Source organism: Melospiza georgiana, chromosome 22 (assembly GCF_028018845.1).
Source record: "Melospiza georgiana isolate bMelGeo1 chromosome 22, bMelGeo1.pri, whole genome shotgun sequence".
Classification (NCBI taxonomy): domain Eukaryota; kingdom Metazoa; phylum Chordata; class Aves; order Passeriformes; family Passerellidae; genus Melospiza; species Melospiza georgiana.
In genome coordinates, this window is record NC_080451.1 from 9,252,879 (window position 1) to 9,324,967 (window position 72,089).

The 72,089-nt window shown below is 41.0% G+C and overlaps 2 protein-coding genes across 4 annotated transcripts; both read right to left on the reverse strand.

The window, feature by feature from the left end:
- Positions 1–2,418: 2,418 nt before the first annotated feature.
- PRKCZ (protein kinase C zeta) lies at positions 2,419–44,246 on the reverse strand. 2 transcript variants are annotated; one of them, XM_058039271.1, is made up of 19 exons: positions 44,074–44,246; positions 43,135–43,323; positions 39,390–39,511; positions 37,512–37,601; positions 37,114–37,164; positions 24,617–24,702; positions 22,111–22,242; positions 20,792–20,873; positions 20,445–20,497; positions 18,294–18,482; positions 15,873–15,970; positions 12,863–12,949; positions 12,263–12,398; positions 11,687–11,774; positions 10,554–10,673; positions 9,869–9,948; positions 9,236–9,325; positions 5,888–6,003; positions 2,419–4,955 (listed from the first exon to the last, which is right to left on the reverse strand). In XM_058039271.1, exons 2-19 carry the CDS (start codon positions 43,203–43,205, stop codon positions 4,868–4,870), a joined length of 1,779 nt encoding a protein of 592 aa, XP_057895254.1. In that variant the 5' UTR covers positions 43,206–43,323; positions 44,074–44,246; the 3' UTR covers positions 2,419–4,867. The 2 variants fall into 2 exon arrangements, with proteins under 2 accessions (XP_057895254.1, XP_057895255.1); XM_058039272.1 differs by lacking the exons at positions 37,114–37,164; positions 37,512–37,601; positions 39,390–39,511; positions 43,135–43,323; positions 44,074–44,246 and adding an exon at positions 33,330–33,578.
- An 8,106-nt stretch (positions 44,247–52,352) lies between these two features.
- Positions 52,353–68,129, reverse strand: GABRD (gamma-aminobutyric acid type A receptor subunit delta). Of its 2 annotated transcripts, none has more exons than XM_058039201.1 (9): positions 67,519–68,129; positions 60,679–60,791; positions 60,066–60,133; positions 59,489–59,709; positions 58,641–58,723; positions 57,224–57,361; positions 56,159–56,311; positions 55,393–55,604; positions 52,353–55,073 (listed from the first exon to the last, which is right to left on the reverse strand). In XM_058039201.1, exons 1-9 carry the CDS (start codon positions 67,584–67,586, stop codon positions 54,774–54,776), a joined length of 1,356 nt encoding a protein of 451 aa, XP_057895184.1. In that variant the 5' UTR covers positions 67,587–68,129; the 3' UTR covers positions 52,353–54,773. The 2 variants fall into 2 exon arrangements, with proteins under 2 accessions (XP_057895184.1, XP_057895183.1); XM_058039200.1 differs by having other exon boundaries at positions 56,159–56,314.
- Positions 68,130–72,089: the final 3,960 nt, after the last annotated feature.

The following is a 72,089-nucleotide window of genomic DNA, read 5'->3' on the forward strand; positions in this document are numbered from 1 at the left end:
TAGCTGCCCAAATTACATAAGTCATATAAAGCAGCAAAAAATAGTTTGCAGGCTCAATAATGTCTTTGTGTTCCAGTGAAAAGAGGCAAACTGGTATCAGTGTTAAGAGGATTTTCTTTGTTCTCTCCCACCTTCAAACTATTGGACTGTGTCTTTACAGGGCATCGACTGACAGATGTTCCTGGTTTGAAAAGGAAGAATTAAATGAGTGTGAAAAAACCTGGCTTCTGCTACTGAAAGACATCAGTCAAGATTCAGAGTGCACAAACTGGGACACAGTGCCCAGCTTTCCAGAGTTCCTGGAAAAGGTAACGTGCTGTATCCTTGTTTTTGTACTTTGTTCCTGCTTTCAATAGCGACAGCCTGCTTAATGGGAAACAACATGAAATAGCTTTTAGAGATGTGGGGTTTCAGCTCTTTAATCTCTGTGTGCAGTGCTGTGGCTGGGCATGGTGTGGCAGGGAATGTAAGGACAGCTACAAGAGGCTTTTTTTGCAGTACAGCAAATTCTTTCCAACATTTTGCTGGGAAGAGGGAGCCTGTGTAAGGATGCTGATTGCTATAAACACCAGCATTTCCCTGAGGAATGAAACTGGAAAAGGCAAGCTGTAATGGAGGGGTTATTTACACAGAACCCACCCTGTGGCATTAGGTAAGATCCCAGCATTAAAATCAGTCTTTATAAAGTACTTTTTCCTCCCCTGAACAGCAGCAGGTTGTTGTTTTCATCTGTAGTCTCTCTGGAACATGAGTACCCATTGTATCCATTTAGAAATGCTGAGGGAAGGCCCATATCCCATCAGCTCCTGGAGGAGGGACATAAATAAAATGTTCTTTTCTTTCCTGTAGTTCAGCTTTCTCAGTATTTGCAATGTGTTCCCAAAGCCTGGGTTTAGGTATTGATTGAGTTCCATGTGCTTAAGACATTCTCTGTGTGTGTGTGTGTGTGTGTTGTAGAAACAACAGGAAAAGAGTCCAGAACACCAGGAAGTCTTTACAGTTGGAACTAAAGAATTTCAGTGGGTGTCATTCCCACCTTTTCACCAAGAAAAATGTCTGAACCCCACGGATCTGAGCTCCCAGCAGCCAGCACAGAGCCAGAGCAATGAATTACATAAAGGCCAGGGCCAAGCAGATAAACTGAAGAGTTTATCATCCACAGCTGAGCAAACCTGCAGGGGAACCAGCAGAGATGAAGCCAGACCTGCACCTGGAGCAGACACAGAAGGTGTTGCAGAGCTGGATGTCAGTCCCAGGCCGTGCAAAGTCCCTGGGCACAGCAGCTCAGCACAGCCCCCAGCGCTGGCACAAAGCCCTGCAGGAGCTCTGGGCCCTCAGCAGCAGCACACAGGGACTGCACAGAGCAGCAGGGCAGACAGGAGAGAACAGGGTGAGGAAAAACCTCAGATCCAAACACACCAGGGGGAGCTTCCAGCAGGGGAGGACACAGGGGTGCCTGTGGAGGAGCCTCAGACTGGGAGTGCTCCTGGGGCTGAGAGCCACGAGGAGAAAATGGAAATCCAGAGTGAAGCATCTTCAGTTCTTGACAGTTGTCCCATGTGTCTGATGCAGTTCAGTGGAAGGTAAGTTTGTGGTTTGGTTTTTTTTCATCACTTTTCCATAAATGAACCTCAGCAGGTTCTGGATGCATCCTCTATATACACAATAACAAAAGCAGACAAAACCTCTACTGTGAGGTTCTTTTTAGCTGTCAGAGTTACACACTTTAATCCTATTTACAAGTTGAGTATCTGCTCTACAATAAGAAGTGGTAACACAATTTCATAGTACCCTGCCTGTCAGAGTTGCTGAAAATGTGCTTTTCCACAGGTCCTCTGACCCTGCAAACTCTGTTGGGGGCCATTTTCCCTGTTGGGAGGCTGAACAGGGAGACAAGGAGTGGCTACATTAATATTTAGACAGTTTTGGTCCTTTTGTCAAGAGACTTAGAAAAGCTTAAAATGCACCAGGTCTGTGCTACTCAGCTCCAGTTTGAGCAGCAGTAAGAGCAAGGGTGGGAGGTTTGGTAGAGGATTTGGGCACAGGACTGAGTGCCCCACTAATGCAGCAAACACTTGTGGGGGGAGTGAAGCACAGGCAGCAGGAGGATGTGACTGTTTGTGTTTGCAGACTCTCCCAGCTGGACATGGATGGGCACCTTGCCAGGTGCTTGTCTGAGAGTGCAGATGATGTCCTGTGGTGACTCCAGAGTGGGGAGCACAGCGACCAGGCAAGGAAGAAACTCTCTCAAAGGAACAGGAAAATGTATCAGGAAGCACATCCTTGTCTCTGACAAAGCAGTAACTCAACAGAAGGATAAGTGCCTCCTGCCTATTTGGTTTTGGTTTGGTTTTATTTTATTTATGTTTCAGAGGTTGGACACAGCCCATTGCACTGATAAATAATAACAGTCTGTGAACTTTTTCATTAAAGTCTTTAATAGATGTGCAAGAATATAAATGATCTCAGCTGTTATGGATTAGTATACCATCTTCTGCACAATTAAAACTGGTCAGCAAAGATCCCAACTAATTAATTATACAAAACTACAAGAACATATTTACTGTTTTACAATCATTAAATTAGCTAGAATTTTCATTTACTATTTCAAATAAGACAACTATATATCATTACCAGATCCATTTGTAATATATTAGGATTTTTTTTTCCAAACCACACATTTAATTACATCCTTCATTTTCTTTTATTTATAAAACAAGTACTTTATATAAAAAATTTCCCCTTCATCATGAACAGAACATTATTCAAACACTTGCACATGAGCAACCAAACTTGTACCCAGCAAACTATTTGGCAACACAGCAACATTGTAAATGCCTGTAAATTCTTAAATAAAAATCAAATAGTCTTTACAATGTTTGATTAGCAAAATGTGTCTTTCTATTCTTCCTTCCCTCCCTCCCAAAATGTTCTGAAACCTGGAAAAAAAGGTTAAAAAAAACCCCAACCCACATTTCTAATATTTCCAGTTTCAAGTTCCATGCCCTGGCATGTCGAAGGACAGCTTAACCTGTCACAGTTCCTTTCATGAGCTGCCTGCAGTCACTCTGATCACTCCTGATTAGCTTTAGTACCAGGGGAGTTCAAAACACTGAACAGGAAATTATTCAGGGGAAATAAAATAAGAGGGAAAAGGAGCAATTAAAAAAATGTCAGATCACATTTAAAAGGTAATGTTGCCTTTAGTAGATAATAAAGTATCTAAAGTCCAGGCATTTGAGGCAAGTACTTTTTACTAGTTAAATTATTTAGTGTTGATTAAAACACATTTTGCTGAATATGAAAAGCTACAGTCCAACAGAGAAACCCACAACTGAAACCTGAATGGGATTCATAGAACTAAACAACCACAGGTCTGCATAAGTGTGGCTAAGGAGGGGATACAAAACCTAGATTGTTAATCAATGATTAATTGACTATTTCAAACAATGTTTTGGCAGTCTGGTCCTAGCACCTCATGACTTGGATGTGAATCCCAAAGATGTCATGTTCAGCACCTAATGCAATGCTGTACCCTGAGAAAACCATAGGTTAATGTAAAGAAAGTGAAAGTGTCACAATTTCTCCTGTGTTTTACACCCAAGCAGGTGAGAGGCCAGCACAGGGTTTTTGTTTTCCCTCCCCCAGCAGAGCTGAGCCCTCCCCTGGCACCCCCAGCTCCCACCAGAAGGGATTCCACAGTTGTCTTTTGCTTCTCCCAATTTCTTAGGTATTTGTTTTTCTGCCATGAAAAGAATTGTACTGCTTTGATGCAAATCATTTCGCTGAAAGATCCCATTCTCTGCTGCAGAATGATTAATTAGTTATTAATGCACACTGAGCAACTGTAAGCAGACAGTTTATCATAAGCAGGAGGTGTGCTTTATCAGGAAAGTGGATTTTATCTTATGGTTATTCTAGATTTACTACTTTAAGGCTATGCTTTACTATGCTTTTGCTCTACATCTGAATATTTGTATTGTTGATAAAAATACTTTTCAAAAATCTAATATACAACACAATATCACTGTAGGTGTAGGCACTGCTTAAGTATGTTTAGAAATCCTTTGTGTGCAAATTTAGTTTTCCTCAATCTCTACATTTTGGTAAATTTGGAGTTTAAGACAACAGATTCTGTAATTGATACCGTAAATTCTAATTTGGAATTAATCTCACTGAGTCACTCTGCATTCCAAATTCTGTAAAAATGCAACTAAACATCAGGCTGCAGCTGTGAACTGTATGTTTCAGATGGAACTTTACTGAATATTAACAAGCAGAACTTACCAGGTGTAAGAACGTCCCAAATATGCAATAATCCTTCAATGCAGTTTATCCATTTAGGCACTTAAATCTTGTACCCAAATTTATGTTTTGATTGCTAATAAAACACAACTCCTTTTAAATATATCTGAGATGTTTAGACAGGTACCACTTGTGAAAAAAGGCATCAAAAATAAGCTTCAACACCACTGTAATATATTTTATTCTTCAGGATGTTACACTGTAATACTCTTCAACTGGGAGCTCATTGCATCAAATGTTTGTAGAAAGTGTGTGGATCTCAGAGTTGCTCATGATCTCCTTTTGCAGGGATGCAATGAACGTTTCAATCCTTCATGAAACAGGCACAAAATGCAAATTCCTTCATTAATGAAGCCAGTTGTGTCAGTGCCCAGAACTTAAGAATCACTAAGTGGCAGAGGACACCCACCAAAATCATAATTCTCTTCTTTGATTTTCAGCAGCAAATTTGTTTTTAGATCATTGGTCTCCATCCAAAGTGACCAGTCCCAGCCTCGCATGCATATACTGTAGTTAAGGATAAATTAATGTCATTCCCACTGTCCCCAACGAGGTCATTCCTTCATACTGTTTCTTCTGTTGACAGCAACAATGGATTAATGTATTCAAATCCTTCAAATTCGGACTGATCTATTCGCTTTATTATATCTCTGAAAAACAAGAGAGCAGTGGTTGGTTCATCAGAACTGGGCAGTCTTCCATCATACAATGCAAGATACAACCAATTTCCTGTAACGTGACCAAGTTCTAATGGCAAGTGTGGGAAATAGTAAAGGGAAGATTTTTTAGAAGGAAGATAGTAAAAGGTTTTAAGTTTAATAATGGTGTATTGTAGTAGAAGGAAGACAAGCAAACATTGTGTGGAGCAGGTGTATGTGTACTTTAAGTAATTGGCTAAAACAACTGTCTGTAAGCTTTAGCAATATGCTACTGGCTACAAAGTGTTTAAGATGCTCTGTAACAAAGCCTCAAGCTGTACCAAGGGAAATATAGGTTGAATATTAGGAAGAAGTTTTTTGCAGAAAGGGGATAAAGTTCTGGAATGGCTGCCCAGGGAGGTGGTGGTGTCACCATCCCTGGGTGTGTTTAACAAAGCCTGGATGTGGCACTGGGTGCCAGGGTTGAGTTGAGGGGTTGGGTCAATGATCTTTAGGGTCTCTTCCAACCTGGGGATTTTGGGGGAATTCTGTGAATTTGGGGGAATTTGGAGAATTCCCAGGAACCGGGGAGGTGCTGCAGTCCCCATCCCTGGGTGTGTTTAACAAAGCCTGGGTGTGGCACTGGGTGCCAGGGCTGAGTTGAGGGGTTGGGGCTGGGTTGGACTTCATGATCTTTAAGGTCTCTTCCAACCTGGTCATTCTGTGAATTCTGTGAAAGAAACCTTTGTCTGCTGCTGGCTGTACCTGAGCTTTTGCCATTTACCACACCATGAGGCCGACGCTGCAATCAGAGCTCAAGGAAGGCACCCCAGCAGTCCCATCCCCTTTGTGAAAGAAAAACCCAACCACACCAACACACACAGCCTCTGAGTGACCTCCAGCTAATCTGTGACTGACTGCAGCTGTGCAGCTGCCTCACATACTCATCATCTGGGGTGAGCTGCACGGGCTCGCTGGTGAACTGCGTGTCGAAGTTGTCCAAGCCGTAATCGTCCGTGATCTGCGGCTGGAACGGGGGCGTCGTCTGCTTCTTCTCCAGCTACCAAAACGTGGGGAAAAGGACAAAATTACAGAGTGCCAGAGTTACAGCATCCCTCAGGAAACTCAAATCCAACTGCTGTAAATGCTATTGGAAAGGAACATCAAAATACCAAGTAGTATGCCCTGAAAGCAATGCAGTTACTGCTCTGCATTTTAAAATAAAAAGTCACAAATAATTCAGCCTTTTAGGTTTTCTCTAAATTGGTAGATTAGATTCAGGATTGATCAATTCCCACAGTGCTGCAATACAGCAGTTAGCACAATATATTTACTTTTGCTCCTGAGAAATTGACCTACTTTTCTTCCTCATTTGTGTGCAATCTGTCACACAGTCCAATCCATAGTAGCACAGACACCAACATTCTAATTCTGACATTTATATTCAGGTAAAAGCTGTCAGGGCTACAGATCTCCATAATGTAACTCAGGACAGGTAACTGGTGAGAGAGTGGCAGTGACCACTGACCAAAATGATCACTTGTATTACCAACATCAGATAAAAACCTGATTTTAAGGCCAGGATCTCTCATGATGCTTGGTACAGAGCAAACAAAACAGGCAATAAATCCCAGAAAAATCTTGGATTTCAGGTTTCAGACAAGAGCACAGGAAGTACAGATGGAGACAGGAGGAAGTTGTGTAACTGTCACAGGGTGGTGCATTAATACATCAACATCCCATCAATGATCAGGTCTGGGAAAGCACCATGAAATCAAACTCACGAGGAAGGAACAATCAGCTCCTCCCAAACAAGAATGGCAACGTGGAGGAATCAGCAAAATGAATATTTAGAAACTGAAGCAGGGTGGCAGGACTGTCCTGTGAGCTGTTAGCACACATTCACATTCCACAAGGGGTTAAACATCAAACTTCCTCCTTTGTTATACTCAGTACAGCATAAAAGCCCTCTTAAATCAGCCCTAGAGAGAACCTGCAGCCCTAAACTTGAGAAAATGAATGAAAAAACAGCTCCAGAAAAGCCCTGACTGCAAGCAGGAGCTGTGGCTTTGCAGCTCTTACTCCAGCATATAATGGTTAAACACCATGAAACTGGACTGAATATCCCAAAACAACCCAAGACAGAACTGCCCTGGCTGCTGCTGAGCCATCCCACAGCAGAGAGAGCTGTGCCACACTTGGGATGACTAACACCAGGAAAATGTTCTGGGCTCTGTGCTCTCTTTCCCTGTATTTATTTTTCCATTTAGCCCAAGCTCCACACAGAACAAGTTTTAAAGTCGGTGTCAGACTCCTTTCCTTCTGGTACAACTTGAAAAGATTTGGAAAAGCTTTTAAGTCCAAATGTTTTCTTTGAAATGCAGGTGGTGAGTAGGAGATTCTAATAACTAAAAAAGCTTTCCAAGTATTTTCTCATTTTTTCCTGAGTACATTTGCCAAAACTTATTAGAAATTTAACTTCAAATTTCTCTGACGTTGATCCTCCTGAGCAGTACTGTCCTGATCATACCACAAAACAGATCACCTAAATCTTCCCTTTTTTAAAAAATAGGGATTTAATGTGAAAGTTTTCAGCCATAAAATAGGTTAGAAAATGTAAAAATTCAATCAGCATAAGAAGTACCTATTTTGATGAAGAGTTTTTTCTACAAATAAACAAAATACAGCTCCACACCCCCAGGTGAGCTGCACTGGGGCATCATAAGATAGGAAAAAAAACCAAAAAAAATCCCACCAAAACCCAACTACAAACCAAAAGAAACCCCACTAAGGCTGAAGAGAGAACTCCAAGCAAGGAATATCTGACAAAATAAGGACAGCCCTCATTACTGGGATGATTTTATAAACATCAGGTGTTTTAAAGCACCAGTTCCTTCTGCACTGTGCTCTCTGAAGAATGTTAAATGTTACAATGAAATTCAGAGCAGCAGCTTCAAAGGAAAATGAGACTGTGCAGCTTTCTCTCATCTGAACTCTTTCATGTTAGTGCTGCCTCTTCCTACACTTCCTGCAGCCTTCCCAGACTGTGGAAATCCTACAGACACATTTTCAATTGTTAACTACCTATTAAAAATGGAATGCTGGCAGGGAGGTGCTCCAGACTCTACAGCTTTAATGCTCAAATGTCAATAAATGTTATAATGGCATTTCTGGGATGGTTCTGCACTGGAGACAGAAGGTAACACAATTATCAAGCAGCAGAAGATTTAAAAACCCAATTTTGATACAATATTTCCTTGCAAATCCACTGAAATGCAAGTCATCTTCTTCACCATGAACCAAAAACCTCCCTCACCTCAGCAGTACCAAAGAAAATCTGCAAACTGCAATCACAGCCCCTTATAAACAACCCCACTGCCCTCCTGCCACATCCCCAACAAAAGGAACTGATCCAGCTCACTCCTGCTCAGGTCCCTAAACCCTGACACCCACCTCAATAATCCTGCTTATTTTAGGAGTCACAGAATTGGTAAATTCAGCTGGGTTTTGATGTACTAGGACCACTACTTTAACATTTCTAGAATCAATTTTCCTTGTTTGCAACAGGCTTGTTCATATGCACACAACTAATAAATTATAGAATGGTTCCTTTTGAACACAGAAAAAAAGCAGGGATTTTTACCAGGTCCCAATCTATGCACACAATTAATAAATTAAAGAATGATTCCTGTAGAACACCCAGAACCACAAGCAGGAATTTTACCAGGTCCCAGTCTATGCACATAATAAATAAATTAATGAATGATTCCTGTGGAACACCCAGAACCACAAGCAGGGATTTTACCAGGTCCCAGTCTATGCACACAATTAATAAATTAAAGAATGGCTCCTTTGGAACACCCAGAACCACAAGCAGGGATTTTACCAGGTCCCAATCTATGCACATAATAAATAAATTAATGAAAGGCTCCTTTGGAACACCCAGAACCACAAGCAGGGATTTTTACCAGGTCCCAGTCTGCACACACAATTAATAAATTAATGAATGATTCCTGTGGAACACCCAGAACCACAAGCAGGGATTTTACCAGGTCCCAGTCTATGCACACAATTAATAAATTAATGAATGGCTCCTTTGGAACACCCAGAACCACAAGCAGGGATTTTACCAGGTCCCAATCTATGCACATAATAAATAAATTAATGAAAGGCTCCTTTGGAACACCCAGAACCACAAGCAGGGATTTTACCAGGTCCCAATCTATGCACACAATTAATAAATTAATGAAAGGCTCCTTTGGAACACCCAGAACCACAAGCAGGGATTTTACCAGGTCCCAGTCTATGCTGCGGAAAAACGTGTGAGACTTGATATCAGCAAATCCAGTCTGGGGCTGGCAGCCAAGCCTTTCTTTGGGATCCTGTGGAAAACACAGACACTGCAATTACACACTGCAAGCCACTTCCAGCCCACGTTTGCCAAAAGCCCACAGAGATGACTCCAGCACTCCCATGACTGTGCAAACTCTGCTGGGATAAACACACCATGGCTAGCAATGAATGCTTCATTCTTTTTTTTTTTTTTAATTAAATTTGTTCGAAACTTAATTTTTAAATTATCTTTTACAACTTCTTAAAATAATTCATGTCCTTCTTTTTTCCATTCATGATAATGGTTCTTCAGTTTCAATCAGCTTAATTAAATGAGTAACAAGTATTACAGAAAAGAGTTTATAGCAAAGCTACATTTATTTTTTTAAAAGCCTGCTCCAAGCTGAACATCCAGCCTATGCTGTGGAATTCCCTCAGTAATTTTGAGACTAAATGGGGTTTTTAACACAGAGGATACCAAGCTTTTATAGATTTTCTTAATAGTAAGCAGATTAACTTCTTAACTGTATCACTTTCAACAGGAAGCTCTGACTTTAGCTTTCAGATGCTAAAAATAAGAGAGTGTTATTTACCTTGTTTAAAAATCCTTTTAACACATGGGAAGCCTTGACAGAAAGAAACCTTGGAATCCGGATTGGCTTCTCCAGAATAACTGTGACAGGGTTAAAAACAGCAATGTTGGGTTTTGGTTTGTGACATTGACCATGAACTCAATACAAACATTTATTATTTTGGTGTGGTACCAGTCAGAAAATGGAAGATAGAGTAATTTTTAAAAATCATGCAAACAAAAAGAGCTATAGGAATTCAAGCATAAATGGTGACGAAGAAGTACCAATTTTGATGAAGAGTTTTTTCTACAAATAAACAAAATACAAATCCAACAGTTGTCTTTTTCCCTTTCTCTCAAAAAACTCAAAGCAGAACAAACAAAGGCATAATTCTATTGACATTGCAGGATTTCCTAAGGACATGTTACCTTCATTACCTTTTGCTATTATTTGTTGTGTGAATTAAAGTTTCACTCCTCAGTATAGGGCTAAGTGTGATTTTAAACAGAAATTGATATCAGCCCTTCAAGAAGATTCTGTTACAGAAGTGCAGGAACTGCTTTAGAGAAGCTTTGCCCGTTACGGAGCTGGGAGCATTGTGGGGTAACAGTGGGAAAGGAAACCCCAGCTCTGCCATGCCAAGTGCCCATTTGGGATGCATCCACTCCAAACCCACCCCAAAGGCACCCCAAAGCCAAGGCTGTACCTTGGAAGAGGTAATCTTCAGTGTTCATGTCGGGATTGTCAGTGATGATGTCGAACGGGGACCTCCCCGCCATCATCTCGAACATCAGCACCCCCAGCGCCCACCAGTCCACGCTGAACCCTGCAGGGAGGGCACACAGACACTGCTCAGCCACAGCTCCTGGGGTGCCACCTTCTCTCTCACACAAAGCAAGATTGCTTTTAGCACTGTGTCCTGGCTTAGGGCAAATTCAGGGGAGAGCTCCAAAGGGGTTTATCTTGATGCTCACAGGGGTCCCAGGATGAGGGGAGAGATGAGGATCTGACTCCATGTTTCAGAAGGCTTGATTTATTATTTTATGGTATATATATTCTATTAAAACTATACTAAATAGAAGAAAGGATTTCATCCAAAGGCTTGAAAAGAAAAGAATGTTAATAAAATCTTGTGACTGACCAGAGAGCCTGAGACAGCCAGACTGTGATTGGCCATTAATTAAAAACTACATAAAACCAAAGATGCACCTGTTGCATTCCACAGCAGCAGATAATCATTGTTTACATTTTGTTTTTAGCTCCTCAGAAGAAAAAATCCTAACAAAAGGATTTTTCATAAAATATATCTGTGGCAGGGGTTCCTCTAGAAAGCAGATTTAATTGGCTCCTCCCTCAACCAGTTCAGGAAAATATTTCCTTGGAGAAAAGTGGAAAATTAATTTCTGGGCTAAACAGGCAAATGCCCATTAAACTTATTTCTGGGCTAAACACACAAATGGTGAAATGATCATAAAGCCACCCCAGGAGATCCTGAAACCCCTGACATGATTTACACATCACTGGGGGAGTCTGAGCTTTCTCAGCTGGGATGACAAATGTAGGGGAACATTCTGCAGGCAGCAAAGCTGCAGTTTCAATGCTTTCCTATAGTATCATTTATTAAATATTTTTCAGGCCATGTATGATTTAAAACAAGCTGAAATAAGTGATAGGAGAGAAAAAAATCCCTTTATTTCAGGAAAAAATTTAAACTGTTTAACAAGCACTCAAGTTTCATTATATAATAACACAGAAATGTGCACATCAAAAAATTAAATGTATTTGAACCAAGCTACAGCTATATTTATTGTAACTAGAGATTGTTTAGTTATGCCTTACCATATTCTTCTCCTCTGAGGATCTCTGGTGCAATGTAATTTGGTGTCCCACAGAAAGTGCTTGTAGTGTCACCTGGGCCCAAACCTTCCTACAGAAATGAAGGTTGAAAATGCAGAAATGAAATGCAGAAATCGTTTCATAAATTAAAACCTGACCTCCTTTTCTGGGTATTTCCTTTAATTAGACTTAAAACCCCAAGTTACTCAGGGAGTTTAAAGAGTTTCCTTTCACAAAATAAATACTCATAATGCTCAAAATGGCCTAGGATTCCACAGGTTCTCTTCAGCAAAGTTGATTAAAACTGAGTTACATGTGTGTAATAATATTTTGCTTACAGATACATTAAAAAAAGATCAGTTAAACAATTTGGAAGTTCTTTTCAAGTAGAAGTTGGGGAAAAAAACCTTCTATAACAATTCAGTTCCAAATGTAGTTCTATTCAACAGTTAAGTTTTTCCAGAATAAAATTTCAATGCCACAACCAAATTCTGGGCTCAGTAACACTGGTGTTAATATGAAAATGAATTTTCTTAGTGTTCTCTAAGAGTGGCAGAAGAAAGGGCAGGAAAATCCTACCTTGCACATGCCATAATCTGTTAATTTGATATGACCCTCTGCATCTAAGAGAACATTGTCCAGTTTTAGATCTCTGTAGATGATGCCTCTTTCATGTAGGAAGTTCAGAGCAATACAAATTTCAGCAGCATAAAACCTGAAATTAAAAAGGAGAAAGTTCATATTAGCATTAAGATAGTAGAAAAGCTGATGTAATTTAAATATCTGTTCTTAAATCATCATTTTACAGCCAACTTTTATGTATGAATAGCATAAAAAACTTAAGGTACATTTACTGATAAGGACACTCACTTCTTATAAGACCATTTCCTATATAAAAATGAGATTTTTTTTTCCATTTTAGGAATTAAGGAAATATTTATTCTTTATTCCACAGATTTTTTTTCCTGAAAATTCCACATAGCAAGCCTAAATATGAAGCAATAAGGAGGAGTAATTTGGAATAACTGCTACTCCTGATGAACTGCTTGCTCTCTAAAAATATTCATGTTTTTTAAAAAATAAAATGTACAGTTTTTCCCGGGCAGGACACCCTAAATTAAGGATCCAAGTGCACAAAGCAGCAGAGCAGAAGCAAGCAGGGCCCTGTGCAGGGAATACCTTGCATGTTCCTCAGGGAGTTTCCTCTGCCGTTGCATGTGGAACATGAGGTCCCCCCCATTGACATACTCTATGACAAGGAACAACCTGAAATTACAGAACACCATTAATGCATTCCAAGGAAACTCTCCAGAAAAGCTGCTTTTATTCCTCCCATCTGAGCCATTTCCACTTCCACTCCTGATTCAGACTTCTAGATTTCTTATAGGTACTCTTTAAGACTTATAAATCTATTTAAGAGGGGGAAAAAAGAGCAACTTATTTGATGTATGTTATGTAGGAGCACTCCCTCTTATTTAAATGCTGCCACCTTTATCTGTATAAATTAATTAATTATAATTAATAATTGTATTAATATATAATTATATGGATTAAACAAGTGTGACACTGTACAGAACACAGGCACCAGATGGAAGCTCTGGGCTCATTTGTTCCTCTGGAAAATCAATGTTTGATCCAGGCTGCTCCCGAGCAGGGAAAGGGCAGCAGGGGACAGAGATCCAGGAGGAGCTGGGCAGAGAGGAGGATTCTGTTCCAGCCTGCAGGAAAGCTTTCATCCTTGGGAAAATGTGATCCAGGCACTGCTGCCAAGGTCAGGAACTGCTGGGGCAGGTTGGGCTGGCCCAGAATCTCCTTGTGCACCTCATTTTCCATGAGCTGAAAGCTCCTTTCCACACATGCTCACACTGGAAAACATTCCTTTTGGAGAACACATGCTCCAGTCTCTCAGATCACTCTGGCTGCTGATTTGATTGTTCTTTAGAAAAGGATTCTTCATTTGAAACACTTAAAAAGTGTTAAAACTTAAACCAGGAAAATCTACTGGACAAAATCCAGCTGGCAGGACTCTGAGTGGCCTCCCCACAAGAAGATAAATGCTAAACTGAAATTAAATAAGCAGCAAACAAAATACATAACAATGCCTGGAGTATTTTATTACAGCACTCCTGGTGCTCTTTGCTTCCAGCTTTCCTATCCTATTTAGAAGTCCCCAATGTTTTATCACCATTCAGAACTTGAAATTGCAATTTCCTTGCCAAGTCATATTCAAGAATCTCAGTAGTGGCAGGCCTTGCTGGGATCAGAAGGATTTACTGAAACACCAGCAGGTTTGCAGGATGGAGGTTTCAGGCTGTTGGAAGACAACATCTGGCAATTCTGGGCAAGTCCAGGGCATATTTTATTACAATAATAAATATATAATAAATAAATAATAATATATTTTATTACAATAATGAAAGAAGCATCATCAGTATGTGAAACAATGCACAGCTGCACACAGCATCAATTAGCCTCACATTTGTGTTAAAAACTTATTTCAAACTGTATTCAAGAGCAAGAACATTTTTTGCAGCTTTCCCCCATCAGTACCCTTGTCACAACCTGTTCTATTACAACTCATTTTCTTTAGGCCACTTAACACAATCTGATGTTGATGAATTTATTCACTTGGAATCAGTTTTGTGCTTTTCCTGCTTGATGTAAATGAGGTCATAATTATGATTTTCTAACATTTACAGCTATAATCAAATTGTGAATTCATGACATTATGGTTATATCCATGGCAAATGGCTGAAGTTACCAACAAAAAATTAGAGTTTCACTGCAAGAAGCAGCTGGGCTGGAAAAGCAGGGCTCATAAAGATCCAGCAGGAATACAGAAAGCTTTGATTATGTTCAGCTTGGGGTTTTTTCCTGTTTCTGCTCCTCAGCTCTGTCAGTGTAGCTGCCACAGAGGAATGCACAGGACCCTGCTGCTGACTCAGCCTTTTCCTGGGTTTCAGCAGTTACAAGAAATCTCCTTCTCAATCCCTCACCCTGCCTGACCACTTGAATTTTCATATCAGGTGCACAATTCTACTTTGTGTTTGGTGAGAAAGTGTTTGGGAATGTTGCTTTAACTTAAGAGCCCCTCCCAACAGTTTCTCAGTTGTGTAAATGTTTATTTATTTTTTTCTGATGAGTTTGTTTTGGTCAAATCCTCACTCAGTGACCTCTGGAGATCATTCTTTATTTCTTTGTCCCTGCTTCCAAACACTCCTTGGTCCCTGTACCTTCAGAGCACTGATCAGCTCCTTCATCTCTGCTTTCCCTGCCAGCAAGATTTCCTCTGCTCCAGCCATTAGGGAGGTGAAATTTTGGGGACTGAAGAAAAGGTACAGTGCATGGCTTTGGATTTTAAAACTTGACAATACACATTGCAAAAAAACCCAGATGATTATTCTTAAGGATAAATGGATAATCCATGAAAACTTTAAACTTTGCACTCTACACTGCAAGTTGAATAAATGACAATTTTCTGATTATGAGGCATTATAAAAGCGTAACAGCAAACAGGTGCCTGTGAAAACAAAAAACATCCCAAACCACATCCCAATTCCCCAGGGACATACTCAGGCATGGACATGGAAGTTCTTGTTTCCTTCATACTCCAATTGCAAAATAAGCAGCAAATAATCCAGTTTGGATTGTGCACACAGGGACAATAAATTAGTATTTCTGAGTTAAGAGTTAAATAAGCACTTTCTCAAAATCACACACTGCTTTGATTTGTGCTAAAGGCTTTTAAGCCTCCTAGGCACCAGCAGCACTGTGCAGGTAGGGGTTTATATGATTATTAAATATTATTACTGGGCTGCCCAGCTCTCAGGCTCTTTAGGAACTGCTGAGAACTGACCTGGCCTGCCCAGCAGCAGCTGCTGTAACTGCTGGAAGCTCTGTGCTCCCCATGGCACAGGGCTGGGCTCAGGAGGGCAGCACAGCTCCTCCTCTTCCTCATTCCCCTCTCCCTTCAGCTCTGCCCCACAACCCCACACTCCTCTGCACACCCCTGAGCCACCCCCTAGAGCTGACTTTGCTGAATCCCTGACAGTGCTGATATTCCCTTCCAAAAATCCCTGGCTGTGTGCTGGCAGTGCTTACATTTGCTTTGGGGGAAGCAGTTTAGCACAGTGATCAAGATTCTCAAGAAAAAAAAAAAGAAAAAAAGAGAATTTCAGATCTTTCTTACCGACTTGTTGTTTGAAAGCAGGAATGTAAACCAACTAGGAATGGGTTACTGGATGCCTGTTCAAACACATGTTTCTCTGTCTGTACCCAATCAATATCCTGAAACAGAGCAATTGAACAATCAGAACTGCTGGACAACCACTGGGGGTATTCCCAGAAAAACACCTGTGAACACCACAGAGCTGCCTGACACACACAGGTATTGTTACATTGTTCTTCAGAAAGGCAAGGATCCCTTAAAATCTGCAGGAAATTATAAAACATTGTCATTCAGTTATAAATTCAGAAGTTTTTTAACCGTTTATGGAAGGCCTGTACAAAATCTAAGCTATTGTTAATAAAGCACATCTGCAATATTTGATAAAGTGCTCACACTGCTGCATGGAAATAAATGATCCCAAAGCTGCTGAAGCAGCTCATGCCAGTAACACAAACAATGTGAATCTCCAGCTTTTAAAAGGTTCAAGTGAACTGAACTTCATCTCCTCATCTGAAATTCAAATTTACTTCAATGAAACTACCAAAACCTGCCTAGTTGGTCCAGCCAAAATCATGAAAAGCATCACAGATATCTTTAATCCTTCAACGGGAAAAAGTCCTGAATACCCAGTGCAAAACCACACCATAAAACCAGTTTGCATGATACTGGCACAGTGCTGCAAAACTCAGAGCTGTGATAACAAAGCATTTAAGCTTTATTTCATAGAACCACACACAACTTAAACATCACAGCCAGCTGGGTTTGGCAGCAGATATTCACCCTTCATTCAATGCACTGATCACCCTGCAAACACTCAGGACTCTGCCAATGCACCAGAATTGTAATTGTTCTAAAAATTCTCCGTTTCCCACAGATACTCCCAGCTCCCCAGCCAATCTGGAGACAATAAATACAAAACTGAAATCAGACCCTCCTGTCAGGGATGGATGCTGACACTGAAGTCTCAGAGGAAACCAAGAACTGTCACCATCCAATTAAAGAAACCTGTCAGGCTTTGTGTGTGGACCCTTGTGAAGATACATCACCTTGGAAGGTAAACCTGAGTCCAGACCAAGCCAAAAATCCAATTTTGAATAAAGCACTAAATATGTCCACTTCTTCTTGGTTTAACTAAATGAGCTTCTCTTTAAGAGCCTTTAAATTAACTCTTCATTAGTGCACTTGGCATTAGGATTATACCAGTGCTTTATAACAAAACCAAGCTTAGCAAACCTGAACAGAAGCCCAGGTATTTGATTTCCCTCCATCTCACTTCTCTCCACCAGCAGCCATGCCCTGAAAGCACCAGCTAATTTAAACATGCTGATACTTGCTGTGTAATTGATTTTCTTTCTTTGTGGAACACTTCTAAGGTGAAATTTCCATTACTTGCCATATCTCATGCACTCACAGAATTCACTGAATTTCCTATCAATTCCCAGAATTTCATTATACCTATCTTAGAGCTAATTGGTTTTTCTTTTCTCTATCTTCAATGTAATTATGAGAGCCACAATTCCAGAAAGTCTTTCCTCATCTACCCCTGCTTCTCAAACAGCTGCACAACTCTTTAAACAGGACTTGGCTTTGGCTCCCACCTTCTTGGAAAAACACATGTTAAAAAGGCAAACAGTAAATAAACCAAATAACAGCCTCATCTTGGTTCATAAAAAGGAAACATCAAATAAATGAGAGAGCTAAAGGATTTTAACAGAGGTGACAGAGCAACTGATTGAAACTACCAACACAAAGAGCACTTAAAATAGTGGCTTGATGTTTTTGCACAAACATCTTACTTTCAAAAAAGTGTATTATGGGAAAAAGATGGAAAAAAAACCCCAAAACCTTCCCGTTTTAATTTTCAATTCCCCCCCCCAAACTCATGCATTTGAGATCTTGTATTAAAAAAAATCTAAAAGATTTTGAAAATAATGGAGAAATGCAGCAGATTTCTGGGGCAGACAAAAACACAGGGATCTCAAATTGCAGCAGGATCATTTTTTAACTCATGGAAGAAATATTTCAGAATACTGAGTCACTTGCACATAGGCTGTGCCAGCATGAGTGCAAGAACAAAGTTTCAGCTCCTTTACTGACACACAGACAATGCTTTTCCTTGGAAAACTCATTTGCTTTCTTTCAAAATTAAATGCACAAAATCCACCCCATTTATCTCATCACTTACAGATTAGCACATCCAGGTTGGAATGTTTAATACATGATTTCTACCAAGACTATTAGTAATTGTTAGTTATTAAAATCAGGGACATTTCTGTCAGATTTGATCCTGGTGCTTCATGCAGTGTTGATGACAAACGAACTCAAAAGTCAGAAAAACTTCTCTGTCTGAAACATGAGCTTCTTGCTCAGCTGAATGGTTTGTGTTAAAGCATGGTAAGTTTTTATAGTATGTAAAAGAATGCAATTAACACAGATTTTTACCTCATCATCATGGACCAGCTCTTTTTTCACTACTTTCATAGCATAGATCTGATCATTCTTTTTTAACCGAACCAGAAGAACTTTGGCATAACTTCCACGGCCAATAACTCGGATTAAATCAAAGTCCTGGAGCCCAAGCCCCTGAGAAATCTTAATTCCATCCATTCCATCAATGACTGGTTTGAGATCCTGTATAAAAAGAAACAGATGCTAGAAACTGAATACATTTTCATAGCAAGTAACCATTAAAGCAGAGAGGTCTTTAAGCACTGGACAGAATTTGCTGACTTTGCTTGGTACTGGCACCCAGGGCTGGATGCTGATTGGAACACATTTGTTTAGAAATATTGGGTTTGCTCTTACTAAAAGTTACTGGTTTTCCAAGGCAGTTGTTCATCCAACTAATCATTTTCATACTCCCTCTAGAAAGCAGAAGGCAGTGCCTTGAGAAATGAGGTTTATCCAAATTCCTGAACCCCAGATGTACATTGTATCCTCTACACAAAATGAGGAGCATTGTTCATATTCTGACAGATACAGCACAAATTAATAAAGGCTATCTAAAAATAGGATTAATAAGGAAACACTCATTGGCTAATGAATATATCTGTCTGTGCTCAGCTCACTATAATTTTAATGAAAATTAAGATTTCTAACAGGTTCCTAGGAATACACAGAAGCAGATCTCAATTTCTCAAGTCTCAGAATTTGCAGGAAATATTCCACTATGAAGAATGTTATTTTTAAATTCATTATTTTAAAGAGAAATTTTATCATCTTGGCTATTTGCTGGAATGAGATGTGAAAACCTGGGACTGAAGATGGAGCAGCTGAACTGGATGAATGCAGCAGGTACTTGGACTTTCAGGTTTTACCAATCTACCCAAGGCTTTGACACACTTCAGTGGCCTATTTTTATCTGACCTCACACACTGTACTTGCAGACAGATCAGCATTCTGCAGAACTGTGGAAAGTGTTTATATAAAGAATCTTGATCTAGGATTGACTGCTATTAGAAGAGATTGCTCTAAGCTTAAAGATTCTAGACAAAGCTCCCAGAACACCAACTCCTTTCTGTAGGATACCTTAAATCATTTCAGCTCAAAGCCAAGGTGGGACAATCACAGCAGTGCAATTCAGGACAGCTGAGCCAACAGCACCTCCCAAATTTCAACACAAACCTGAGCACTGACCCCAGACAAAGTGAGCAATTATAATTCTCTGATGTGCTTTTAATTTTTACCCTTCCATTTCTGAATTTGAGATAAAAATCTGCAGCTACATGACTGAAAATAAGGCAGTCAGTCAGGCAGGAGCAGGAGCTACTCGAGTGTGAAAGGAATGGAGTGACAAGCATTGTAGTGGAGGCAAAGGAAAAAGATGCAGCCTTGCTCAGAGGGGAACAGCAGAACAACCACCAGTGCTGTGCAGAATGCATCCTATTTATTTTAAACATGCCAGGAGCATTCTTCAAAGAAATGTCTTTAAGCCTTTTAGAAGTGAAGCATATTCAGATTTTTCAGACTGCTTTAAAGGAATAACATTGTTGATGTGCAGAGATTGAGTGAGATCCTCTACAAAAGACCTGAAAAAAGACTAAGTGTATGTTATTCTGCTTGTGCTTCCACAGGAGCTGTGCAGAAATGTTTGGGTATTATTTATATGAACTCTCTCAGAGAGCTGGGCAGTTAATGGGTCACCAGACTGAACCAAGTTCCACAGGAATACCCTGAGGGTGGCAAAGGGTGAGCATCCATTAGGGACAGCACACAAGGCAATGGCAAAGGCACCATTTGTTGTAAGGACCATAGAAGTCAAACCCTCTGGTAAATCAGTTATTCCAACAAATGGAAGTGAGAAAACAAAAATGCTAAAAGGTATCTTGGATCATGAGTGGAATGACAACAGCTTAACACACAAGAAATATGAAAAAAAATTCCAATAAAAATGCTTTAAAATTATCAATGTTCAGGAAAAAAAAAACCCAGACTTTTCAAAAGAGCTGGAAGCCCAGAACAAATAATCAGCTATTTTATAAAACAGTGAATGATTAGGTTGGACCTGATGATCTCAAAGGTCTTTTCCAATCTAGTTCATTCTGTGATTTGGAGTACATAAATACAAATTGCAAAAATACTTTAAGAACATACCTCAGAGTCATCTTTAATGGTGTCATGTTTCCGGTTTGAAGGAATGTAGGGAACTGGAAAAATAATAAAAGTTATAAAAGTTATCAAAGCCTTCATTGAAGTAGTTTTAAAAATCAATAAGCTGAAAGATATTTAGTAGCTTAGGACCAGGTTTTAACACTAAACTATTTTAACATTAAAGCTATGGCCAGCTTTAAACATTGCTGGACCATATTGACCATATTTTGACCAGGTTGCTTTAAACATTACTGGACCATATTGACCAGTTGACCATATTTTTCCACTTTTGTAAACAGGAATAGGAAGAAATGAGGGCAAGAGGGGTTCTAAAGTCAGAAAGCACTCACTTCCATCAGTGTCCTCTGAAGGGAGATCAGCCTCATCGTTTTTGTCATCTAAGCGAGGTTCCTGGGAAGGCATGACCGAATCCTGCCAAACACAGGCACACAAACAAACCAACCCCTGGGCATGCAGCCCTGGCACTGCCCTGCCTGGAACCCCACGAGATCCTCCCCTCTCCCACCAGGAAAACTGATTTTGGAGACTACGTGTCCAAATATTAACATTTTGTAATGCATGGCAAAACCAGCCCACCAACACCTCAATGCTGCATCAGCCATTCTCTGAAGTTACAACAGGTGCTTGGCTGTATTCTAAAAATGAGAGTGGGGTGTTTTACAGCAAAGTTCAACATTTTATTCTACTTAAAGACCTCTGAGTGTTTCACATGGAACTACAACCAAGTAAACACTTCAGCATGATGCTACACACTCCATTTAGAGCACTGGCATATTCCTTTCCTGCTTAATAAAAACATGAATTGTTGCTCATTATGCATAAATTAGTGAAGACCACAATAACAATATTTTATATTGCATTTGGGCCCTGGGCTCATCCCCAAGACAAGCAGGACTATTCCAGGAAGTACAGCAGCATGAAAAAGTAATTGGCAAAGAATTGGTAATGAGAAGGCAAGTCACAGACAATACCAGCAAAGAAAATCACTGGATTAAGTTTTAAGTCACAAATAGGATACAATCACCAGTGAAATACTGGGGATGAATACAGGAAAGGGCTAAAATTGAGATACACAGATGTTTCAATGTTTTGATGTTTAAAGCCCAGGAAAGACACCAGCATTGGCAATGGACTGAGGGCCACAGAGAGAACAGTACTGGAGAAACTGAGGTGGCAGGAACAGGGAAGCAATAAGCCTTGCTGAAAAGAGAAGTGCAGAAATTATATATAGAAATTTATTTGTAAATCCAAGTTGGAATGTTTAACACATGATTTCTACCAAGACTATTAGTTCTATAGTAGAACTATATCATATATATAAATTTAGAACTAAGGCACTATATGTATATCATATATAGTGCCTTAGTTCTTAAAATATTCCCACAGGCTAAGAAGAATAACTTCTGAGGCTGTCAGTGTCTGATGGAGAAGTCAAATTCAAGCTTGAGCACACTGAAGTCACATCATAAGCTTTCTTTCTCACTTCGCTCACAATCCAAAGGCTTGTCCTCCACAGAAACTGAAACCCAAACACTCCCAGGTGTTACAAACCCAGAGCCAGGCCCACATTTCATTACTCAGGACCCATCTACCAGGGCAGCAGAGGCCAGAGAGGCAGCCCTGAGCCCTGGCCAGAGCACACACTCACCATATGCCTTTTGCAGGTCAGTGGGACAAGGATGTGGCAGCGTTTATGGACCAGCAGCTTGCAGTTGATACACTTGTAGCCTTGCCTTGCGATGCCCCATATCCTTTCACTGCACTGGCCACAGTAAGCTCTCTGCAGGGCACAGAGCTCAGCATCAGTTCAGGAGAATCCCTGCTGCAAAGAGCCCATCCCAGTCACCCACCAGATGTTCAGTAATAATTTTAGAATGTCCAGAATTATAATAATAGCTGAGGGTTACACTTCACACCCAGAATTCAGTTAAATGCAGCTCTTTTTAAATAAATACCTCAAGCATATGGAACACATTACAGTGTGACATTAGCAAATTATTTTTAGAGAATAAGTCTATTTAGAATCTCAGGTTTTGACAGAGATCACCCAAACAAAACTGCCAGAAGTTTGTACTACACAATTATGTATAAGGAGCACCTAAACTGACTGTGTTGGAGAACACTGGCACAAAATGTTAAGCAGGCAATGTAAAAAAAGTGTTCTACATCTACACCTATACATTTTAACAGTGGTAGAAACTTTGCATAATTAAAACCCATTAATCATGTCTGATATCAAGCCTCTGTGTTGCACTGAGCATCAAAAACCTGTGGTGTTTTAACATATGTAAGAAAAGAGCATGTGAGTTAAATCAAAATGAGGGTAAATGAGGAAGCCAGACATCCTGGTGCTGACTTTAACAGGAGAGGTTTTTAAATCACTGTTCCAGTGTATGTTGCTATGGTCACTTCATCCACCCAAAGTGCCAAACAACGATCTGAGATCCTTGCACACCAAGGAGTCACCCAGACCCAGCATAAGTATAAAATTATTGTTGAATTTTGGGAGCTGTAGAAAACAAGACTTAATTCCATGCCCTCATCTGTGCAGCCAGTCCTCCTCCATCAGGAGAAACCCAAACTGCACTGCCCAGAGGAAAGAAAAACAACCCCAAAACTGCCTGATGAGAGGAAGCCTGGGACATCTATTGCCACCTCTTCCAAAATTCTTGGCCCACCAGACTTCCTTCAGGATCCTTTTATAGGTTTTGCAGCAGCAGTATTGAGACTCAATAAAACCTGTCAGGCCCTAAAGTAGGGGCAGGTCCCAAATTCCACCAGAAACTCAGGTAACCCTTTCATACCTCTCATATGCAGTCAAAACCATACCAGGGAGTTCACCTTTAAGTTATGTTCAACAAGATTAAAGTTTAAATTTTTGCATGTGTTCATTTATCTGAATGATCTGAAAAAGTTGCAAAAGGTTACTTTGAAGCAGGAATGAATCCTTAAGGCAATACTCCAGCCTTAAAAATTCCATCAACATTGAAATTTGGTATTGAATTCAGTAATGCAGACATGACCATAATTTCTCATTAATTTATCCATTTTCATGTCACATTTTACAGTTTATGGTAACCTGCTCACTAACTTCAGCTGGATGTGATTTGTGTTCTGGCTCTGTATGATGTCATTGCATGCAGGTACAAAGCAGTCTTGTTCAGGATTGTGACATCCTAATGAGGTATCAAAATCTCTGTGTATATTCACTATTTACCTCATTGCAAATAAAACATCATTATCTATAACATTATGGATTATTAATGTGGCAGCATGCATTCATAGTGTTTCAAAGGAAATATGGTATTATGTAGCAAATAAACATTAAAAATATACTTTCATATTATAAATTATTTTATTCCTGTAATACATTATACAAATCCATGTGATAATTCATATATATATTTTTAACATTTTTAGTGATAAAATGCTGAGTTTTAAGGGGCTTTTCCTTCTTTCAGTGCATTTTTGGGGTAGGAAATTTTAGAAAAAACTGTTATTTCAATTATTAGAAAAAATGTCTCTGCTGAATGAAAGAGTTAGCTCTTCTGAGTGCACTCAGTTTTGTGTGGAATTCCCCCAAGTACATTTATATATATGCTGCAATACTTAGGCATAATGGGATAAGTGAAGGAGGTGTCTCAGCCTTAAAGCCACATTCACTTCCTTATGTGGATTAAATCAGGCTCTCCAAACACAGCTGTATTTTAGCTCAATAAAAAAATCCTTTTAAAATTCTGAGATTGTGTAGTACCCCAGATACTAAACAGTTAAAACTCAAATCAGCAGCTGTAACTTTTATGGATGGCAAAGTGTTCTGAAGGTAAAAGATTTTGCTAACAAGCAGCCAAAATCACAGGAGTGGAGAGAGGAGAAGCTGCTCCAAGGATGTATCAGCTTAAACAGTCACACAGCATTTTAGACTTTAAAAAGAAATAATTTCCACCAATCCTGCATTAACTCAAATTCAAACACTGCCAAGTTTTGCCTGCTCCTTACGACTCCAATAACACCGCAGAGCCCGAAATGTCACATCAACAAGCATCCTGCTTTTCCTTTCTTCCCAACACTCCAACACAGAAACAGCACAGACTGAGGCAAACAATGAGCACAGAACATGAGCAAACCCCAACGTTTCATGCAACAGTACTCACTCTGTTAAAACGTTTGGCCTGGAACAAATGCCCATTGACTCGGTACAGCTTCCTCCATCTTCGGGCTCCCCGGCGGTAGATGGATTCTAGGGAAGAAAGCAGAAAGGTGTAAAGCAGCAGCATGGCAGCCCAGCAGCACCACACACAGCAGGGGAAGCAAGTTGTGACTCAGAACAAGCTTGCTTTCCTAAATATCAACGCACAGCCACAATCCCTGGGGATTTGGATTTTTGAAGGCGGCCGTGAGTGACGGCTGGGGCAGGATGTGCCTCTCCCTTCCCTCCAGCCCTGTCTCCTTTCCCTCACATGATCATAATCCCGTTACAGCTCCGTGCTCTGGCTCAGGTGAGAGGGACAGAGCTGTTAAAGGAGCAGCTCCTCGGGGAAATGGCGCTGCTGCTCTGCCCTGGCACCTTCCACGGCCACGCACAAAGGATGGCTGGTACTGATAGTGGGAGTGTTTGGTACTGATAACACCTCACACATGCAACATTCAACATACTCCAAGTCTGCAGAGCTACAGCATTTGACTTCATTTCTACCTTGACAGGAAATATTTCTTTTGTTCAGGCAGGTCAAGTGCAGGTCTATGATTATTTTTAATATATTCTAAATGATTTGTTACATTTAATCTATTTAAGCCAAACCCAGCATCTACTCCCAGTTACTTTTGTTGCAGCTGTTTAAATGCAGATGAGCAGCTTCTATGTGAATGGCTAATTAGAGAATTTGATATTTAATATTAAACTGTTGTGCCACAGGGGTCCCTCTCAGAGCTGCTCACAGCTGTAGGGGTGACCCAGCCAAGCCCTGCACAGCACCAGGGGCAGCAGCTTCCCACAGCTGGTACAGGTGGGTTCTGTGGGGTACAGGAGGGATAAGGACTCTGATAGACTTGATTTATAATTGATACTTTGTCAGAATGAAGCAGACTGTACATTTATAATCCTCAGGAATTAATGCAAAAGCATCTTAGATTTTCATCTTTAATGTTACTTCCAAGTTTCAAACATTCACACTTCATCAAAGATGAAGACTTTTTTAAAATAGAAAAACACAGTTATTTTCTGTGTCAAATGATAATGCAAGTAGTAAAAAGTTTCTTTGTCAAGAGATTATTTTAACAATATACTGAGCAAGCCAAAACTCACAGGCTACTGACACGCAATGTGTGAACACTGGCTGCAATTCTGGGTCTGATTTTAGATCCTCTATTTTTGTCCTTCCAAAGGAAGCACTGAAGTTTCTGTGATTCCACATATCTACAGTGCCAAATCCCCAAATATTCATACCTACTCTATTTGCATGTGCAAATGTTTACTGTGCAAGCATTTGAAACAGATACTGCACTATTAAACTAATTGTTAACAATTTGGAAAAAGAAAACCAAGCAGATTCTCAAAGCAGCCTAAAGACTGCACACCCAAAGTGGCAAAGATACAGCTACAGGAACAGAAATGGACACTGGCTTTGGCCATTTGACTCAAACAACTCTTCAAAACCTGCCAAATATCAACCTTAAAGCAAACTTTCCTCAAGTGCAAAGAAAATTAAGATGACAACCTAGCAAAATGACTGCAAGGTTTTACCCAAAATATGCTCAACCACAAACACCAATGGAAAACCCTTCCACCATTTCTATCACCAAGAGGAAAAGATCTCCACAAGGATTTTTTTCCAAAATAGTTAATTAATTCATTAGACAAAGCACCATATGGAGGCAATGTAATACATCTGTGATCTGAACATTAGCTTATCACCGACATGAGGAATATTAAGTGAATGATAAGTTAACGAGCAGCTTGTGCTGATGAAGTCTGTAAATAGAGGAGCAAGTCACCTCCCTAATTAATGATAAATATTAAATCAAAGGCAGGGGTTTATACCATGTACTTGTGAGGCAACAGTCTAACAAAAACTGAGCTTAATATAGACCAGCTTTAAAAAGTGGGAACCCCCACAGCTGATCCCCAGGACTGCCATGGGTCAGTGCAGGGGCTGAGGGAAATCAATCCCCATTTCCTATTCCCTGGCTCCAAAAGGGGCCAAGGTAAAAAATGAGAAAACAGCAATCCTGCAAGACACACCTTTATAGCACACATTCTATTATTACTACACCTTAGGATTAAATTTCTATGACAGAATGAAACCCTCTTGCTCACTAAGGATCCAAAACTGGGACAAAGGCTGATGCACCACAGGGTTGTGCTGCCAGAGACCTCCACCCCTGGAACACTGAGCAGGCAGGAGCCTTATGGAAGGGGACATCCTTCCCAGAAACTCCCCCAAGGATAAGGCCAGGCTAAAAAAGGAGTTTGGGTTTTCAAGATCATTGTTATTTTGAAGCATTACCAGCTACAAGTCCCAGCTAGAGCTCTACCAGATCAAAGAGAGCACCTTGAACAATAATTAGATTCACAAAATGGCAGTAAGTGCAAACCCTGAGTTAAGAAACAATTTATTGTCAGTGCTGTGTGAACAAAGCTCTCATCTGACTTTGCATCTCATCCCTTCCCATGGCAAAATGAACCCAAACAACATTTTCAGGGATGTGTTTCTAGAACACTTCAGAATAAAATAAAGAATGGATTCTGTGATTCCTGAAACCAGGAACTAAACCAAGGTTTTACAGGATTGATCCCAGCTACCTAGAAGGAGGAATGCCACCACAAAAGTCTGATTATTTAATTACTGAGCTTATTGAAAAGGGCTATTTTTTAATTGATTTCACAGCACACATCAGTTAAATCATTAAGGAGTTCTAGTTGGCTGCTTGCAGTCTGATGGAGATATACTCCTAATTAAACAAAGTAATCTTTTCTGATGATTAATATTAAACACAAGACATTGCCTAACAAAAAAAAATTCTTTCAAACCCTCATTTTGTATCTGAGAACGTTTAGATTAAAAAAAATCAAGCATATTTTAAGCTCTTAGCAGGGATAACAATTTTTAATTGGAGAACACAGATATATATATTAAATAGAATGAAGGTACAGAACTTTATGTACTTCCAAGAGTGGAAAATTGAAAGAAAAAAACACAGGCTTTTTCAAAGTAAGAGTACAAGGGAAATAAAAGTACTCAAAATAAAATTAAACCAGCTGCCTCTACCTAAAAGCAGTGGGGAACAACTGACAGCTGCTGCTGTGCAATTCTTCCCTCTGTTGTCAAACTGTGCAACTACATCACTACCAGTGAAGCACAGGAAACCCTGCAAATAGATTTGATATTGGCTTCCAGTGACATTTCCTAGGACTGGGCTGGGGCTTCTTTCCTCATCTTTTAAAAATATTGTAGAAAAAAGTTCTGAGGAAAAACATGAACACACAAAATTTAACTATGGATATAAACTGACAAGCAATGTTTACTGTTCAGTGTTAATTCCAAATTAATTTATCCACAGAAGGTACTCCCCAATACCATAATGAGCTCTGCAGAACTTCACAGAAAGGATGAGAACTTGATGCTGAAAAATGTAACTTGGAAAAGCAGGGGGAAATGGGAGGAGGCACAATTCCTGTCCAAATGACAACACAGTTGGTTTCCACCAATGAAGGGCACTAAGATGGCCACAGGAATTACTCCCTCTTCATTTGGATCCAAATGCAATTCCAAAGTTGGCTTTTATGTGATCCAGCCCTAATGAAATCTGCTCCTATCCTGAGCACAGAGGTAATTTGCTATTGCTGCAAATCACTTCTCAGAGATTAATACAACTTGTTTACAGGCCAATTACCCAGCCTGCCAGCTGGACACTACCAGAATGCCCAGTTTTTGTTTTGTTCTTTTAATGTTGTGCTGAGCACACAAGTGAGCATTCTTTCAAAACCAACTCATGAATTACAAGGGGGAAATTGATACTGGCATTTCAGATAGACTGGACTTGATAAAGAAATTACAAATAAAAGTAGAACACATTTTTTGGGAGACTAAATTCCAAAGTACACTTTGATAGTACATTGCTTGACATCTGTTATTTAATTTCCTACAAATAGGTACATTGAAACAATTTACATGCTTCAGAAAGCAATTTTAAGACATACATTGGATGTTAAGTGGCCCTTCTTTTATGAATAAGCTGCTGCATACAATTGAAGTTGGGAAATGAAAAGAGTATCCTTAACAATATGGAGGTATTAAATGCTTTGACCCCTTGCAGCTATTGCAAAATATTAAATGGCCAGAAGAAAGCTTTTTAAAATTCAATTGAAGGCTGATTAGCACTTGGGAAACCATCTCCCATCCTTTTCAACAGACACTAAAATTAACTACAAAGTCTGTGAAGAAAAGCACAGTTAGGACAGCAACAATGACCAAGGTTTAGGATCAGTGGAGAACCAACAAGGAAACAAATGTCCCACAGAGCAGCAGCACTACTGCAGCACAGCTGGGTGAACATCCTTCCCCAGAGCCTTGGAAGGGGCAGCTGAGTCCCAGCTGCACTGCAACACCCCAGAGCTCCTCATGCCTGAGCTCTTGGATGTTCACCTTCACATCCTGCTGCCAGAATGGCTCTGTGGCCCTGCAAGGTGACAGTGACACCTCCAGAGACAATGCCACAAATACAGCAGTGCTTACAGCTCATCTGGAGCCAGCCTCTGACTCACACATCTGATTTCATGTGCAATTTATCAGATTTACTGAAAACAACAAAATATACCAAGGGTTACCAAAGAAATGGTCACTAAGTGCAGTCAGTGACCATGTCCTGGTTCCTCTCTGGGCACATCAGTGACCACAACCTGCTCATCCTCTTGTGCTGACACTTGTGTTTGCAAGGCTGGCCCAGACACAGGATAAACTCCTGCTCTATTGCTGCTCTGATTTGAAAGGATGTTATGAAAAGGGCCAGAAGACAACTGGCTTTGAGTCCCTGCTTCTGAAGGTGATTAATATTTTTGTTTAGGAAAGAAAAAAGGTTCATATTTTCCCTTCTCTCACTGGGCAATTTTCAATTCACAGCCTTTTATGAGGTGCATTTGGCTCCTCTGGTTACAAAGTCAGTGGTCACACAAACCCCAAAACCAAACCTGCATTGCATGGTTAATAGTAAGCCCAAAGACTTCTTTTGATGATTGGATCATTAATTCTCCCAAAATAAAAATCACTTTCATTAAAAGATTTACTACAGTGAAAAGTGAATTTAATGTTCTATTGGCATCATTTAGGAGCTGCATTAGAATGCTTGATCAAGCTGAAAGAGTACTGAGCCAGTACTTATTTAAAATATTTCATTCTTTAATTTACCTCACTTAGGACTGAAGTACAGCACAATGAAGTTCTGAACATTTAAGCAATCTGTACTATCTGCATCCACTTTCAGGCCACAGTTTTGTTCTTATACAAACCTCTATGTCTTAGTACATCCATGAAACAATAATTTATACTATAAATAAAAGCCTGATAACAGAAAGTCATTTATACACCCTGGGGTCACTGAAGAAAGCAACCAAAACAGTGAGGAGCAACCTAATGAAGTTTGCTGCAAGAATTTGGTTCTGCTGTATCTCATCAGCAGCCTGCATGATTTAAGACCTGCTGGGAGTTTTACCCTAGACTTAACAGCAGAATTTACCCTAGACCTGACAAAGAAATTGCCAAGAAAATGTTCATCCTTTGAGCACATGTAGTTCACACCTGTGGGTAACTGAAAGGGAGGAGAAGCCCAGTTCCTGTGACTGAGACAGTAATCAGAAGGAACTGGAGCCACATTGTTCAAGTATCATCAGTTATAACTTGGTCAGATATAGTTTTCAGCTAGAGTTTTTTATCTTAAAAAGCAAATTATGACATGTCTATTGAAAAGGTCAAAGGAAAAATAAAAAGCGAGCTAGTGACAAATCCCTGAGAAAATATTATAGAAGATTTTGCTTGAAGAGTCCCATTTCCCTGGCTTCTTGTCCTTTAGAAAATGGTTAATGATTAATCTTATCCTATGCCAAACATGATTTTTAAATTAATTTTAGCATATTTTATCAATTGATTTTATCTAAGTTGAAGTCCTACTCTTGTCTCCATGCACTGAAACATTCCACTGGCTGTGACCTGTCCCATCTCCCCTCATCTCAGAGTTACCTGGACAATTCTGCTTGTACTGCAAAGTGCTACTGCACATGGAGCTGATCATCACAGAACTACCAAGAGTTTCCAGAACATGTGCTTGGAATGAAATTGAAATTAAATTTTGGTAACTTTGGATCAGAGTTGACAAAATGAAGAACAGGGTGTCTTGTGCCAGTCACAGGGCACCTGCACTGCTTTACTGAGGAGCACTAGAAAAGAATCTAAATTATTGAAAGAATAGCATTAGCAGTAGTAATTTATTATAAAAATAAAGGCCAGACTAAAATCCTGGAGTACTGCCTTGAAATAGCTTCTGGTTTCCTTTTAAACACATCCCCAGCTCCCAATTCAAGGACAAGCCCTAAGAGATGCAGGAGGAACAGCAATGGAACTCGAGTTACAAATGAGGCACTTTCTGGTCAATATTGAGAGGATCAGCTTTGCCTTTTTCCACTCCCATGGCAGCTCCTTCCCCGTGTGGCTCCAGGATGAACTGCACAGGCTGCTCAGCCTTCTGTGTCTGACAGTGCCCAGGGCTCCCTGAGCCTCTCCTGGGAGCCACCCTGTCAGCAAGCCTCAGGTTTGCTGCTTTTTGCTTTATTTACCCCCCAGACCTGTACTACTGCAAGCCCTCAGAGGCTCCAGCTGCTCTCAGAGCCTCCCAAGGTTTGCTCCTGGTGCTCTGCACCCCAAATGAGCAGCACAATCTCACACACAATCTGGTTTCTCACAGCAGCTCCAAAATCCAGGAGATCAATGTGAAGAGCCCATACACCTGCCCTGCAGGCCTCTGCTGTGGATTCTGTGGCTCAGTTCAACATAAAAAACCAGAACTTGCATAGAGAAATTAATTTCCAAAAGTATTACACAGAACCCAAGTACAATAATACATCATTAACCTTGGCTGTATAAATGAGGAGGTTTCATATTAAACAGCTCTCCCAAGCTACTGAAACACACAGGCCTAACTGGGGTTTAGCAGGCCCACAAATATTCACTAATTCCAGCAAAATCAAAAAGCTTCACCACCTCCTTGCCCGTTTAGTTACCCAAGTGCCTGAATATCAAGAGTGGATTTAGCAATTTATAAGATATGAGACAGCACAGGGAGAGGAACCAGACATTACATCAAAGAGGAGCTTTCTGAAACCAGGTGACATACTCTCTGCATTTCATATACTACACCCTGACTAACAGCTAGGAGAGGGGAAGTGGAATAAAGAAAACAGATTATTTGCTATGGCACCTTGAAAAACAGCCCATGCAGTCCTTAGTCCATTGTAGTTTTAGTCTATAGTTTATAAATTGTAACACAATCATCTGCTAAGACACCCAGCATCTTTAATTAAGAGCAGATCTTAAATCCCACAATCAGACTTGTGCTTTATCATTTTATGCCTGAATTATAAAAAGCAGGGTCCAGCCCTTTATTCTTCATTGGATGTTTCATAGCTAAGAAAACTGTTACAATTATTTAGAATTAAAAATCATGAAATTACTATAAGCAAACCATACCTTTAGCTACAATTCTGTTCTCAGTAACTTATGCTGCCTCACAATCTGTCTCTTTTTCAAATATGTCACATACAACACAAACGTGGTGCAGTTAAGACAGAGGAAGAGATTTCAGGTATTCTTGAGAAACTATGACACAGCTATTTTTAAATCCTAAGCAAAAATATCTTACATTAAAATAGTACAGTCCCTCCCTCCCCCCAGTCCAATTACTAAAATCCAGGAGAGGGTTACTAGCAGTTTCAAAATTGCCTAATTATCCAGTGCAATCCAATCTGCATCTTCAGAACAGTCTCTATGGTGGCAATAGTTCTTTTCTTCATTGGGGGATTAAATTGGTTCACGTGCTCTGAATAACCTAATCACTGCTGCCAATACAGTAACAAATGAAGGGAAAAACCTGCCTTATGAGCTAGAAAAATATTTACAGGCCACACTACTCCAGCAAGAAGCCTTTTCAAGCTATTTCACAGTATCAGGCAGGATATAAGGCAAAATCAAATATCTATACCTAAAATAAAAAGCCCACAACAACAATTAGTTACTACGATACCTTTACTCAAGCCTATGATGAAATTTTCAAGAAAGATGGCTTGGGGGGAAAATGAAGTCCAAACACCTAATGCTAAAATACTGAGCAGATAAACAAAGAGCACAGCAGACATGCACAACACAGTGTAATCATTACCAAAAAAATAAGGCAGCAAAATCAGCCAGAAATATTAGATAATAAAAACTATCACACTAACATAATGAGTGCTAAAACATTTAAAACACATTCATTCTCTTCTGTTAATTAATTAAAGGTTTCATAGTCTGCATTCCCCTATTTAACGAAGCCAACAGCAAAACAACCCTAAAATTTGCTGGCACTAGCTATTCAAACCCAAGATGAATTCTAATATTAAATACACAGATCTATTTGTAAAGCAGAAGTGAACTAGCACAGTTCGTTCTGACAATATTAGAAACTAAGTAACCCTTAATTCAAAACAAGTATTTCACAATTAAAAACAGCCATCTATAACAATCCACTAAGCAGAATTCAACAAAAAGGCCTCAGAAAATGATGCTCCTAAATGGTCAGCCTTTACATCAGCAATCCTACAATAAACAGGCCCTGAGCACATACCGTCAGGGTTTTTGGGATACATTTCCTTCATTAATCTCCAATATTAGCAGCAGCAGCATCACTCACTCTTCTGTTCCTCTCCTCCTAAAATACATTCCCCAGGAGTCCTTTCAATGCAATTTTATCAGCATTTCCAGGAGGTCTCTCAGCCACATCCCTACGCACAGAGGCAGCAGGAATCTCTGCATTTGTAACAATCCATGGCTGCAAAGGAGGGTGGCAGGCACAGCGACTGTACCATAACCAAAATGCTGAGTTCTCCTCTCTCCTGCAGCACACGTACACACAGCCCGCGTCAGTGCCCGCCGCTCGCAACAGCAACCACAATGATGACACAAAATCTACAGAAAAGCATGCATTACTCACTGGGTTTTATTCTTTAGCCTCTTCAGCATGGAATTCTTTACAATGTAGTAGGTATGAAATGAAACATTTTCCCTTTATTCCACGGATGCCGCTGTGTGAATACCATTAGACACCAAGGACAATAGGCAGGATCAGCTCGAACATTAAGAGCAAATATTTAATGGAAGACTGGTTACCCCCGTCTCTCCCTTTCACATCTCTGCCTCATGTATCCAGGCACGGGTGGTACTGGCTCCCTTGAGAGGCTGTAGCTAGCAGCTGAGGCACAACTAAAACATGGCATGGATGTCAAGGAGCTGATGTCACCAAAACAAGAATTTCTCTGATAAAGCCGGCAATTCCGTGAGGGAAGTGCTACAAATCGATGTGGATTGTTCAGCTGGATGTGCCGTGTTACACAATGCACTGCAGCACCAAGAGTGATAAATCAGATCAAGATCTGTCAGGGTAAATAAGCTGAGACTCCAATAACTAAGTTATAAAGCTGCCAATCAGCTGCTGGGATCCACACGCGCTGTCAGGAGCGCTGGCACCTCCAGGCACAGGAGAGAACACAGCGAACGCCTCTGGAACAACCTTGTTTATTCCATCCTGAAATAACTGCTCATCCACTGAGAAAGTAAAACTGAAATGCAGGACTGCTCTAAAAGTCTGCCATCTTTATCAGGAAATACTGATCGAGCACCCAAGGCTCCAGTCCAGCGGATGCTGGGAACACCCAGGAGAGGTCACATTGAGTGGCTGGGAAGGGATGGGAGATGTTTCAGCAAGGCTGATGGGAGATGGTCACATTTAGTGTCTGGGAAGGGATGGGAGATGTTTGTCACCTCCCAGCAGCACTGCCAGCTCAGGGAGAGGGGCTGCTTGGAACCACAGCTGTGCTCTGACACTGAGAGCTGGGGCTGGCTCCAACAACAGCACAGAAATCCAGCAGCAAAGGCAAACAGAGACAATACAAATGCAGATGCTGGAGACTGTGCAAATTCTGTCTCACAGACAGCACCACATCAATATAAGAACAAAGGTTCTTCAAGCACAGAAATAACTTTCCTTAAGTCATGCAAATGGAATTGAAATATTAGGCATGTGGTTTATTTCATTAATGCATTACAGCTTTTATTTCAAGCTTTGCTGGCTGGTACAATCTCAAAACCGTATCAGTTTAACAAAGGTGAGGATAGGTAGCAACTCTATTATTAAATTTCAACATAAATGCAAACCCTCCAGTCTGTATTCCTGCACTCTTCTTCTTAAGTATTATTGTTCTGAAGGAGCTGGAAAGAAAAACCCTACAATCCTACAGAAATAAAGATTTGCACTTCAGAAGACCACAAACTATTGGGAAGAGCAACTCCATGACCTAACATGGAGACATCTGAGCAACAGATTGGAAATGCAATTATTTCACAATTGAATAGCTTTATTTAAAAACTCCATTTCAAACTGTCTGTAGGTCTGTAACAAACCAGCAATCCACACTGAGAACTGCTAATTTAAGTAGAAGCTCATTTTGGATAGACCAACTACTTCACTGTTTATTTGTCTCTGGAAAAAACCTGAGGCAAACTCATAATCTCCTTTATAGTGCAAACATGATGCTCCAGCAAACATATCCATATATTACATAATATTCTCACTTTTAAAGGGATTTCCTATGACTATAACTACAGTGATAAAGACTAAATAAGAAATTGAAACAGGATTAATATTTTGTGAAGCAAAGCAAATATTTCAGTCCTGACAAAATAAATAGTTCCTTCAATAAACTGTATTACCAACACCAGTAACGTTCCCTTAGAGTCCAAGTGCAATGCAGATATTTGTTGTGGGCCTTTGGCTAACAAGCAACAATCCTGAATGTATTAGTCTATGCTAAATTACAATTTTAATACAATTAAATAGCTCTGTTGCAAAAAAATAGCTATACCTAGGCCACTAGGCCAAATTTCCATGCAGGCCCCACAGATGCAAAGGTAATGTGCATCAAATTAATCCATGAAACCATGAGAAACCTGACCAGAGATCCCTTATCAAGCACATCCAACTAAACAGGATTTTGAAACAATCTGAGTGTGATTGAACGTGACCTGTAAAACCAAACAGGGAGAAATACCCTACAGACACAATAACCAGGTCAGCTGAGCCACACTCAGCTGTGCTCTCTGCAGCTCATCTCATGCTTGAGAGAGCTCAAACTTCAAACAAATTAACACAAAAAACTTTCCTATTAGAATATCTACACCTTTAATGAGTTCATTAAATTAGGTGTCTCAGGAATAATTTCTTTAACTCTTCTAATCATAGCAGAAGAGCCTTTATCTGCTGGCCTTGTTCAGAAAATTAAAAGAATTAATGTTGTACATTTACTTTTTTTTTCTTTCTAAAAGACAATTTCAATAACCTAATCAATATGAAAACTTACCTGGTTTTTACAATCAACATTTCATCTACTGTAGTTAGATGTGGTTAAATGTAGAAAATCATATTTGAACTCTAATTTTTTGGTATTTATTTCACCTCTCTCCATCCTCATAGAAGTTCTCAATAGAGAACTTTTTTTTTTATTATTAGCATATTAGCATTATTCTCTGATAAAAAATATCATTAACAACTACTACCACTGCCCTACTCATCTTTAGCCAGACTGTCAGTGTAAATCCTGATCAACCAAGTACTTTTCTCCTAGTATGCATTACTTGCTCTTATCAGCAATTACTTTTATCTCCTCTCATATTTCTCAAAGAGAAGAGCAAAGGTCCTTCAAATTCCTCAGTTAGCTTTTTTTATACTCCTGTGAGCAGCCAAGCATCATCTGGTACCTTTGGCACCCAATTATTCCCATTCCTTTCCTTAACATTTACCAAGATATGAACTAAAGTCCTGATGCCATCCCTCTGCAATGAGAGCTGACTATACAGCTATTTAATCCCTTTATCCCTGTGCAGTTCAGGTTATTACAAATACAGGTAACCCATATCAATTATGTGTCCTTCCTCTGGAGGTTTATCTACCTCTCACAGGATTATTTTTATAGAGATTAATAACCTTTTTATTAAAATGGCTGCATCTCCCTCATCAGCACATAATTTCTTTTACCTGAAAGTTAAAAAACCAAAATAACCACAAAAAAAGCAAAGGCCTACATTCAAATAGGCATCCAAAATCCTGTTGTCTCTTCCTCCAAATGTATCAACAACAAAAACCAGCATTAATCCTCAGAAACATTAAAACACTGCTACAACACTGATTTATGCAATTTGTCTGTTGACAAAATGTAAAACATTTTGTATTCTTTTAAGAAAACAAAACAGAAACACACATATGTAGCACTGGATTATGAAAATCCTTTAATATATTTCTTTTCCACGTGACCAAAACAAAATGTTTAGCTAGAATGGGAGAACATTTTAGTACTCACGATCTTCTCCTGGACAAGGCATGCCGGGTTTCTCTGGAGTACTTGGGAAAACTACAACAAAAACATCAGATTTTTAAGGTAAAAGAATCTCAGTAGTACTTTCTCCTTGATTCTTCAATATATTTACACACAAACAGTTTTTGGAAGCCTTTAAATAATTCTACATGAGAAATGATACAATCAAAATTTAATTCTAGACTGGGAGGAGCTTATACTGGAGTAAAGCAAGAACATATCTGTGCAGTGCTGAACTCAAAGCTCCTGCACAGTTTCAGCTTTGAGCCCCAGTTCCTTCCTCAGCACCAAAGTCCAGGGCAGAGCTCCACAAAGGACACTTGGAGCAGCTGTGGGGATGATCAGGCACACAGGGAGAGGTTCCTGAGCTCTGCAATACTTGCCATGAATGATCAGCCCCTGGTCCCTGTTCTGGCAGTACAGACGGAATGCTTCCTCCAGCTCCATCTGAGAGGAGATGGTACAGGGGTCACCTAACAAAAAAAAGCAACACACAGGTAAATTTACCACTGAAGAATTTTAATTAGTAAAATATGTACCAGCTTCAGGTATTGCCTTTCTTTCAATCAACTTGATATTAAGGGGGCATTTTGATCAAAGCCAAAATGGAACAACACAATTATTCCTTCCAACTTCATCAAAATTGAGTAGACAGAACTATCCTATAGGATAACAAGAGAATAAAAGTGAACACATATGCCTAAAGATCCCCCCCACCATTTTCTTGATGTCTGCTTGTGGTCACATTATCAGCATTACCTTGGGAGGGTTATTTTTGTTAAAACTGGATAATTAATCCATAAATCCACTTAAGCAGACACACAAAGTACAGTACGTCACAATGCACTGAGAGGCAGCACAGAGCACGGGTGTCACTGAACCCCTGTCCCTCTGTGTGTCCCTTCCTGCAGCACACCCTGGCTGACACGTGGCCTCATGATATCCAGGCCAAGTGATGACACCAGAGTCAAGCAACATTTAAACTTCAATTTCTTATTCTTAAAAATGTCCTTATTTTGTAAAGTAAAACCTCTCTTTTAGGCTATTGCTGTTGATGATCTATAAATGCAGCAATAATGCAACATGAAAGACAAAAGAATTATTTGTACTGCAAATCAACAATCCATATTCCTTGCATGTTTACAGAATTTTATCATGAGTGAGTTATTCATAGTTCAAACCTTTTGGATCTTGTCAAAAACAAAGAAACATTATAAAAGCCCAACAGAAAATCTATTTTCTTCATCTCTTGGTAGGTTTTGTTTATTCATTAAGCCATGGGCAATTGTTTGCTTTTAGTTAGTTCAAAGAGAACATCTGTTTGTGCAATCAGTCAAATGAACTTAAATTCCATGTGGCAATAAGTGGAAACACTTGCATGCAGAAATAGGATAACTCAGAAAACCCAGGAGGATCAGTAACAGCCAACACAGCAGATTGGCTGGAACTCAACCACTCAGACCCAGGAATCACAGAAAGGTTGTGCAGGTATTTAACCAAGACTAGAGGAAAATACTTACTAGAACAGAGACTGAATAAATTCTTTTTAATTTAAGTAAATTCAATAAGCCAATGCAACAGAGAGCCCAACCAAGAAACACTTAACAGGACTCCTGTCTTAGAATCCTCCAACTCCAAACTCAGGGGGTTTTCTTCCACCCTGCAATAATCTCCCTTTATTAGCAGGCATGCAGTTCAACCAGCTAAGCACAGGCAATGTAATTATCTTCCATGTCCTTCTCATCAGGTTACTTCTTATTACACCACCACTAAACTGAGGGTGGTACGAGTGCCTCTGTCCTTCTTGGTATACAAAATATAAAGAGTCAAATTTAGGAGTATTAATACTTGTCCTTGGTGTCTTAAAAAGGGCTGAGTTGTCTTTGACTACCAGCTACCTCCTTCCAAGGTCAGTGCTTTGAAATTCCATTTACTCAAACAACACTATCAGCTAAGAGAGCTATTTAAAAACGAAAACATACCATTAAAAGTATTAGCCAAACCAGTCTGGTGTTTTTCCACCTTTCTGTATTCAGTTCTAGTTCTGCAGGCCCTGACTTTGACAAGGGGCTTCTGCAGAAGTGAATTCAGGCACTACTGCAATCAACCCTGATGTCTTAAGTTTCATTTCTCCAAGCTTCCTGCTCTAGAACAGGGCTGCACAAAAAACTCCACAGTGTGATATTTGTTTATACAAGTTCCTCATGCCCCTTCTCTGCACTACAGTGAACAACAAACCCTGAAGTATTTCAGTCCAATACCTTCATCATCAATCCACTTGAGGGTAATGGGCTGTTCCTGCTGCAGGTTACACATCTCGTGCACTTCATCACAGAGCTCAGCATAGCTCATGGATGCATCCAGGTTTGTTATCAGGATGTCCCTGCAGAAGATGAAAACATCAGCTCTTATCAGAAAACACCTGCACATTCCAACAGTTCCACCTATGGACAGCAAGCTGCAGAATCACACAGAATGAGCATTCCTCATATAAAACACTCCCACTGTGCCACAGGATTACACCTCCCAGTGCTTAACTTAAAAATCCTTCAGCGTGGAGGAAATAAATGTGTTAATTACCAGTCTTTAATGCATGTTTACTCAGGTGAGCCAAGCTCCCTTATTATAATTATCAGTGCTTGAAGTGTTGTTAAAAAACAAACCAGAAGCTTTCATAATTATTTCTTTTTTTTTAATCCAGGTACTTCTTCCATCAGGAGATAAATAAAATCTCAATTATTGTAAAATCCTTTAAAACAGAGGCTTTACCTCACATCCACTATATTGTTTGAGATGAAGCTTTGATTAGGTGAATTCTCAGAAGATGTAATTACAGGAAAATTCAGGTAAAATCTTACTCAAATTCTGCATCTTGCACTCTACCTTTGTAGTGTTTAGAGAGCATGAACCCAGTACTGAACTCTCTATGTAAACTATACATTATCTCAGGAATTTGTGACAATAACTTTTGATATAATAGAAGTCCACAAGTCCTGTCAAAGCAGTTCCAATACTGAAAAAGGAAAAAAGATTAAGCAAAACAAAATCTGATTATTTTGAAACAAGAGTTTCTACCACTTTTAAAATATTTTTCAAATAACTGACTCAGGAAAATCAATTAATAAACAAGTGCAAAAAGAAACAGGAGATGAACATAAATCATTCCATTGCCTTCAAAACTTTCCAGAGGACAGTTAGGAAACTGTTTTGTAGTTAATGGCTACTGGCATGTGTAATTCTTTCCCCTCTTAGTGCAATCCAGCAAATACATCAGAAGTTGTCCAACATGACTGAGATGATTTTCCTGTTTCCATACTATGTGACATTTTAGAAAAAATGTTATACAACATTTTCTGCCTACTTTCAGCAGCAGTTGAACAGTACTACACTGAAATAAGAAACTTAAACTCCATAACTTACATTTTAAAGGATATGCATTAATAACTTGCCATTTTGCCTTTGCTGAGAAAAAATTCCTATAAGCAAAGCTGTAAAACAATCATCTTAAAGAACTGGACTGTTTCAAATTCAGATGAAAGCACTGCTACCTTTTCAAGTGTATCTTTAATCTATGCTTTGCAGCACTCTCAAAGAGCAGCAACTTAATCATTCTTCATAACAGCAGCAGCAAAAGAAATACATATGCTGCCTGCCAACCTGTACATCCATATCACCACAACACTGAGAGCTGTCAGGTGAGGCTGAGTTTAAGAACATTTCCCTGTCAAAGAAGTCATGTTTTATGCATTTATGGAAGTAAGAGACCAAACTGGTTCTCACAGCAATGTTTGAGGGCTGGTACAATGCCTTGCCCCAAGACAAGGGCACCAACAGATGCATTTATTTCATGCTCATTATTGAAAAGCTCATTATTTAATGCACTGCCACTGTGAGCTACTCATGACACCAGGCAGGCGTGGATCTGTGGTAACCCTGGACAATCACACTTGCACAAGTGTCTAAATAATACTCAAAACCTGAAAATACACTGTGAGACAACATTACTACACACACTATAAACTCCAAATAAAACTGGCAACTACTAATCAGCCTTGAATTGTTAAAATTATTATTAACAGATGTCATTCTACAAGTAAATTAATAAACTTCATGTCCATGATGCCCGTGTTCCTTTGAGATTTACAGTATTTAATCTTAACATCTCTACAGCCACATGAGGCAATCAGAGCACAGGGAAGAGAAAACCATACCTTGTTAAACAATCCCATGGGACACTTTTAAAAAATATTTGAAACTGGACACTACACAGTAATATGAAAAGGTAATGATGATCAGTAAGTTCTGAATGAGCAGTTACAGCAAGAGAAATGATTCCAGCAACAATCAAACTTGTCATCCTTCAGAGCCAAGATAACACAGCAAAGCAGACTGCACCACTGCTCTGTTCAGTGATTTCAAGTAACCAGGTGTAAACTAGAGGCAAGTTGTGTAATTCTTGGTTCATTACTGCAGTTACTTAGTTTTTCTTTTGTAATCTACTCTGGCAGTGACTTCCACCGTGCTATGTTAGGAACTCTGTCACACCCAGAAACAGGAATACCTGAGATACTCAGCCTCCAGAGATATACTCAACACTCACATGTTTCAAACTTCCTCATGCTCACGTTTCTAACAGGCATTTCAACATGGCACCTGTACTAATATTTTATTGCAGCAGTGAGCCCCTGATTCTGAATGATCAATGATTTCCTGCAGTTTGTCAAACTTGCTCAAAATCTGAGTGCAGTACTGCAGTGGAAACACTGAGATATCAGTTATAGAAGCTAAATGTCAAAAAGAGTCAGTTTTAGCTCACACCATTTGATCAGCACAACAAAAACAAAATTCACAGAGCCTGGAATTCTTGTTTGTAAACTGACTTCTACAGACTTCACAGCTCATGCAAAAGACTGAATGCAGTGTTGCAGGAAAAACTACAGCAGTTTATTGTAAAACATGGTAATAATAATGACTTGACTTCTAACATTGAGACAATTATTATCACCTCCCCCAGCTGTGCACAGACAAGTTCCACAGACACACTGCTTTCACTTTATATCAGCATTACCTGCCAGCAAACTTCCCCAAATTATTTACACCCAGTTCTACTGGTGTTTGTAGTGCCTTCCCCACAGAGCATTACCACATTAACTCAACTGCTCTAGAACTCTAAACTCAGCACCTCAAACTACATGGCACTGACAAGTAGGTAAGCTTAAAATGAAAGCATTTTGTTTTCAATAAAATGTGTGAAGTGACTTTCATAAGTACATCACATTTCATTCAAACCAGCATTTTTCTACACCATGATGTAAGAACATGCACAGTGGTGGCTACATTTACTTATTTAGCAGTAAAATATCAGAAATGACCACTCAAGTCACTTATTAAATGCCAACAAGTTCAGTCTAAACTCTTCCAATCAACTTTAGGATCTACTTGGACCAAATATTTAAGTCCTCAAATGCCTTAAACTCAGGCCTTGAAGGAAGACAGGAGAGAATAAACCAACATTATTTCACAAGGTCCTCAGAGTGGCAGCAAGCCAATTAGATAAACCATACCTGAAAATTCAGATTTCATGTTGCTGCAATAAAACCTTCCTGTTTCTACTGTCAACAGAGTGAAGTCATAAGGGACCATGACATTGTGATTATAGACAGGATGAAATGTAACAACTGCATGTGGGGGCAGGAGATGGATCTAACCTGGCTGTGCCCATGGGGATCAATAATCCATCAACCCACAATAACTGTGGGTTTGTCAGTTATGCACATTTTCTCCCCTTCTGAGAGAAGAATAAATTAACTTTTCTTCTTGATCAGCATGCTGCAGGAGTCTGACTGGTATTTTAATAGCTCAGAAGTGTACCTGCCTGATCTGACATTAATTACAAATCCACCAAAGCCCTGGTTACTTTATCACCAGGTCAGACCACGAACTCCTGCTCAATACACTTCAAAAATAGACAGGTCACAACACAGAGGAAAGGACACACTGACTTACCCACTGTAGTGTGTTTTTACTCTGATGAAGTCTTTGTTCAGATCAATTTTTGAGCCCATTCTGCTCGGCATGGTCTGTATTTAGCAGCTATATAAAATTATAAGTATGCAGAAATAAGTTGATTCAAGACAGATTCTGAAGAGCTTCACATGTGAAATGTGTTTCTGCTCCAGATGATTCTCAATCCAGCTGCACAGATAAAGAAACCAGAATATTGATGAATATACACACACTGCTAAACAAATGAGTTGTGTCAAATTTTAGAAACACAAATAGCTTTACATAGAACAGCAAAAAAATCAAAAGGAAAATGTTTAAGACCATTGACCTGCACAGAAATAAAATATGATTGGTTAAAAATACCCTGTACAATTTAGCTTTACAGAAATATCCCAAGTATTTGAGGAAGTTTTCTTAATCATTCAACAGCTCCCTCCTGGCTGAAATATCCCACAGAAGTTTCTACTTATTCATCAACACAGCATCTTACCCTTTCCTCCCAAAGAAACAAGTAACTAAAAATAGTTTTTCTGTAAATACAACATTGTAGTCAATTACTACCAGCTACAAATTTACCCAAGAGAAGCAGCAGAGGAACTCCGAGGGCAATTTACCATACCTTTATGACTGGAGCCTGACAAACATCCTGTTTATTCCAAACCACCACCTCACACACCAATGTGGGTATCCAAACACCTCCCTAACCCCGCTGTCCGGGCAAGCCGGGCCACAGGTCCCGGGGGAGCGGAGACTCCCGAAAGCTCCACCCGACCCTCCCGGGGGGCTCAGGGGAACCCGCGGCCCCTCCCGTCCCCCCCGGTCCCCCCTCAGCCCCGGCCTGCCGGGAGCGCCCGGGACGCGGCACCGTCGCTCGGGACGAGCTGGCGCCGGCACTTCTCCGGACTGAGCGCTCTGCACTGGGACCGGCCGGGCTCCTACCTGCTCCGACCGCCGCCGTCTCACCCCTCACAGAGGGGCCGCTCCCTGAGCCCTGCCCGACTGCACCTCCGCGGCCTCAAGTTGCTCAAAGTCCCGCAAGGAAGTTTCGAAGCGGACTTTGCCTCGCTGCCGGCGGTGCCCCGGCGGGGAGCGGCGGTGAGCGGCGGCCGGCGGAGGAGCCGCGCTGTCCCTCAGGTGCCCCCTCAGGTCCCGCCCCAGGTGGCCCCCGCGCCCCTCAGCCGCTGTCCGGGCTCAGTGCCCCGCGCCCGCGGCAACATGGCGGTCTGGGGGCGGGAGCCGCAGCCAATGGAGAGCCAATCCCCGCCCGGGTCCCGCCTCCCCGCCGCCAATGGCAGCGCGGGAACCGTTACCTGGGGAGCCGGAGCGTCCCGGCCAACCAGAGCGGGCGGGGGGGCGGCGGGGAACACCTGCAGCCAATGGGAGCGCGGCGCTGCAGGGAGCGGCGGCTGAGGGGTGGGGGGGGGGACAGGTGTGAGGGGACAGCGCTGAGGGAACAGCTGTGAGGGGACAGGTGTGAGGTGCCGGCAGTGAGGGGACGGCGGTGAGGGGACAGGTGTGAGGGGACGCCGGTGAGGGGACAGGTGTGAGGGGACGGCGGTGAGGGGAGAGCGCTGAGGGAACAGCTGTGAGGGGACAGCTGTGAGGGGACGGCGGTGAGGGGACAGCGCTGAGGGAACAGCTGTGAGGGGACAGGTGTGAGGGGACAGCGCTGAGGGGACAGGTGTGAGGGAATTGTGCTGAGGGGACAGGTGTGAGGGGACAGCGCTGAAGGGACTTTGCTGAGGGGACAGCGCTGAGGGGACAGTACAGAGAGGGCAGTGCTGAGCGGAAAGGTGTGTGAGGGGACAGTGCTGAGAGGACAGTGCTGAGGGGACAGGTATGAGGGAATGGGATGTGTGAGGGGACAGCATTGAGGGGCTACAGGACATGTAAGGGAGATCAGGTGTGAGGGGACTGGTATGAGGGAGAGAGGACAATGATGAGGGGACAGGGGACAGGTGTAAGGTGTGAAGGGGACAAGCATGACACAATATGATACTGATGCAAGGGGACTGGTGTGTGGGGGCCTGAGGAGAGGTCCTGAGGGGACATGGATGAGACTGATGTGAGGGGACGGAGTTGGAGGGGCCGTGTTCTGAGGGGATAAAGGCCAGATGCTGAAGGGACAGGTGTGACAGGACAGGCCCTGCCTGCCCCGGAGCTGCTTCCCAGGAATCCCAGCAGGAAGCCCCAGCAGTGATGTCCGGTGAGTGTCAATCCAGCACCCAGCCCAGGGAGGGGCCACTCAAAGTGGCTGAAGCAGGAAAATCACAGTTGAGATAATAAAGAGGGAATAATATCAGACTGGCCAAACAAGAGGAAAAACCAATATATTAGTGGTGGAGCAACCAGAGTTCCACAAGAGGCAGTCTGTGACATGTTTAATGCTTTGTAAAGTTGGGTTTGGATGTTTTTCCCTAGTGGTGCTTTGATATTTTGCTTCCAAACTGAAGCAAATCAGGATCCCCTGCCTTTTCCTCACAGAAAGCTGGGATGGTGAACGCAGAGAGTCCTCTAGTGGAAATGCTGCTCATCCTGCCCAAACAGCTGGTTTCCTTGTGTATTTTAAAACTTTTCTAAGCAAATCAGCTACCCAAGCAAAAGAGTTATTTTGGGGCTTTTCTTGATGTGTTTATACCCACGATTGGGCAATATCACCCACCACATCTGAAAAATAAAACAAAACAGGGAGACAAAACTATTAGGATTTTTTGGGGGAGCTACCTGGAGTTGAGTGGTCATGATTTGTATTTTGAAATGGAAAAAAAAAACAATTGGTCCTTAGTTTTCTGCTATTCCATGTGTACACCTACCTCAAGCTTTTTCAGGCACTTTTAGCACTTTCTGAGCACCTTTGTGGGGCTTTTGGGGTTTGTGAGTGGGACAGTTGGCAGCAGTGTAACTCTGAGGCTTCTTTTGGTGTTTCTACAATCTTCCAAAATACAAATAAATAATAATTGGCACCAGTTTAATTAGCAGTAAAATGGGAAAATGTATTCCCATCAGTCAAAATGTTTTCTCTGACACCAAGGAAATGCCTCCCATGGCTTCATTTATCAGTCTTTAATTGAATTATTTGTGTCCACTGCTAATTTTATCTTATTGGGAACTCTCAATTTGGTTTCAAAGTGGGTCCTTAAATCTTCATGTGTTCTGAATTTCTCTGCTTAAAATGGAGAACATTATGTAAGGTAGGTCTGCAAACATAATTCTTTCAGGTCAAGGTAGTCTTTGATCTCCATGTCAATTAAATGCTTCAGCTCCTTGAGCTGTTGGATTGGGAGATAAAAGGTTCTTCAGAACTGTGATCTGAAGTTTTGTGTGGTTTATTGCTGTTTTTTTCTTCTAGCACAACTTACCAAGGAGAAAAGCTCAGGTATATTTTCAGTGTTTGATGAAATAAAATCTCAACCATAATATTCTTACATCTCACAGAGAAATTTTGTAGTTGGTCACTTACTGTCCATGCTGTTACTTTAGAAGCCTTGTTTTGGGTTGGTTTGTATTTTCTTGTATTACAGTAGAATTTCTCAATAGATGCTTCCCACTTTTGGACAGGTGGCAATTTTTGGAGAGGACCTTGGCTTTGCTCTGTGCATCAGCTGACAAGGTTGTAACTGGTTTGAAACACAAGTTGTAAATCCTCAGTGTACTCCTTTTTTCCCCCTTTATTTTTCCAAATGGCTCTTTTGTCTTCTACCAAGCCACCCTCAACTTAAAAGTTGCAATATTTCTGTCACCTCCATCTAGATTTGAAGAGCTGACAGGTTATTGATTTATTTTATTGTATTTTATTGTACTGTATTTTTTTATTCCAGGTGTAAATGAGATATCTAAAATTTTAGTTCTTTTAGAAATCACCATTAGAATCTTTTCGTATCAGATCTTTTAAGACCAGTGATTTGAAGCAATATATTTGAGAAAGAGAAAGCTGAAAAGGGTTTTGGTTTTTTCCAAATATTTCATTTCTGAAATTCTACATTCAACCTCAGTATCCAGTCATGCCACAGATTATCTGTATCAGGGAAAATGTGATTTATTCAAGAATCTAGTGATTCTGAATAAATAAATAAATAGTGATTCTGCAGTAGTGCAACTGCTGCAGCCTGGGTGTGTGCATTGTCTTTTTGACCCAAAGTTAGGAGCTTTCCGAATGTTGATTTCCGAATATTCTCCATAATTTCCCGGCCCTGATGTAAATTCCCTTCAGGCTGTACCTCCGCACGTTTCCAGCAGATGGCAAGAGATTCCCGGGGAACTCGCTGGGAATCGCGGCTGTGCAGACGATGCTTACGAGTCTTTATCTGGTGCTTCACGGTGCTGAGAACTCTCCTTTAAAAATCAGTTTAAAAAACCTTTGGGTAAATGATTGCATTAATCTAAAGTTCAGCTTGAGCCATCAGACACGAGGGTCTGTTTCTGCCAAGGCTGACCAGAAACTCCTCCCTCCCAAAGGCTCCAATGAAAACATCATTACGGCAGCGGCTTCCTCCAGACAATTGTTGCCAAAAGGGAACAATCGGTACTGATTTCACCTCGGTTAAGACAGGTACCCTGTTAGTACTTGAATTCCTGACTCAAAATCTTCAGCTATATTAAGACCTTTCAAGTTTCCAAGGTTTTAAAGATTTAGTAGGGATTAGAATGATGCTTTCACACTGTGAACTAAACAACAAAGAAATTGAGAGAGACAGCTCATATCTCCAAGTGCATGTGAAGTGTGAGTAACCAGTTCTGGAGCACTTTAGAATAAAAATGCCTCCCCATAGAATGTCTCCAGCAGATCAAACCAGCAGCTCTCCAGCCTACTTACTGTCTGCCTTTGCCAAGGAAGAGACTGGATATTGTTTCCATTGAAATAACTGGCACTGAAATCCTTGGGTGCAGTGGGAATGAATTTGGGCCACATGCCACAAAGTTTGGATAAAAATAATAAGGCAAAGCATTAATATATTTGAACATAAACTGGAGTAAAGCAGATATTCTACATAATATCAGAAATCACCATGGCAATTCTTTGTAGATTTTCTTGCTGGCTTGAATATTAGTGTTTTTCTAGCCTGTGTTAAAATAGACAAAATGAATAATGTTTCAAGACTATTTTAAGCCAACACCTCCCTTCCTTGTCTGTCTTATATAAGATAGAAGCAACCAGAAGCTGACTCCCTTGTTGACACCTCATTAGCCAGGAGGAGAAAGAATTCTCTGAGTAGCCCAAAGTACACATCTTTAAAAGCAACTAGACCCAAACTTTTGTGCTTCTGTATTCACTTTTTCAGGATATTTAAACAACCTGTTTGATTTTACAATTCTGCGTGCACTGTAATTGGTAAAGAAAATATGGAACCTCCTGTCCTTTATGCACATACAAGGTTGTATATGCAAAAGTTTCACCCACAAAGATGAGGGTAGGATAATCTTAAATATATCCATAAAAATGCAGTTAAAGATGTACAGAAATAGTTATTTTGTATTTGTTTTAAGCTGGTAGAAATGCAGCAATAGAGGAAGAACAGCCTGGATAGAACATTGTACCAGATGTTTTACAGATTACTCTGTGTTTCATCACTCAGTCTTTGTTTAATCTTGAGGCTGTAGTAATTGTAATACTGGAATAGCTCAATGGCCTATATATGGTTTTGCTTCTTCCAGCTCTGCCTGTTCCAATTGGCCAAAGCTGGCCAATTATTTATTACTGTGCAAAGAAAAATGTTCTCCTACTCTACTTGGTAAGCCCATGAATGAAAATGGAGTTTTGTGATATTTGTGCTGCTCCTCTTGAGATTACCTACCCAATGAACCACTAATGCAACCTGGATTTGATAGTAACTTATGTTACTCAGCAACTATGTTAGAGATGTTTGGGCCAAAATTAGGAAGATATGGAGAATTTGAGGCTTGACTTAAACATCTTTTCTCTCTATTGTACATATGGGGTTAGTAGTGTGCAGTGTGAGAGAGTGAAACAGGGGGGAAAGAGTGTGTTTGTGTTTGTGTGGGAGTGTGTTTGTGTGGGAGTGTGTTTGTGTGGGAGTGTGTTTGTGTTTGTGTGGGAGTGTGTGTGGGAGTGTGCTTGTGTTTGTGTGGAAGTGTGTTTGTGTGTGTGTGGGAGTGTGTTTGTGTGGGAGTGTGTTTGTGTTTGTGTGGGAGTGTGTTTGTGTGAGAGTGTGTTTGTGTTTGTGTGAGAGTGTGTTTGTGTTTGTGTGGGAGTGTGTTTGTGTGGGTGTGTTTGTGTTTGTGTGGGAGTGTGCTTGTGTGGGAGTGTGCTTGTGTGGGAGTGAGTGTGCTGCTTAATTATCACAGGCTTGAGTTTCTTGCCTTTTATGTAATAATCATTGGAAGGTACAAAGGTTTGGCAATTGAGACTTTCAGTCTTCCTGTTTTTCATACCTGGGCAATAAGGTTATATTGGTTTTACCTAATATGTTCTTTTGTCAAAGAGAAAGAAAATTTCCTCTTCTTTTCCCCTTTCCAAAAGGAAAAAAAAAAAGGTTAAGAGAACTGAGGATCAAGTGAAACAGAAGTATTGCAAGAGTTAAAGAAAGATAAGTTTCCAGAGGTTTCCAGTGTCTCAGAAATGCAGAATATTTGGATTTACTTTTTTGGACCAATCTTTTCATGGAACAGTGAACTCCCAATAACATCTGATTAGTTCTGTTCCTGCTATATTTTCTGACAGTCTGGGCTTGACTGTCTCCTCAGATTTGTTTTTACTGTGCAGGATTTATTAAAAGAAATAGCTGTGGCACAAAGCTGGTACAAGGAGAGAGCAGATCCCTGGTGCATTATGTAATGAGGGGCTTAGATCCTCAAATTAATTCTATTTAAGATACAGTGCCTTTCTCATCTATCTACCAAATCTATCCAAAACCACATATTCATTGCCAAATTTGTATTCAGTTTTCATTGGGAAGAATCAGCTCTTCACGTCTGTAACATCTATTGCACACAATGTTATTTTAATATCAAACAGGCTTTCAACCATGGCAAGTGGTTTAAGCTGCTGTAATAAACAGGGCAGGAGGGAGTTGCTTCAGATTTTTTTCTTAAACAAAAATATTCTCAGAAACTTTCAAGAAGCTTTTTGTTATCAGTTCTGCTTCAGAGCCAAGCACACAGGGTGCTGTGTTGCTGCTCACCAGAAGTGCTTTTCCAGGGTAATGACTGGGAGCATTTAAAATCACAGCAATCGCATTAAGTGTTTTGTTGTCCCAACAGCAGAAGCCTCATTGAGCTAAATTGGTTTTGCTACATTATCTATTGGATTAGCAAACCAGTTCAAAACTGATGGGAGAGCTTTTACTTTAACTGGGATAAATGCTTTCATTTTTACCCAGAAACAGGACAGACATTTCTGGTTTTTAACCTCTTCATAGTGCTGTCACTATTAATGCCAGCATTACCTTCAAACAAATGCAGCATCTTGCTCTTCTTATCTTTCCTCTTGTGCTTTCTGATTCTTTCCAACCTCATGAGGCAGCAATAGCTATTTTTTCACCTCAGTACAGCATTGAGCACAAGTGGCCCCCAGAAAGCTCTCATGAGCACACAATGGTGCTTCCTCTTCTGTTGTCAAGGCCAAAGGAGAGTTTTGCAAACCCTTGGGCACTGAAAAGGCAGGATGTCATTATGGGCTGAAATCTCTAGGGTCATTTTGATTTTCCTTCTAATGCATTTTATCTTCCAGTTCAATAGTTGGAATGCCTATTTTGTCCGTTTATAGAAGCTCCAATTTCTGTATATCTACATTTTATTAACACTTCACATTTAGAATGATTACATTAACACATATCCCACTCTTTTTCTCACAGACACGCCAGTCCATAGAGCAGTACTATAAATTGCTGAAAGGAACACAAATGCTTTCAGGTGCAGCACAGAAAAAGTGCCTTCTCATCTGTCACATACTGGTTTTTTATGGCACTAGTACAACCCATCCAAAGTCAGCATTCAACTGCCATCAAATCTGGCTTATTTCACTTTATTAAGGGCATCATGAAATTAGAGTTGAAATGGGAATTGTCTTTAGATGTTAATAGGTCTAAAGCAGTAATGTCTGGGGATTTTTAAATATGATGATTTCAAATGGAAAAAAAAAGTGAAGTACACACAAAAGTATAGAAGATTCAAATTTATGCAAAACTCCAATCAATTCACCATACTCCTTACTGAAATGTCTCCTCAGAAGTTTGAATGGCATCTGAATTTTCAGCTTCTGGCTCTGGAAACCAATTTAAGCAAATCTCCCTCTTATTGATGGAGGTGTTTTGTCTTGTGCTACTCATGCAAGTGCAACAAGAGCAGCTGAAACTCCTGTTCCCCCTCAGATCCCCTTGTTTCTGCAATGGACACATTGCCATGTGTGTGCTCACAGGGCACTTCTCCAACTCCCTGCAACCTTCTGAGATATTTTTGCCTTTTATTTATGCTTCTGTCTACATCACTGTAGGTACTCTGACATTCTGGCTTTGGGTTTTTTGAGGAGATTGCTGCCACCTTTTACTTTGATCAGTCACGCTGAGCTGTGCACCTTGAAGATCTGCAGGCAAACTGGAGAAAAAATTCACTGAATAAATCTTGTGGAGCAGCCAGCAGGACATGCAGCCTGTGACTGTCTCCCAGATGGAGAAGCAACTAATTTTGTCCAATAACCCCATGTGATCAGTCAGTTGGCTGCAGTGTAAGGAGTTATGTCAGGTGCACAGTTACAAACCATTACTGCTGAAGTAATTAGATTAGACATTGCCTTTACAATATCTGCAGCCACCTTCTTGCTAATTACTCACAATAACTGGCCACTGCACACTAGAGGGACCAGGGCAGTGCTTCCTTCTCTGCTCTTTAATAACTTTAATTACCAAATCATGGATTATTTTCCTATGATTTGCACTCTCATGGATTATTTTCTTATGATTTGCACTCCTCAGGAACTTGCTGTGAATATTCCTCCAGCTGGATTTAGTCAATAATTTCACTCTTAGCAGAAGTTACCAACACTGACAGGCTACATAATAAACTAATAGCTGGAGAAAACAGTGGGAGCTGGATTCTGCTTTCCCTGCAGAAATTAATCTGATTTTAAACTAAAGATTATTTCTGATTTTTACAAGTATAACAGAGAAGGTGGTGGCACCATGGTCTTTCCAAAAGATGTTGTATTTTTGTGGTGATGGATCATGGAAAAAGCAACAACTTAGTAAGGAGAAGGCATTGTAAAGTCATGCTTCTGCTGCTTTTATTCCACTCTGCATTAAATCATTGTATGGAGCAGTAGGATTTATTCAGAGGAAGGCAGAAGAGGTTGAGTTTCCTTGGAGAGAAAGTGATTATGACCAAAAACACACTTAGAAAAAAATATAGTGTATTTCTGAAATGCAGCATTCCATCAGCATCAGGAACAAACAATAAGAAAAACAAATTAGAATGAGGAGAAGCAGGAGGGAAAGAAAAAAGCTTGATTACCTGAATATATTGAAAGAGATGCAGATTTTCATTTGCTTTTCAAGTAAGGTGACATTTGAGTGATACTTGGCCTTAATTCAGTATGTGAGCCTGAGAAACAATGGTAAATGGTACCATGAAAGTACTGATTGGGTGCACTTACCTAGCTGGAGGACAGGATTTGTGTCTCCTGAAGAGCTTTTCTTCTGGAAAACTCAAAGATACAGGAAAGGAATGATTCTAGCAATTCTTCAGACGATGCAGGGGAAGGGTTTGACTGAGATTCCGCAGCAGCTCAGGGGTGAGATGTGGGAGCAGAACTCAGGTGTCTCAGTTTGGTGCTGAGGGCTGGGGGAAACAGTCACAGCTCGATGTCACTTGGGGTTTTCCAGCACTCTCTTGGCTGATAGAATTTCCATGATAACAGAAACTAAAGATTGAGGTGAACCTAACCTACAATGGAGCATATTTTCTATTACAGCCCAGTTCAAGATCATTATTTTTTTCTTCAAAGCGTTCTCTTACTTCACTGATATGAGCAAATCTCATTCTAAGTTATAAATCAGTGCTAAAATGTTTTAACTTTCCATGCTGGTCATGTGAAATCAAACTTTAAATCACAGCTGAGTTAAGGCAGGAGGAATGTGCACATACTCCATGGGGATCAAACCCTCCTTTCACTCTTATTGCAACTATTTATTGTCAGCCACACGTTCAAGAGCTGCATCCTAAATCCAGCAAAGCTCTTCCCTCACCTACAGCCCCTGGCTTGGTCTCTCTCCATGCTCTTTCCATTGCAGCTTTTCAGCTTTTCTTCCTTCTCTCCCTCTCTCTCATTTCACTTTTTCTTTTGTGGCAGTCTCTATTTTTAAAGCAACCTCTCACTTTCAAGGCAACAATACCCTGAAAATAAATTGTCCTTTTGTAATGTATTACATTGGCTTCCTACATTAACAATATTTCAGTTTTAATCCATATTCCAATATATTTGCTGTGGAGGTTTTAGAGAATTATTGTGAAACTAGTTTGTTGTGAGTACTGTGTTCACTTGCTGAGCTCACTGAGATTATTTACAGAACCAAGTGTTATTTTGCATGAGTTGGGTGAGAGATCTAGTCCTGAATTAAGCAATGTGTATGAGGACCCATAAATTTCACTGTTGAATAATGGAAGTGAAGAGGCCTAAGAGATTAGGTCAGCCTCTGAATAAAACCAGCAAAAATATCCAAAGCAACGGAATAACTTAAAGACAGTTATGAAATTTTTTTACTTCCCTCAGCTATTTAGGGACAGATTCAAAAAGGATATTTTCAGAGGCACACATGGTAGATTCTCAGTGAAAATTAACAGAACAAATTCTAAAGTCATTCCTGCAAATGGAGTCTGACTTCCTTCATTATCGAGCACCTTTCAAATTTTCAATCTAACACAGGAAGCCTGAGCTTTCTCTGTGGTTCTAAACCACTTTATCTATTTTGGGGGCTGTTAAACTAATAAACATTTCTGTGTTTAAATGTTTAAACTTTCATTAGCTCAGATCTGAAATGTAATACAGTCATTATTAACAATTCAGTAGAATTTTATGTAGTATATTTTATTTCATGCTGTGACTAAGAGCATTGAAATTTTTCAGTACTTTACCCAAGACAAATAATATTTTAAGAAAAAGCCTCCACTCCCCTCTATTCCCTTTTACTTTGTTCATGAGATTTTTCTGATTAAAAACTCCAACTTTAGCACTACTGTTAAACCTAGGCCAGCCCACAGATGCAGAAAACCACTCGTGCAGAAGTGAGGAATGAGCTCTTTCATTACAAATAAAAAGGAAATTATCTGAGTGTGAAAAGCCAAATCTTCATTACTGATCAACCTTGAAGTGGAGGAAAACCATGGTCATTTAAGATTTAAACTTTTGCTACAAATATGTACATATGAAAAGTTGTCTCATGGAATTACAGGAAAGGAAGAGCTGGACTTGTTTGGCAGAGTGCAGTCTCAGGTATCAAATCAGGTCAGCAATAAATTGCTGCTTTAAGTAGGAATTCATAGCAGGACCTTCTTGGCTTTGGAAGTGTTTGAGCTCGGTGGAAAATACTTTGAGAAGAGGTGCCTCCATTCAGTTTCAGTGAGGGCTTTTTAGCCTGTGGGTATTGTTCAGTTTGTAGGTCTTGGGAAGAATTTTCCTTTTTTTGTTGCCTTTACATTGTGTATGCAACCCAGTATATAACATTGACTGCTGCAAAGGCTGCTGGGAACACGGCTCTGGCATAAATGTCAATGGTGTCAGCATCAATGGGCTTAAAGAGGGACTTCAGGCCAGTCTTTTTGTCCAGTTTCATTCCCTGCTGCTGTTTTGTCTCTCCAGTTTCTATTTCTATTGTGCCATATGATCCTGGCAGGCTTCTGGGAATTCGGTGCTGCCTGTTGGAAATGGCCAGTTCCTGGTTCACTCCAGCTATGGAGAGGGAAAACAGAACAATGGCATTCTTCACGTTGATCTGCAAAGGAGAGAGGAGAATAATGGCAATTTACAGGGCAAGGACAGTGTCATTTATCCAAGCTATCCATGCCACCAGCATGGTGAAACACCCCTGGGATCCATATATGGAGAATGGGATTTAACCCCTGCTTTGGCAGAAGTGATGGAAGCTCTGTGCTACCACATATAATTCTGGTTATGGCTTTCCATGCTCTGAATTACTGAGGTACCATCCAGAACATTCTCAAAGCATTTCTCCTCAGGAAGAATTTGGAGTAAAAGGTCATAAGCAGGGTGATTGCTGTGGCAAAGTTATTCCCAGAATCACACTTACTGACCTCTGCACTCTGCCTTCTCGCCTTGATCTTGTTCTTCTGCTTTTTCATGTAGTCAGCATTGAAATGTGCAAAGGCATATTCCACCAGAGCAGCAAACACAAACACGTAGCAGATCCAGAAGTAAACGTCCAGGGCCTTGATGGCAGAGGCTCGTGGGAGTGAGGATCTGGCACTGACCATCAGGGTGGTCATTGTGAGAACTGTGGTGATACCTGCAGGGTGCCATGAGAGAGAAATATCTACACTAATATACATGAATATATTTATTAATATTAATTGTTATCATTTTCACAGTAAAAGCCCCTTAATACTGCAACTTCTGATTTTCAAAACTTTTAAGAAACTGCAGTTGTATGACTAAGGCAGCTTTGAACAAGTTATTTTTGGTTTTGTCCTAGACCAGGGGAAACAAAACCCAAATAATTAACCCTCAAACACTTTTACATCTGGACTGGCAACCCTTAGTCAGACAAAAAGACCCACAAGCTTCAGGAACATTTTTTTGCCACTGTCCCAGTTCCTTCAAATCAATTCTTTCATTTCTTTCACAGTCATTACTGCTTTTAACCCTCCCTAGGCGCTTATTTGCTGGTCCTTACTGAGGAACTGCTCTGATAACAGGACAGAAATTAAACCAGGAGAGAAATCTTTCAAAGAACCCCCCCTTCTGCAAATGTAAACACAAATGCACCTTAATGAGGATTATCAGAGCACAATTCCCACTGGAGCACTGCCTTCCCCAGAGTGGCCAAGCCATCTGTTTTACCTAGTGACACCCTGGCAGGCACAGCTGACTGGCTGATCCAGAAGGACACCCACGACATGGCCACCAGCAGGATGGAGGGCACGTAGGACTGGATGATGTAAACGCCTCGGTTCCGCCGGAGGTGGAAGTGGAGACTGAGCCTGGGAAACTGACCTGCTGGAAAGGAGAGCAGGCACAAGGGATTCTGGCTGTGGGAATTACACTTAGATTGATATTTAAATGACATTTCAGATAACGACACAGAGCTACACTCTTTAGCATCCTCTGCACAAGGGTCACAAAAAGCTTTTTTGATGCTGTTGGATTGATGCTTCCTAAACCCTGCACGAGGTTCTGCAGCTTTCATCAGCTAAGAATAGGTCAAATGATTTGTCTCAGGTCATATCAATGCCAGATCTGAAAATAAAATCATGAGTCTTCTCAAATAACAGTATTGCTTCAAAATGTGTACTGTCTTATCATCTGCTGTAGAAAGTCCTCCAGATACTAAATTTAGATTTTTTAAAAGGCCAAGTTAATTTCAAACTCAAAAAAGAGCTTAGAGGAGATGTGCAGCATAAATGAGAATCTGAATACATGAAAGAGGATGAAAAATCAGCAGGAAAGAAATGACTCCAATCTTGTACAAACATTGCAATAAGCCCAGTGATAGACATACACACCACTGACTTCTACGGGGTAGAATTAGACTGATCTGACTGTACATCATAAGCTCCAGAACATCAGGGCTAATGGAAATTTTTCTTGATCTGAAGTTGCAAATTAGGTCAAGAAAATGTGAGCTATACCTCAAGTGCTTTTATCAAGTGCTGTCTGGCTACTCCGCGCAGGATTTTGTCAAGCAGAGAGAGCTGAAGGACAGAACCTGCTCCAGTGGCTACCTAGAGGCTCAGCAAAGAATGGCACTTCTCACAAGTGGAAGATGAAGGAAACTCTTATCAGAAACCTGACAGGTTCTTAAATTAGTCACTTAAGGAGAAGGGTTTTCTGTTATAGATAGAGGAGGTTTCTCTCTGCAGGAAAAACGTCAGCTACTGTCCCTGAATTGAAGAAAGATTCTGTTACCAGATTTGAAGTTCATAATTTCTGTTGTGAACTGGTAGTTGGTAATTGTGAACTGAGCAAGCTGCAGCTTATCCAGCCCGTGGATCTCCTCCTGGTTTTCTGACCAGTGGTAGACAATGTCCTCTGAAGAGTAGCCATCTGCCAAAAGAAAGCTGAGTAAACACGAAGTTCAAGGCAGAATTCAGAGCTTAGAGAATTAATAGTAGAAGATCTCTAATTTCTCTGCTATGCTGATTTCCAGCAGACACGTTGCAAACGTGTGAGATTCAGTCAGGATCATTCTCTCTGCTTTGGAGAGGTGCAGGGCACCACAGCCATGACAGAAAGGGGGATATGAATGAGAGGATTTATGTAATATGCAAATCCACAGGAAATCAATCTTTCCTACTTCTGCTGTTCATTGACAACTTGCTACTAAAGCATCCATTTCTTTAAAGAGACTTTTTTTCTGTTTGCTTCACTGAAATGAAAACCCTCAAATTCAATTAAAACCTTCAACCCCCACCAAAACTCCCTGCAGAACTCCCTGGGAGAGGGAAGGAATTGCTGGGGCACTGTCTGCTGCCTCTGCATTTGCTGATTATGTAAGTAAAACTGTAGATTGCTATTTTTGACAGGATAAAATGGTATTGTGGTTAACAGCCTAGAAAACAAAGTCAGTGACAAAAAAGAAAACCAGAAACCTGCATCAACAGGCCAAGGGATCTGCTCAGGATCTGCTGTTCCCAGATCTCTGCATCCCTCAGGACCTGGAGGCTCCTTGATCTAAAATCCAGATTCACTTTCCCTGACTGGGTGGTCCCTGCTTGTGTCAGTGGTGATTTTCATTCAGAAGTATTAATGCTCATGGGAATTACATGCTGATCATAGATTAAATACAAGCTGGATAAAATATAAATCCATTCTTCACCCTCCTTTGTGAGTACAAATGAATTAAGCCCATCCATGCAGCATTCTGATGGATTTCTGTGTAACAGACACACGAATGCCAAGGCAAGTTAAAGAGCTGTGTGAAGGTTAGTCACAATGGCATTCATTAAAAGCAGGGAATTCTCTTTTTTTCCTATTTTCTCATAAATTAAAAATAGCACATCACATTTTGCCTGTGGGCATTTCTACTTGTTCTCACTGGGTTTGATACAAGCCTCAGTAATGCCAGTGACTGTCACAACTGCACAAGGTTTCACAGGAAGCACAAAGTCCCAAACATTTGTCAGCAGGACTGTACATTGTTCAGTCCTAGAGATTTGGATTGGACCAGGGTTGGACTGCTATTGAAAAGTGCACAGTGTAATGCCCAGCACAGGGATTGAAGAGATTTCTGTTCACTTAAACCCCAAGTGACTAAAGCAGAACCATCCCAGCCCAGTCCAGCTATCTCAGCTTTACACAAAGCACAGAGGTACTCAGCCCTTACAGCTCTCCAAATCCAGCATGCATTCCTGCTCATCCATGGGGTACTTGGAAAGGTCCATGTCACAGGCCACTGTTGAGGTAATCCTGTGTGGAGCAACAGGAACACCAGTTAGGGACATTCAGACAGAGCCTTTTCCTCAGAACTCAAAAGACTGAGTGGAAAACTTTGAAACTTTAATGCTAACAAAGGAAACTGTTTTCAAAGTCCTGCTGGCTGCTGCCTGAGTCTGTGGGAAACCCAGAGGCAGAGGGAATTGAAAAAAGGTCAAATGACTCGTGTAACGTCAGAGGATTCTGCAGCTACTGATGATGATAAAAAGGAATTTTCTGATTCAATCTCCTCCCTTTCACTGTCCCCAAGATCACTACCAATACCTTAAGGGGGACTTTGGACTTACAGTTTCAAAGGTGCACATTCATTATTTTTCAGAACACTACACAATTAACTGTCAATATAGTTACTGAGTTCCAGCCACAGCCCTCTTCAAAAGTGAGAAATGCTACTTTGTGTGTGTGAAAGATGGGGGAGCTGAGCCTAAATCAGGCTCCAAGCTCCCCTGGAAAATACAGTGAGGGAGTGGAGAACAGAATCTTTGCTCTGCATTCAGCACCTCTTTGCCCAGTGACCAAAGGCATGAGGGGCTTCTCTCCCACTGAGGGCATTCTGGACATGAGCAGTGACTGCACCCTTCCTGACTTCTCAGAAAGAAAAGAATTGGGGGATAGGAGCTTTCCTTCAGTTTTTAACCAATAATTATTTCAGGAAATCCTCCTAGGATTGCTGGCTGATTATAGAACATTCAAAAAGTTAACACACAACAGAGAACACTTGTACCGTTTGTCACTCACCTGATGCTGTACAAAATGACTCCATCTGGCTGGAGCCTGATGAGTTTGTTTTCCACAGTCACATCATGGAACCAGGCAGACTTGGCATTGACTATGAAGGTGTCTGGTAACCAGAGCTTGTCCACAAACCTGCTGTCCAAGCCCAGAGTTTCGTTGGTGTGGTTGTAGGACAGACGATCGTCTCGCCAGCTCTGGTGCAAAAACACTGTCATGGTGTATTCCTGTGACAAGAGAAATCCTAATTGAGAAGTGATGATGACAATGATAATGTCTTGGAACTTAGCCAATAATCAATGTCTTAGCCTAGGAATATATTATTTGCTTTCAGTGCAAATACATATTTTTATACTTAGTCAGCCAGGGAGCTGCCCAAGCATTTGTATTTTGGTCATATGCTCCTGCTATGGATAGGCACAAGCTATAAAAAAGTGATTCAATATCAATGTTACACATAACACATTGCAAGAGTTGCATAGGTCTTGACAGAGAAAATCAGTTTACATAGCTCAACAAATACAGCTTCTGGTTTTGAACCTTTGCTTTTTTTAAAGCAAAACTAAAAAATCTGATACTGTACCATGTTCACTTCTGAGATGTGGTCAATGCTGGCTACTTCAATTGCCAGAGCAACATTAACGGGAGGACCTGAGAAAAAAATGTTTGAGTGTGGTGATTTATATCATCATGGTACCCATAAAAATATCAATGAGCCCTGACTGTTAATTCTCTCATCAGTTCACTGAAGTGTTTCCCATTATAAAGTACATTCTTAAAGCAAGAGTTTTAAATCTTTCACCAATTGTGCCCTCAATTTCCAACAGCACACCTCACTTCAGAGATAAGAGACACAAGATAAAATCACAACTACTAAAAATCACAGAATCCTTTCTGGAAATCACTTTATCTAGTTTAAGACAGCATGACTTCAAGCAGATGCAGAAATTATCACCATTTAATGAAATACAAAATTCCTTCAACTTAGATGTCAACGATTTAAGAACTGCATCAGAAGCCTGTCTTGCTGTTGAACAGTCTGTCTCTTGTCAAAATCAAGCAAAATGTTGATTGTTATTTTTTCCAGCATCCAAGTAAAAGACAATCACAACTTTTTAATTATTTAAATATGAATTTCACATAAACATCAGAAGAATTAAGAACCAGAGAGACATTATTCATTCTCCAAGTCTCACCTCCAATCCCAGGCCTGAAATTTCTTGCATAACCTTTCATCAAATCATCCAGGTTGGGCAACCAGGAGATTTCAATGTTGGAACCTATGTAATCTCCGATGTCACTCATAGCTCTGGGTGAAGAGAATAAATGTCTTAAAATTTCCCATGTTTACAAACAGAAGAATGACAGCAAATGGAAGTTATTGACTTATTTTACACCTACAGTAGAATCAGCTGTACTGGAGATTTTTATGGGTAGGAAAACAATTTCAGATATTTCTCTTTAAACCAAAACAAATTTCAGGCAACACTGTGGTATCTTTAAGTACAAGCACATACTTTTAAAAGTTTATTTCTTTCTAAAAAAGTAGGAAAAGTAGATGTAGAAACTTAGAAAAGCATGAGGGAAAGGAAGATACTCTGTATACTGCCTAAAATGCATCTGTGAACTCTGAAATGCAGCTGTGACAGCTTCTTACTATACAACAGCTGAGATCAAGAAGGCTGGAGCATTGTCAAATGTGGCAGGAAAACAAGAAAACTGCACATCTGGAATGTGGACAGCAGGCAGCAGGTTTTGCTTGGGAGAAGATGTGTTGCTGTGGGGTTTGTGCTCCTGCACAGCCTCTCCCAGCAGTCAGGCTCCCTCTCTCAGGTGCCTCTTCTTGCCAGGCCAGTGATGCTCATGAAGTCTTTGGTTGCCATTCGCCAGCCCCTCAGCCCTGGCACTGATGTGGAAATTCCTCCATCTCTTACAAACAAAGGCAAGGTTGTGTTATCTTCATTAGCTGCTAAACCTGGCAGGCTGCAGTTGAAGATCTGAGCCTGCTCACTGTTGTTCCTCTCACTGCACTGTGCCTGACAGGGCAGGAGGAGATGAATGAGGGGTGGGACAATGACAGCACCATTTGCAAAGAGAAAACTTCCCTGTGGTTTGAGAGGGCCTGAGACTGAATGCAGGTACTGGATCAGAGCTGCCTGAGCACTGGTTTAGCATCTTCCACTGAGCCCAGCTATGAATGTGGCATTTGAGAGGTATCTATGACTTGTAACAGAAGAGAAATGGTTAAATATCCATGGAAGGCAGCAGAGTAATACACCACAAACACATTCTGCCTTGGTACTTACATAACTTTCTTAGAGTGTTCATGTGACATTGACCCACATAAAGCACATGGTTTTTCTCTCCAAAATATGCCAGCCTGGGCACTCAGCTCAGCACAAGCAGTTATTGCCAGCACAGGAACAGAGCATCCCACAATAACCAACTCTTCTCACAGAGACTGAAAGGAAAACCTTTGATTGCCCTGGTCTTCAAATTCTTGTCTGGACTCAATTATATAAGGAAGGAGTTCTGGGATTACAGTGTGTAAATGTAAATTTTGAGCAGCACAGCCACTGAAATCTTGCATTAGCAGAGCTGTCAAAGCTTCTGTGACCTCCCAGCACAGGGACCCTGCTCCAGGTGCAGCTTCATTAGTTCCCAGCAAAATGGGATGTTAAACTGCACTGCTAAGATTTCCTTGCCATAAGCACACTTGTATGTTCCTCTCCAATTACCATCCCAGCTACGTCCCGGGTCCCTCTGTCTCTTCTGAGGAACATGAAGGATCTTGGAACACTCCAAGACGTGTTTTCAGCTACATAAATTGGAATAACATAATTGATTTAGACAAGAGCTTTGAAGATTTATAACAGATGTTGACAGAGGTTTTTTCCTTCTTTATTGGGTCTCATCAAATATATCAACACTTCTTTCTATCAGACTGCTGGTCTTTCAATCATCCAGCCTCATTATTTACTGTAATGTAATTAGAGCTTTATAAGAAGTTTGTTTAAAAACATACTTATTTGTAATTCACAAGTCCCAGCCATAGACATGGAAAGGTGTTTCTAATCAGTAAAATGTCAGAGATCCTTTTATATGTAAAGAATGATATTTTATGTCTTTTCCTAATTAAATAACTGCAGTACACTTGAATGAATATATCTGCTGAAAATCTCTTTGACTTCTCAATAGAAGGTGATGCTTTTCAGCTTCTGTTGCTAAAGCAGCAACCAAGTTCAGGAAAGTGTTTTGAAAACAGAATTCAAGTCAGGAGGTGACAGCACCGTAGTGATGTGTCCCATGTGCTGATCATGTTTTGACAAAGCTTGGAGTTCAGCTGTTCTCCTGTGTCAGGATTCTGTTTTAATGGCATTAAGGAAAGCCAAGGAGCTCAAAGGAAGTTAAAATGATGAGAGTCGGGTTAAAGACTGAGGGCTACAGCCTGCCATGTGTTTTAAGAAGATTACAATCTAGAGGGAGTTTTACTTAAATATCCGTGACACAATTAAAATAAATCTTGTTTCTATTATTAATAAAGCCTTAGGGTCAGATCATCAGTGTAACAAATGTGCTGGAGTTAGTGGAGCTATATGCACTTAATACCAGGGGGGTTATTAAAATATTACAGCTGAAATAATTTTATGGCTCAATTTACCATGTGGTGAAAACCCCTTTGAGTCATTCCTCTAGACTTCTACACATCACATCCAGTGCTTTAAAGTTACAAAAAGAATGGTGGGAGAATTTCCTTCATCCTTGATAAGCAGTTGGGATTATAAATGGCCTAAAATATTATTCATTATTGTACCTGAAAAAGAAAGCCCAGCATAGAAAGGATGCATTGGAAGGGATTAACTTCTCATAGTGTAAGCAGTAAGGATGAAAAGAAAGGCAACTGTTATTAGTTGATTCAGCAACTTCACTTCCTAATGTAAGTTGCTGTACAGCTTGTTTCAGTAAGGAAAAGGACTTTGTAAAATCAAGATATTGACTTGTTAAATCCAAGGGGTGAAAACCTCCTGAGAAGCTTCTCTTCAGTTTGCACAGGCCAGTGTGGAGAGCCCCACTGCTGAATGGCAACAGTCCTGGGGACCTCTGTCCCTCTGGAAGTCCTTCCCAAAGGGAAAGCTGAAGATGATCACACTCTGACTCTCTACACATCTCATTTCAAGCAGATATGTTTGAGGATATGTTTGCATCTGTCCATATGTGGAGCACTGGGAGAACTTCAGCTGGGCCCATTGAAAACAGATTACTGCTGTCTAAAGCATGGAAGCAATAGTGAGCTCTCCTGCATAGACAAAGGGAAAGGAAATCCCCATTGATAAACTGCACACACCTGTGGAGTTCCTCTGTCCCTAATATTGATAAATATTGATAAAGCAACTCCAAGCAATGAATGTCACATGACAGAGCTAACAAATGTCTCTTTCAGAGCTAAGTACGAGCAGTTCCAGAATAAGAAGTTCACATATCCCAAAATCCTTCCAATCCACGCTGACACCTCCCTCCCAGCTGCTGCAGGACCAGGACTTCCTACAAATGTGGAGTGATCTGGGGGGAGAAACATCAACCAACTGGACCAGCACATCTTCAAAGGGCCTGTCAGCCAAGTGAGCCATTAGCCTGTCTGTGCTCCCTTCCAGAACACTGCTTGAAAACACTTGCTAGAAGTTTATCAATATTATTAGAAAATATCTGGTATTTAAATCACACCAAAGCAAGAGGCAATCTGTAAGTTCCATGTGAATGAGAGCACAACAGCAGCTGAGCAAAGGATAGTATTGGCAATTTCATTTTTCCCAGCAGTGCCAAATCTCCAGGATGACTGCAAAAAAAGGCTCAGAATCCTTGAGTCAGTGGCCAGCAGGACACAGGTTTGAGGCCTCAGTGGTCAGGAGGGTGCACTGATCTTCTGAAAAATTTACAGACCAGAAAGATGTGGAAAATTGCTTTTTGCATCTTCTGTTTCTTTCTCTAGATCTGCTAACCTGATTCTCTTGGGGATTGTAACATTGTTGTTACAATTAACCTGGCAGATGGAAAAACCAGTTTGACTGGAGGACTGGGATCAGTATATTTCATTTTGATAAGCATTTGAGACAGATGTCCCAGATGTCATCAGCACTGAAGAAAACTTTTCCTTGGGAAAAAGACAAGGAATATCCTGCAAGGTCAGTGAACAGTCTGACCTCTGCCAAACTCCAGGATTATCCACAGCAGTATGTATATCCTTCCCATCTGCCATTCCAGACTCAAAGGGAAGCTCACTGTAAATATGTTTTGTATTTTGAAATGTAATTGAAAAGGCATTAGGCTTAATTCATGGCAACCTTTAGAACATCAAAGCCTCTCTGGCAGTTTTAAGCTACAGAAAATGGACCACTCTTTGCATACATTCACGTGTTAAAGCTGCTCTGTTTCCACAAATAGAAGTAAAAGGCTTAGGGAGACACACAGCAGAGTGACAATTAAATGCAAGAGTATAAAAGTCACTTAACAGAGTGGAAACTTAAATATTAAATATACACCTATTCTAATTAGAGAATTAAAATCTCTTTCAGTGAGAAATTACACAGTACAGACACACACCCCAAAACTCCTTTCAGAAGTGCTCTTTCCTCACAGAAATGAAGAAATATTTCCCCAAATGTCTTTCTGCAGATGATCTCATTCACTGTGGCACATTTATTATTGCAGCATCCACAGCATCTCAAACCCTGATAAAATAGTGGAAGCCACAGTCTTTGTCCTGAAGACCTGTCAATCATTAAATGCCAGATTCCTTGCACTAATCACTGTCTTGAGCAGACCAAAAACCACTATTTATAAAAAATGTTTACCTGACTAAAATGTGCTCACTTAGGCTGAATTTGGCTCATTCACTTCAGACAAACAACACACATGACAGAGAAATTGCTTTACACAGAGCTGAAACAGCCCAGGAGGGTTTTCAGAAATGCTCAGAAAGCAGCCTGCATGCATCCCCCACTTCCCCCCTCTACCCATCCATAACATTATTTGCACTGGTAGTTTGGCTTTTGGGAAGTCTTTTGTCTCTTTTGTCTTACTGGTGAATTTCAAAATCACCAAAATGTTCTTCCTTTTTTTGAATGTGGCTTTTTTTCCAATCTACAGTGCACAGAACGAAGAAGCAGAAAATTTAGGGGTGTTGGATGGCCTCTATCATCAAAATTCAGAATCACATTGCTTTAGAAAACAAAAACAGGGCTTTAAAATGAAACCATTGGCAGCTTTGCCCATTAATATGCTGCTATTCATAAAAGCATCTCGTACCAAAAATATTTTTACTAATGAAAGGATAAAATTTCACTTCAGTTCTGTTTAGCTGATCCAAAGTACACATACAAGCGAGGCTACTCCCTTTTTACAAGATTAAACAGTGTCCTGCCATAGCCACCCTAAACCTGAATCCAAACACAGAAGCTTTCCTTGGCCATGGAATGTCTCACACTTTGAAACATTTGGAAGACTACAACCTGAGCAGTTGCAATTTAAGTTAGAATTTGCCTTGCCTGAGTCTGCCACGAGTGGATGTATTCTTACCAAAATACTCATCACTATTGTGTAACTGGAGAAAGAAAGTCAATTAGGGAATTAATAATAAAATAAATAATGTCTCCAACGAACACATATCCTGGCAGTTGCTGTGCCTAGCAGCAGACCTTGGAGACACAGGCTCAGAAGACTGACTCTTCCTCAAAATTCCCTCTTGTTTTTTGTCTCATGTACTCCAACATCACTTTTCAACCCCCAGCTTCAATGGTAGCCCAGTTGCAGAGGGAGGAACAGGATCACTGAAATGATGGGCAAGCTGTGGGTGCCCTTAGGTAATAAGCAGAATTTCCTCTGCCTTCACTGTACCACTGGATTGCTTCAGAGGATGTCAGGATCTGACCCTGATAACAGATTCAAGGTCACAGGATAAATCATTCTGTCAATCCTGACTAAGAGCAGTTGACTTGACACTTTCTCTGATCAGGTTCTTTTCCTTCCCAGAGAAAAACATCAGATCTCCCTGATTAATTCCAAAAGGTGTAACAACAATGTTATGTTTTACTACAGTTCCCACTTTGCCTCTTCCACTCCTCTGAAGCTATTAAGGATGTCTGTGAAGCAGGAGATGTAAGACCCCTTTAATGCCACAGCCACCCCTGCTCTGGGGGGTGTAGGCATGTTTTTACATGCAGCAAGTTCTTTTTTACTCCCCCCTCTATTTTCATTGCGTAATCATGGCAAGCTTTCTCCACATCCAGCCTCCAGATCTGGAGAGAATAAGAATATACTGAGACCGGCGCTGGTTGCCTAGCTAACACCTTCAGAGGAAATGTGACTGAGAGCTGCAAATATACATCTTTCTTTCAAATTTATTATTTTTAAAAATGGTTTGAGTTCTCAAATTTTTTTCCCCTCAGATCTCCGACAGTCTCCTCCTGCTAACCCAAGTTGAGGAGACTTAATGAACTCATTAGAAAGGGATGGTTGGATTTTGGGGTTTTAATGGCACCTATGGAGGCCCTAAGCAAAGCTATTCAGCTCGTACCCCACTGGTTGTGCTGGGGTTTAGGGAAGAGTTTCATGTTCGAGCAGGCCCCTACAGAGCTGCTGGAGGGGCTGAGGCTGAGCTGGGATATTGCAGTGCCTCACAAAAAGTGATTGCCCCCAATTTAGAGTAAGCGCCCTCGGGAAAAAGATTCCAGGAGCATCCTGTTAAAAACATAGCCCTTGACTAAGCCAAGAAACTGCTGCTCCACTGGCAGAAGTGCATTCTCAGCTAGGGAATGAAGAAAGAAAAAACTGAAACAGATGAGGCACATTAAGGAAACTCTTCACTCAAGGGCCCTTTTTCTCCTGAACACTCACTCCAAGCAGTCGTGGCCCATAAGTGCAGAAATCGTCCCTGGGCAAAAGTGGGAGCCCCAGCCCGAGCTGGCATCACTCACTCCAGTACCCCGAGAGAACGGCTGCCTGAGGCCAGGCTAAGAAAGAATGAGAAGATGTTTTCTTACCTGATACACCTGTGCTGTTGGGTGCACAGTAGAATCAAGGCAGGAAAAACCCAGGTAAGAAATTCCATTTTACTCCCATTTATTAGACAGCAGCGACCAAAACCCAGGTTCCCCGGCTCTCCTGGCAGCTCCAAAGCTCCAGTGGCTTTGCCATTCTTGCCTGCTGCGCTAAGTTGAGGCTGAGTTTAAAGCGATGGATGGTTGCTCAGCAGCAGCAGCCCCCACAATCTCCACAGTGCCCGGGAGCCATGCAGGCAGCCCGGCACGGAGCAGGGAGCAGGGCAGCTCTCCCCTCCTCTCCTCTCTTCTCCTTCCCTCTCCTCCTCTCCTCTGCGGGTGGCTCAGTCCCGCCCGGCTCCGCTGCCCTGCTCCCGCATCCCTCCCCTGCCGCGGGCTCTTCCTCCGGCCGCTCTGCCCGCCTGCGAGGCTGCTTGCCGAAAATAACCTCCAAAAGGATGGATTAATCCCACGGAGCGGGGTGGGAGCAACTCAAAGTGCTCCGGAGCCACTAATGTCCTGCGCGCATCGTGCCGGGGAGGAGCAGAGCAGCTGCAGCCCGAGCCCAGGGCAGGGGCGGCCGGTCCCGGGGCGCTCGGGGGCGCGGAGCCGCCGTGCCCGCTCCGCACGGGGCATGTGAACCGCAGGCACCGCCGCCGCCGCCGCCCCCCGCCGCCCCCCCGAGCTCCCGGCAAATCCCGGCGGCACCGCAGCTGCAGCCCGGCTCCGGCATCGCTCCGAGCGCCCCGCCGCTGGAGCCGGGGACCGTGCCCGGGGAAATGCCGCCTCTCCGCTGCTGCCTGCGCGCTGTCCCGGCCCGCCGGTACCACCGAGAGGGGCAGAGCCCGCACGCAAACTTCTGCCTCGCCGCTCTCGGGCTCCCGGGGGGCTGCTCTACAGTGAAACGCTCGGAGCAGTTCCCTGCTCCATCCCGGGCTGCCATCGTCCAGCTTCCACCGCCTGTGCCTCGCGAACTCCCGGTCCCTCCGCCGCCTCCCGGGCACCGCCGCTCCCGGCACGGGGCCAGCGCGGACCCGGCCACGGGGCTGCTCGGGACCTCGGGCTCATCTTGACTTGCAGGTCAAACTCGCTTTTCTCCTCCATATTCGCTCTTTCCTTCTCTCCTCCTCCGCCTCCTCGGCTTTTTGGTGCTGTTCAATCTCGAATGACAATTTTAAAACCAACCCACAAAGGAAACAGTGTGAAGGAGACATTTTCATAAAACAAAAATTATTGTGCAGGTACCTTAAACTAATGAACGGAGGCACCTGGGGTACAGTGTTGGATTCATCTTTTTGTCTTCTTAGTTGTGTATTGTTATTTAGGACCAACATTTCAAATGGCTACTGAGGGGTGGTGGGTGAGAGGAATAACAGCCCCATGAAATCCAGGGGAACAGATGTACACAACACACACACAAATGTAATACAACAAATACAGGCATGTCATAAACTTGTGAGAATAACATAAGAGGTAATTTTCTTTCTGATCTTTTCCTCCCTCTGCCCATCTCAGTGGCAATCTTGCAGCTAACATCCAGAAAGGAGGAAAAGACACAAATTTAACTCTAGGAGTCAGATTATTGCATGATATTTTTTTTTTAGGAGGTAGGTTGAAAGATTTTTAATGGAATTTACCTGGTGACACGCAGAACAGAGTGACTTTGTCTCTCCATCAACACATTCACACTTTTTGGGATATTTTCAGCTGAGATTTTTCATATTTTTCATATTCTTAAGGCTGATGGTGCTGTGGGCTACATACCTATGCTGAGAATTCCTCAGTGTTGCTCTCCTCTGGCTGGAGAACTGTCACCTAATTTACCAGTAAAAAAGAACAGTTTTCTATATCTTCAGCATATAGCTGTAAAAATAACCCAAAAATCCACAGAGGCACTTTGGACATTTGGATTGTCTCTGAGTGGATTTTATGTGTGGATGACACGTGTAAGTATGTGATGTGTGCATTTGTGTGTTGATATAAGCACACCACGTTCTGATAGGACAGACCTTGCTACAAAAGTGACCAGTGACACAAGTGAAAATACAATGGCAATCCTAAAAGACATGTGAGAGTTCTCTCAGATAAAAAAACTACATTTTATCTACAAGGGTCTTATTATATCCTCATAAAGGATGAGGACAAATGTTTGGTCATTCAGCCTTGGATTTAGTTGGTTTTACATACAATACATATTTAAATAGACTGGTACATATATATATATATATATATATATATATATATATATACACACATATATATATATACACATATATATATATATACATGCACAACCACCTCAAAATAAATAACTCCTTTTGCCAAAGGGAAGAGAGGAGATAAAATAACAAAGGTCAACAATACATTTAATTTCCTACATTTTTAGCTAAATATCCCAAACTCATTACAGTCAATGACAGATTAAAATTGCTAAGACATAGATTAAGAAACTATTAAAATTGCCATTAAAACATCAAAACAAAACAAAATAAATAAGCTCTCCAAATCTTTCTCATCTAATCCTCTTGAAAATAATTAAAGCTTTCCTTTAGCTTTAGCTCCCGGCTGGGAACTGTCAAATAGTCTTAAAAAGATGGCCCATGATACTCAATGTTTGCTAAGCCTTTTTTTCACTCTAACAAACTTCTCCTCACTCCCTGTGGCTGCAGGCACCACCTTCCATGGAAATGTTCATCCCAGGCTCTGACCTTGCAGAGGGACTCAGGGGCCCTCGGGGACTGTGTGGGGTCACTGCAGCTCCAGCAGGACCAGGCTGCCAGGTCAGAGTTACACAGCTCGGGGAAAACTTTGATCTGGGCTGTAGTAAAGCTGTAGTAGATCTGTGGAAGCAACACAGACCCTTAAATCAGTGTTTCTGTAGTATTTGTCTATGCCAGGTCAAATGCCAAGGGCTCCACGACATCTGGACAATTTTACAACGACATTTAACGATTACTATTTATTAAATCATTAGTTATTACTACTATATCAACAATTACTAATTCTTGAAGTATCTACCCTACTCAAACACTAATAAAGGTCACAGCTTTGAAGTGTATTTTACTACACTGAAGCCAGAAACCCACATTTCAGTATCTGTCAAGAATTTTTCTTGTGGAACGTGTAACAGGTATGAATTCTCCCTGATCACAGTCATCCATCCTTCTGTAACTGCTACCATACAATCATTTATTGGATGGTGTCATTTGATGGGATTGAGGAGAAGCATGCTCAGTGATGTGGGCCAAAAGATCAGTTTTCAGTCATTTATTACTCAGGATTTTGAGACTGTATCAGAAAGACATTATTTCATTTTATGGCTGCACTGCATTACCTGGTATTCTTAACAGATCATTTTCTAAATAGAACAGGTGGTTTTACTGCCAGAAAAATAAAGATATCATATTGTCACATATAATTTTAAGAGGCAAAAAATGTACCACAGGGATAATTAGTCTCACCCTCCCATGATTCCACCTAAGCAGCTCGTGAAAGACTGTTGTGGCAACATCGCCAAATGTCTCTAGATATATAAATTACACACATATGCCTATTTTTGTAAATGAGATTTGGGAATATCAGTAGCAATTGCATGGTGGAAATATTTAGCTCGTTTCAGAGGTTGTACTGTACTTGCACTGTCTGAACGTCCCCCAGCCCCAACACAAACGTGTCTGTATTTAATCAGTATCTGGATAACCACAATATTAATTTCCCTTTTTCCTTAAGTACTAGGAATATAGTTTTTATCTGTTTCTAAATGTTCTGTAGAACATCTAGTTCCTCCCTCAATCTGCATAATTTTTTTTATAATCATGAAGCACACACTGCAGCCAGACACTTTGCCCTCCTTTTCTTTTCTTTATGCAACAGATTTGGGATGAAATTCCCCACTTTCCCCCCAAGCCAGAGCTAATTCCAGGAGCAGGATGACAGTTTTACCCCAGCTCTCAGGAGGGCACTCCCAGCTGGTGCCATCCCAGGCCATTCCTCCATCAAGTGCTCTGACAGCCAATGCCCCTCTCATTTTCTGTCCATACATCTGTAGGGATGAGTCATTGGGAAGATGCTCATCAATGTTTGCCATTATTTACAGTCCGACAAATCAATGTTTGCCATTGTTTACAGGCCAACATCGATCCCTATCAAACAACAGGGCAGACAAGTTGTGTTATGTAATTGATATGAACCACCCTGCCAAAATGCAGATTCCATTATTGGCATGTCTTCCTGCCTAAACACCAGAAAGCTCCATAGATGAGCTCCTGTCACCTTGGAAACGTTCGGGAGGGAAATGCCAAGTGCCTGTGGAAGCACAGCATGCAGCCACACAGCACAGGGAAGTGGCCAGCTCTGCTGCCTCTCCAGCTGATCCTGAGGTGCCACTGCAGGAGCTCCACAGAAATGCCTCTGAATTGAACCCTGGCAGAAAACAGCAGGGATTTCATTTGGATCTGCTCACTCCATTTCCCAGTTTCTCCAGGATGGATCACTGTGGTCCAGAACCCACAAAATCTGGAAGAGCTGCATCAAGCAAAGCCTTTTTTGTACATTTCCAGGAGCTTAAATCTTAA

Bases quoted from the DNA above. Each gene is read 5' to 3' on its own strand.
- PRKCZ (XM_058039271.1), bottom strand. From the start codon at position 43,205: ATGCCGAGCAGAATGGGCTCAAAAATTGATCTGAACAAAGACTTCATC. The intron at 10,674-11,686 runs GTAAGGCATAAC...CCCTCCCTGCAG, and splicing joins CCTCAGAGGAGAAGAATATG to GGTTCAGCGTGGACTGGTGG. The intron at 4,956-5,887 runs GTATGTGAGGCA...CTTGTTTTTCAG, and splicing joins CAGCTCACCCCAGATGATGA to AGATATAATAAAGCGAATAG.
- GABRD (XM_058039200.1), bottom strand. From the start codon at position 67,586: ATGGAATTTCTTACCTGGGTTTTTCCTGCCTTGATTCTACTGTGCACC. The intron at 58,724-59,488 runs GTGAGTGACAAA...TGCTCCACACAG, and splicing joins GTCATTTTGTACAGCATCAG to GATTACCTCAACAGTGGCCT. The intron at 57,362-58,640 runs GTAAGGGCTGAG...TTCTTTTGGCAG, and splicing joins CATGCTGGATTTGGAGAGCT to ATGGCTACTCTTCAGAGGAC.